The 60,948-nt window shown below is 34.3% G+C and overlaps 5 protein-coding genes and 1 long non-coding RNA gene across 9 annotated transcripts; 2 read left to right on the top strand and 4 right to left on the bottom strand.

Annotated features, from left to right (window-relative positions):
- Window positions 1-2,161: 2,161 nt before the first annotated feature.
- On the bottom strand, window positions 2,162-4,415 carry LOC133696424 (expansin-like B1). Its single transcript, XM_062118613.1, has 4 exons — window positions 4,277-4,415; window positions 3,985-4,091; window positions 3,544-3,855; window positions 2,162-2,418 (listed from the first exon to the last, which is right to left on the bottom strand). Exons 1-4 carry the CDS (start codon window positions 4,413-4,415, stop codon window positions 2,221-2,223), a joined length of 756 nt encoding a protein of 251 aa, XP_061974597.1. The 3' UTR covers window positions 2,162-2,220.
- A 2,706-nt stretch (window positions 4,416-7,121) lies between these two features.
- LOC133671647 (uncharacterized) lies at window positions 7,122-16,542 on the bottom strand. Of its 4 annotated transcripts, none has more exons than XR_009834891.1 (6): window positions 16,290-16,542; window positions 15,316-15,387; window positions 10,306-14,356; window positions 9,332-9,403; window positions 8,326-8,384; window positions 7,122-7,935 (listed from the first exon to the last, which is right to left on the bottom strand). It is a non-coding gene; the product is annotated as an uncharacterized LOC133671647 (long non-coding RNA). The 4 variants fall into 4 exon arrangements; XR_009834853.1 differs by having other exon boundaries at window positions 7,122-7,938; XR_009834940.1 differs by lacking the exon at window positions 7,122-7,935 and adding an exon at window positions 7,981-8,070.
- A 5,324-nt stretch (window positions 16,543-21,866) lies between these two features.
- On the top strand, window positions 21,867-24,379 carry LOC133676604 (light-harvesting complex-like protein 3 isotype 1, chloroplastic). Its single transcript, XM_062098309.1, has 3 exons — window positions 21,867-22,391; window positions 23,724-23,861; window positions 23,956-24,379. Exons 1-3 carry the CDS (start codon window positions 22,007-22,009, stop codon window positions 24,204-24,206), a joined length of 774 nt encoding a protein of 257 aa, XP_061954293.1. The 5' UTR covers window positions 21,867-22,006; the 3' UTR covers window positions 24,207-24,379.
- A 2,799-nt stretch (window positions 24,380-27,178) lies between these two features.
- Window positions 27,179-28,720, top strand: LOC133673897 (uncharacterized). The gene is made up of 4 exons (XM_062094832.1): window positions 27,179-27,287; window positions 27,380-27,679; window positions 28,258-28,443; window positions 28,516-28,720. Exons 1-4 carry the CDS (start codon window positions 27,273-27,275, stop codon window positions 28,573-28,575), a joined length of 561 nt encoding a protein of 186 aa, XP_061950816.1. The 5' UTR covers window positions 27,179-27,272; the 3' UTR covers window positions 28,576-28,720.
- Window positions 28,644-33,257, bottom strand: LOC133673907 (subtilisin-like protease SBT2.5). Its single transcript, XM_062094842.1, has 9 exons — window positions 32,642-33,257; window positions 32,335-32,485; window positions 31,754-32,151; window positions 31,521-31,616; window positions 31,298-31,367; window positions 30,838-31,120; window positions 30,340-30,671; window positions 29,860-30,127; window positions 28,644-29,522 (listed from the first exon to the last, which is right to left on the bottom strand). The coding sequence occupies exons 1-9, from the start codon at window positions 32,842-32,844 to the stop codon at window positions 28,834-28,836; spliced, it is 2,490 nt and encodes an 829-aa protein (XP_061950826.1). The 5' UTR covers window positions 32,845-33,257; the 3' UTR covers window positions 28,644-28,833.
- A 112-nt stretch (window positions 33,258-33,369) lies between these two features.
- Window positions 33,370-59,219, bottom strand: LOC133673887 (uncharacterized). Its single transcript, XM_062094821.1, has 35 exons — window positions 58,873-59,219; window positions 58,278-58,371; window positions 55,987-56,081; window positions 55,352-55,872; window positions 55,014-55,224; window positions 54,624-54,935; window positions 54,196-54,349; window positions 53,892-54,029; window positions 52,964-53,045; window positions 51,965-52,245; window positions 51,737-51,850; window positions 50,522-50,784; window positions 49,277-49,525; window positions 49,019-49,171; window positions 48,009-48,146; window positions 47,676-47,918; window positions 47,125-47,252; window positions 46,528-46,651; window positions 44,937-45,098; window positions 44,694-44,841; window positions 44,492-44,592; window positions 43,603-43,764; window positions 42,177-42,224; window positions 41,694-41,801; window positions 41,297-41,371; window positions 39,910-39,960; window positions 38,468-38,611; window positions 38,249-38,376; window positions 37,064-37,151; window positions 36,124-36,183; window positions 35,825-36,056; window positions 34,825-34,976; window positions 34,640-34,710; window positions 34,055-34,211; window positions 33,370-33,782 (listed from the first exon to the last, which is right to left on the bottom strand). Exons 1-35 carry the CDS (start codon window positions 59,047-59,049, stop codon window positions 33,618-33,620), a joined length of 5,529 nt encoding a protein of 1,842 aa, XP_061950805.1. The 5' UTR covers window positions 59,050-59,219; the 3' UTR covers window positions 33,370-33,617.
- Between the last annotated feature and the right edge of the window lie 1,729 nt (window positions 59,220-60,948).

Raw genomic sequence — 60,948 nt, forward strand, 5'->3', positions numbered from 1 at the left:
AATTTAATTTTATTTTTATATCAACTTTGGTCCTCGTTTTTTTTATTGTTATTTTTTTTTAATTGAAAATTGTTATCTATCATATTTGGTTCTTATTCTTATGATCACTATTTATTTTTACTTGAAATATTTTATGAAATTTTAATTTTTTACAATTTCATCATCTTTCAACTTTTTTATTTGTCAAATTTGATCTTTATTATTTTAATTATTATTTATTTATTTGAAATATTTTATGAAATTATATTTTTTTCAATTTCATCCCTCCACATTTTTTTTTTATCTTTAAAAGATCGTCCTTATTCTTTTTATAAATTTGAAAAAAAAATTAAAAAAAATTATTTTTCAACTTATTTTCATGACATAATAATCAAATACTGAAAAGTCTTTTCTAACTAATTTTTCATGAAACTAACAAACATTAAAAAATAACCACTTAAAAAAATATTTTCAAATAAAAAGTACTTTCAAATAAATAAAAAAGTCAAAGCCTTTTGGATTCAAGGCAACTTGTTACTTCATGAGTTTTCTTCTTTACATCAATGAATGGTTTTTGGTTTGTTTATTGTTTTTTTTTCCGAGTGGCCACATTGATACATTTTTTATGGCAAAATCAATTTTGTACCAAGATTTCAAATTCTTGTTTTATTTATTTATTTAGAGAATGTTGGAATTGCATTTTAAATGGTATTTTTAGAAAGAAATATTTTTTTGTTTGTTTTTTTTTTTTAATTTTGGATTATTTTGATGTGCTGGAATAGAAAATAATAATAATATATTATTTTAATTTATTTTTAAATAAAAAATATTTTAAAAAATAATTATAAGATGAAAATAATAATATTATTTTGATTGTTATCTCGTTTGTCTGTATATAAAAACATATTTAGGTTCTTGGTTATTTTAGTTTTGATTTTTTGACGGATCTGTTTGTTCCCGAGGTGTAATTTTTATTTTTTTTAAAAAAAAACTGTCCATGTTCTAATTATGTAGGATCTTGAGGTTTTCTGACTTGTTGCATGTAGCGTGCAGGAGAAGATGACGTCGCGTTTCTGGACACAGGTTTTTGGTATTTGCTGATTGTAATAGGCATCTCTTAGAGGAACTGCTAGTGATAGTGATGAATCCGTTGATCAAAAGCATGTGTTCAGGCCAGCCAAGGAAAAGCGTTTGAGGAGATGTCGGCCACTGCTGATCAAATGAAGAATGCCATGAAGATTAATGCATGACTGGGTCAGCTTCCAAGGGAGTTCTGATAAGATTAATAAGCAACTTGAGAAAGCCATGCGGGTCAGGGAGAGTCGGAGAAGGTTCCAGCCCTTTATAATATTAAAGCTATGACTATGGCGCTGGAAGATTTATCTCGAGCCAGGCTTTGGCGAATAAGGAAAGGAAAAAAGAACATGAGCAGTAGCAATTATGCCAGGGCTTTGAATGCAATAGAGAGGGAGTTGAAGAAATTTAATAAACAATACGAAGATCAGATTAATAAGTGCAGGGAACGTCCCTGAAGGTGAGGAAGAACCAGAGGCTGACGAGGAGTCAAAAGAGGAGGAAGGGTCAGATTTGGAGTTCAGAGGGGACCCTTCCAAGATTGCAATGTTTGATGAGGAGGAAGATGTCGATGACTGATAATCTGTGAACGATGGGAGCTGGGAGAAGATGATGATCAAGAAAGATAATTAAGCTCATGGCCGGATAAGCAGTTTGCAAAAGAGTGGAATTAATATTGTGAACAAAAAGCTTAAAGGTTAATGAGCATGGTAGATGTCAAATTTAATTTAAAATGGGGTATATTTAATATTAAAAAAATTGGTAAATGATTAAAACAAATTATGGGAATGATTTAATTTTTGACTATTTTTTTTAAAATACTAAAATTATTAAAAAAAATACATTTTTGGCGAGATTTATTAAATTTCTAGTAATTTTATAATTTTCAACCATTTTATTTATTGTTATTGTAATGATAATTTTTTTAAAAAAACAAATCAATTTTAGTGATCAAGACTATCAGAAGATCCCAATAAGTGGATATATATCCTTAATTACCAATACAAAGTACAGCAACCCAATTTTTATTGTTCAAAGCAAAGAGAAATTGCTGAATTACAAAATACATAATAATTGAAGACAAATTAACGAACTAAGCAGAAACAACAAACTAGCAGCTTCTTTATGTCCGACTAGCTGCAAACTAATGACTTAGTCCTTCAATCTTTAAGGAAGCTGAATGGCAGAGTCATAAGCAACCCCAGCCTTCCAATCACTTGGTAAAACATTATCTGCTTGGACCCATGTCACCCCTGCGCTGCCACAGACCTGGAGCTTCAAGCTAATGGCACCCTTTGGTGGATTAGGCATATCCCACACTGCCCCATAGGCTCTTCTCATGCCTCTCCATTCCTTGCAATCCTCCTGCATGTAATTAAGGTCACGTTAGTTTGCAGGAAAGTAGTTTTCTTTTGGAAAATGAATTTCGAGAAAGTGAATTCCGAGAAAGTATTTTCCGATGTTTGGTAGTGTAATGAAATGGAAAATAAGTTGGAAAATGAGCTGGAAAATAACTTATTAATGTTTTATTTTTTCAAGTTTATTAAAATAATGAGGAACAAATCTTACAAATTAAAAAGTTGAATGAGAATGAAATTGAAAAAAAATATAATTTTATAAATTATCTCAAATAAAATAAATAATAATCAAAATAATAGAGATTAAATCTAAAAAATTAAAAAAAATGAAAGGTGAAGAAATTAAAATAATAATAATTAACATTTTATAAATTATTTCAAATAAAATAAGTAAAAATCAAAAGAATGAGGACCAAATTTGATAGATAAAAAATTTCAATAAAAAATGATAAGAAAAAAGCAAATAGCAATTATAAAAATAAAGACCAAAATTAATATAAAAATTCAATTTTAAGAGATGAAATTAAAAAATAAATATTCAAAACAAATTATATATAACAATCAAAAGTTTGAGGATCAAATTTGATATAATTAGCAAATAATGACATTTCTAAATTTTTCACAACTTCCGGAAAGTGTTTTCCGCCCAAATTTTTCAGGAAAACACTTTCCTGAAAACCAAGCCAAATTTTCCTTTGACTGGAAAGTGTTTTCCGTTGACCAACTTTTCCAATAGCAAACAAACACAAGAAAGTTTGGAAAGTGGTTTCCCGGAAACCACTTTCCGGAAAACAAACACAGCCAAAAGGGAAAACACTTTCCTAGAAATCAAACCAAATTTTTCTTTGACTGGAAAGTGTTTTCCGTTGACCGAAAAGTGTTTCCGTTGACCAGAAAGTGTTTTCCGTTGATCGAAAAGTGTTTCCGTTGACCGGAAAGTGTTTTTCGTTGACCAACTTTTCTAATGGCAAACAAACACAGGAAAGTTTGGAAAGTGGTTTCCCGGAAAATGAATTCCGAGAAACAAACATGGCCTAAATTAAAGACATCACGTCAAGTTCTCACATGCTAGTTCCTGTATAGTGGTATTAAAGGTAAAAAAAGAATATCAGAAGAAGAAATCAAAACGTACCTGCCGTAATTCCACAGCCAAAATCTCATTTTGGCCAGCTTGGTACAGAAGAACTATGGCCAAGTACTCAGGAAACCTGCTGTGTTCATGGACCTTGAACATGAGATTATAACCAGAGTAGCGGCAAGGGATCCTCCTGAATTCTACATCAACAACACCATATGCGAACAGCTCTAAGGCCATGTTCGGACGTGCCATTCTTGAGTATGCACGTGTGCTGAGGATGAAGTCAGTTTTGTCTCCTTCACCATAGTCAGTAACCACTACGTTCACCCCATCATCAGAGCAAAGGTTTGGAGCTTTGCATCTAACCTGAAATTGTTATGAATCAACAATATGTAAAACCAGCATTATCAATAGTTAAACACATTTGTTTATTACCCTGAAAGTAGCAGTTGATTACTTTCAATACTGATAATTAAGTGCCTTGAATTCAAGTACCTGATAGCAACCACCACAGCCAGTACCATTCTTGAAGAGTCTTGAAACACCAGCTACATTAGCGTCACTGACCGTCCTTCCATATCCTCCAAACCCGCAAGCTCCAGCTGCATTAACATTTACATGCATGCATTTCATGAGTACTTGTTTCATGCAAAACATATATGTTGTTAATTAAGCTTACACAGCAGTAGTCCTCTTACAAATATTTACATTTGCATAACTAGATAAGCAATATAATTATGAACTCTGAATAAATAGGAGATCTCGACACACACACATTTATACTTACTTGGGGTCCCTAAGCAATCAGGGCTCCCAAAATAAGTTGCTCTTGAGCATGTGTAGTCTTGGGAGTGACTTATTGCAGGCAGTAGTGCCACTGCCGCGACACAAAGAATGGAATAACCATATTTAAGCGCAAACCCCATAATTATCATCACACTGCCACACACTTGTATAATCAAGTAAAGGTAACTAGTTGAGAGAGAGTATAAGAGAAAGAAGAAAATGGATGAGAAAGCATGATTTCACAATACCCTATTTATAGTTGAGGTCTGAGAGGCTGTGGCAGCTATTGAGGAATTGCTGCTACTTTTCTTTTCTTTTCTTTTCTTTCAAATGGGACTAATTAGGTGGTAGGATGAGGTTAATGGTGTGCACATGTCGATGTAGACTCACTCCTTTATTAACCCCTCGAGACCTCATTTCCATGGTACTGGAAAGAGGATACATTTGCAAAAGTCTGCCTCCCTGTTGTCTCTCCCCGTGCTTAAAATATTCTCAAAGCATTCAAAATGGTTTTTACGCTATTATTATTGTACTTTTGGAAATAGGTTATATTTATTTTTTCTCCTCAATGTGATGTGACAACTGACAAATCATGACATTTTCTTGCTTCGGACATTCAAAATAATAAAGAAAAAAAATAAAATCCCCCTTGGTGATATTCTTTTTATATATGTTATGCTTAGTTTTGTTACAAGGAACTTTCGACTGTTACCACTAATGCCATGATATGAAAAGGCTACCATATATAAAACTAAACAATTGAGATGAGATTAATTAATTTTAATGTTCATCACTATATACCTGCCGACATTTTACTCAAGTGGCGGTATTCTAGTTTCTACTGGGCAAGACAGGAGTAGTCCTTTAATCCTGATGAGTGCAACTTAATTTATTAGAGTTTAGATATGTTTTTTAAAGGTTATTAGTTCAATTCTTATAATTTTTAAGGTTATTGAAAACTTATATAATCATTAATTTCAGAGCTTATAAGATTAATCGAAATGCACATAAACCGACTCAGACACTTTTATTAATAGAAAATATGTTATCAATATTATAATATTTGATATCCCAGTTAAAAAAAATAAAAATTAATGTCTCACCAATTAAAAAGAACAAAGTCTAATAATCCTAATAAAAATTGATGTGAAAGGTCAAAATTAATTTAAATTAGGCGAGAAATATTATAAATCTAAATTAAAATAATAACAATGCCTACTTTAGATACAACTTGATTGACATGATAAAAAAAATCTTAATGTTATACAAAGAACAAGTTTAAAATGGATAAATATTTAGATTGGATCATGAAGTTATGAATTAAAAACACAAGTACAATGATAGCAACAACTCGTTAATTAATTTTTATTCATGTGTTTATAGAATTTTTCACAAAATTAATTTATACTTGAAAAAGATTTTTTAAAAAAAAAATACAGTGATTGTTTAAAAGAATAGCCGTTAATATGGAAGAAAAAAGTAAAAGAAAAGTACGTTGTTATTTAGCATCGAGAGTAAAAATACCCTGAATCAAATCTTAGGGCTATATTAATTTTTTTTCCTAATTACTTATATTTAAAACTTTTTATATTTCATATTTATTAGAAATAATAGTAATATAAATTTCAAATCGAATTTAGATCTGAAACTCATCCATTTAATAAGCAGGTTACCGAATTCGGAAAAAAAAATCAAATTTAAATAATAAATTAAAACTATATAACAGATTCATTTAATTACATTATAAGGAGAGTCAGATAACATTATATACTATAATTACACATCTGTTTGTAAAGTTTAACACACACACACACACACACACACAGGCTTTTACTTGTTTTGTTCTCGGTCGTGAACTAGGAACAAACTATTTGAATAGAAAAATCTCACCGAGTACGTAATTTTCATGAAAATGCCTAAATGCCACGAGAGAAGGCATTTTCGAGAAGGTCATCAGTGATAAGGTTTCTTCGAATGCTAAAATATTATTCGAGAAGCTAATAATTTGTAACTCAAATGATATTAATGTCTCTTCTGTCATTAAGAGGTTTTGATTTCCAATCTTTTCTTTGCAATAAACAAGTAAAAGCCAAAACCATGTAGCTGAAGCACAGGGGTTCTCATCTCCACAGCCTTGTTTCTCCTTCAAAAATAGGGTTTGTGAAGCATGACATCACCCTCAAGACTGGGCTATAAGCACTTGAAGCAAATAATGGAAGAGGCACTGTTGATAACTGGGGCCAAAATGTGTATGGGGCATCCCCTCCCTACACTTGCAAATCTGTGATGAGAAAAGAGAAAAATGTCTTATATGATAGGGGATGAAGCTCCTATTACCTGACAACAAGGAACACCACTAACCAAATTGCCTCTTTCGATCACTAGGGATCTCAAGATCCAACAAATTTTACAGAAAAATCAAAAAGCAAATCCAACTTGGAACGCATGCTTACTATATTGTCAAATCAGCAATTTAGATACAAGTCAAAACACTTTCCAAGTGTCTCACTGAAGAAGTCTCGGGCAACAAATATGAAGCAATAATGCTGAGGTGGTGTACCCATGAAAAGAACAAGCAATTGCATTAATTTCATGCCAGAACATGCTTGATCTCAAGAGCAAGATCAGCAGTGGATTCGTGAAGAGCAGGACTGATGCAAAGTTGGTGCATCGATTGAAAAGGTGTAAGGCGGTGATTGAATGTGCATGTTCTAGAGAGTTGGTTCCTCTATCTCTCTTTTTTGGAGGGTTCAAATGGTTTGCACATCAACGCATTGGAAGTAAAAATTATTTCATTACAATGCCATGAAAAAGCATGTTCAGCATCAAATCAATGAAGTCTTGTGGTCACCGCACGACTACCTAACTAAACACATCAAGTTTGGCACTGCCATCAGAAAATCGAGCATTTACAAATGTAGAGCAAGAAATCACAAGTGCCATAAATCGAGCATTTTAAAACTTTCCATGCAGAATAACAGCAGCAGCAGCAGTTGAAATGTGAGCTCAGGCTGCTCAGCAAAAATGCACTTGATAAGAGAGCAAAATTCTAAAGCCTTCTCAATTGTGGAAGTGATGCTAAGTCATTTTCTTCCAGAAATTAAATTATTTATGTTTTGAACCAAGGGTCTAAACCTTTGATTAAGATCAAGTATCAGTTACTTTAGGGAAGCCAAAAGGAAGGTCTCCCTCCTCACACCCCCAGTTTCTTCCCCCATGGGCAAAACATAAACTCCCTCCCTCCAGCACACACACACGCACACACAAACATGTGCAAACAAGCCTGCAGTTGTTATTTGCTGGCTATCATTTAAATTTTAAACTTCCACTTGCAACTGTGAGCAGGCCAAACAGGCATTGTTCTGACAGGTTCTGTATCCTGGAATACAAATGTACAAGTAAAATGTATAAAACCAAGTAGCCAACCCAGTCATGAGCGCCACTCGACCTGAATTTGTGTTTTTCCTTGCCCACCAATACAGTCTGTGAGGTTTGGAGCAAAGCCCACCAAGCCCATTGTGCCCCAGAACAAGGTAAGTTGAGATGAGACCCATGCTACCCAACCCAACTCTCAAGATCACCGAGCTACCTTGTTAGGGGAGGTCAGGATGAGGTTGTGGCTCCTCATGGAAAATTGCAACCATTATCCCACATCCAGCTCTACTAAAAAGAGGAAAATAGAATATCTTTCAGCATTCATTTTTGACAGATGAGAAGACTGTCACGACCCGAATCCCGGGTCCGTGACCGGCAACGCAGGAGCGGTGGCGGAAGGACACCCCTCCTGCGCTAAGCCTCAAAACGGACATCAAAAGAATAATTTATTCAAAAATACGCAGCGTTTCATAATCTTCAGAAATATTATATTATTCAAAAACTGATGAAACCAAAAGATAGTTTAAAACTCCTCATCAGTAATTTAAAACAAAAACAATAATCCATAATACTCATTACATTGTCAAAAATCCAAACTTAATTAAAACAAGATAATAGTGGAGCGCCTAAGACATCGAATCAAACAGTCTTGAAAGATAAGCAAGGCATACCGACCCAAAACTGAAGAAGCAGGAACACTCAACAAGGTTCACCTGCTATCAGAAACTAAGAACCTGAAATAATATAATGAGGGGTGAGTTCAACCAACTCAGTGAGGGAAAAATATTTAATATACATTTTAGATATTTTAGATATTAATAGTTTGCAAAACTATTTATCTTCATATACATATACATATACATACTAAAACATATTATCATAAAGTAGTGGAAATTTATCTTCATATACATACTAAACATATTATCATAAGGTAGTGGAAATTTATCTTCATATACATATACATATACATACTAAACATATTATCATAAGGTAGTGGAAATTTATCCTCATAGACATATACAGATACAGATACAGATACAAATACATACTAAACATATTATCATAACTTAGTGGAAATATCCTCATATACATATACATACTAAACATATTATCATAAAGTAGTGGAAATTTATCCTCATATACATATACATATACATACTAAATATATTATCATAAAGTAGTGGAAATTTATCCTCATATACATATACATACTAAACATATTATCATAGAGTAGTGGAATACATGTCAGAGATCAGATGACACCCGAAGGTGACCAGATGACACCCGAAGGTGACCAGACCAGATGACACCCGAAGGTGACCAGATGACACCCGAAGGTGACCACTGTGGGATGATCAGTCGCCACAGGCTGATGCCTCTCTCACCAGCTAGGTATACAGAATACTATGTGCACATAGGCTAACTACTCTCCGTTAGCATGGAGTTACTGACAAGTCCGATATCAAGGCATAATAGATATTTACAGAATCATCAGAGAAACGTATATCATATCAAATAGAATCTAGTTCGACAGATTGCGAATGCAAATTCCAGAATAAATGAGTACTCGGAAAATAAGCAACATATATAAATATTCAAGAAATTAACTAGTTGTACTCATTGTATAATCAACATACATATTTACTTATCATATATGCATATTAAAGATTATCCCACTCACCCGGAAAATATAGAACTAAAAGGAATGTCAGATGAAAGACCCGAAAAACCTATTGAGGATCGTTAGGAGAACCTACAATAAATATATGAAATATACTCAAAAGCAACTCAAAGCAACACAAATAAAAGATTCCAATGCATAAATGAAAACCAGGTTTAGTATCCTAGGTTTAGGGACTAAAACAACAATTATCCAAAACAGGGACCAAAACGTAATTTTACCAAAACTGGACCAAACTGTAAATACATAACCATACTGAAATTTATCCATAATTCATCCTTATCTTTGTCCAGAATCTCGAATTATGCCCCAAGAGCCAAACTGTGATTTTATCAAAATTTTAGGGGTCAAATCGTAATTTGTCAAATTGGAGGACCAAACTGAAAATATCATATATTCCTAATTATACTGGAATTTTGCCCTTAAATCATCCTCAGTTCTGTTCAGAACCTCAATTTATGCCCCAGGAACCAATCTGTAATATTTCCAAAGTTTGGGGACTAAACTGTAATTTTCATAATTTGGGGGACCAAACTGAAAATATTCCAAATCAATTATCAAACTGAGATTCATCATCCTTAACCTCATAATAACACTGTCCAGAGTCTCAAAATACAGTTAAGGGTCAAATTATAATTTTCCCAAAGTTTAGGGACCAAACTGTAATTTCACAAATTGAGGGACCAAATTGAATTTTCGTCATCTTCAACCTCAAACCCAGAATTTCACAGATTACCTACTGTCATCACCTGATTTCTAACATAATTTCACCATTCAAATAAAATCATAACTCAAAATCATCATCTTTACCTCCAATCTCTCACAATCAACTAATTAACCAATTACCCACAACAATCAACCCATAACCTTTCAATTAATTCATCAATCAAACTCAAAACACAATATTCAAAACCCTAACATTTATCAATACAGAAATTAAGGCGTAAAGAACACAAATTTATACATAATCTTACCTTTAAACTTATTTCTTCCAATTCTCTTCTCCTTTCCTTATCTTTCCCTCTTTTCTCTTCTTCTTCTTCCCTTTTTCTTCTCTTCTCCCGTCAGTTTTTCACACTTAAAACACAGCTCTCCTCTTCTATTTTCTTTTCTATTTATATTTATCAACTCTTTATTCAATTACTACAATACCCCTTATTCATTTATACTCATTTTTAGCCTTCAAGGGCTTTATTGCCTTTTACCTACTCATCTTATTTCAAAACATCACAATCTCCCCACCTTATAAAAGTTTCGTCCTCGAAACTTAAAATTTAAGAACCAAAGTCTTACCATCATGATCAAATAAATTATTTAAAACTTATCTCTAAAATTGTGTTTCTTAAACTATCATTTTGAGTCCACTTCAAAAATCAATAAATAGCACCATGCTTTCGTTGCGCACCCTGATATATCCACTGAAAAAAAAAAATATATATCTCATGCATAACTTTTCTTAATTCATATCCTTCAAAATCAAACAACATACCCTTCAATTTCTCTTGAATCAAATTTTCTCAAACAACTTATCCCAAATCATATCTCTTCAAAAATCAACTTGGAAGAAGCTTAGCTTGATGAAAAGTTGTTATAGGGTTTCTAATATTACCTCAAATGATAGTGCTTCTCTTGAAATTGAAGCGAAAACATGTTCAAAAACAAAGAAGAACAACAAAAAAAAATATTCAAAGATAACATGGGACTTAAGATACCCTCCTTAAACTTGACATCTCAAATTTCAATTAATGATTGTGAAAACATAACGAGGGAGCAAGTGGCTAAAGAAAACATAGATGCAGATGATGCCATAAAAATAAAAAGGCTTCAGATGTAATTTATGAATCCAAAAATCATGGTATTGAAGAGCTAATCATAAGCAAGATTAAAAGAGGAAAATGAGAAATCCTCATAAATAGTTGAATTTCTAGGTGCTGAAGCCACAATAAATGAAATTGTTATTGACTAGAATTCTCTAGAAGTCATAAAAAAAAAAACAAGGAATTTCAACAACAACTAATAGAAATGTAGAAAATAAGAATGTGGAGTATCTAGAAGATTATTTGAGAAAAACGAAAGACATATCCTTGCAAGAAGATGATCGTAGGGAATATGGCATCTCTCAATTAAAGCTTTAATCTAATAAAGATATACAAAATCAAAGTCCAAATGAGGTATTTATAAAAAGAATGTGGAACACCTGATGAAACTAAAAAAAAAAAAAGAAATCAAGGACGATCCAAAATTAATAGCCATAAATACTTCTTAAGGTTTGAAGCACTAAAAGAAGATGAGAGTACTTCAAGTCAAATTGTCCCAGAAAAGAATTTAGAAAAGCAAAATTAGACATTGGCAATGACATTTCTTTGGATTGCGAGTCTGAAATGATTATTAAGAATATTAAAGATTGTGTGTAAGTGAAAATACCAGCTGATCCATAAAATCGATCTCCACCAAAGATAACAGGAGATACATGTTTGCACAAGGATGAAACCAATGAGCTTAAAAACTCAGGATTTGGGGTTAAACTCAATACAAGCATACAAAAGGATAGTATAAATGAAGTCCAAGTAAAAGAAAGCAAAAGCCCATATAATGCCTTAAAATTACAAACTCCAGAATATGAAACAAGCAAAGCGGCTTTTGAATCTATTTTAAAAGTTCATGGCCACAAAGACTTCATTGCATTAGAAGGAACTGACGTTAAGGAAAATCATCTAGAGGTAGAAATAACTGATTTGGTTGCAGAAGAGAATCGGAGTAAGAAAATAATTGATACAACTGAAATCATACTTATAGTTCAGAAGTTAAATGCGATACAGATATGCAGAAGAACTATTCAAATGAATTTGATATGGAAGAAGGCAGAACACTAGATGAAGATTCAACACTACAACCTCAATGATGCGAAAAAAGAGAGTAAAAGATAAAGAATATCTACCAGAAGTAACAAAATAACAGAAAGAAAAGAAACATAAGCTTTGAAGAAGAATTTTTTTTTTCCCAATCTTAAGGTTGAGACGAGTGAAGATGGGTGTCATACCCCAAAGCCGTACCGACACGATCAACATATAATCGAGAGGATCACCATAGACCATGATAACCATATAAACCCCTTACATACATATCATACCTAACCCGAAAGGAAAACTTCACAAATAAATTTTATTAATCAAATATCTTAATCCAATATTTCAAATAAGTCTGTACTAGATTGTACATATAATATTCATACCATCAATTTACCCAATTCAAGATAACCATATTAATCACCATATAGATCATAATCAAAAGCCTATAATAACAACCTTAATAAGAAATTCTCCAATAACAGTCTCATCATCCATAACTGATTAATCATATTTCAACTTTCTCTTGCATTCAAAATCTATTTTTCTGAGATAAAAATATTGCGAAAAGAGATGAGCTTCCACGACTCAAAGAGTAATCAAAATAAATACACCCAGAAAAATATTATCAAACATATATATTTCATAGAATATTTCCAGCCATATATATATATCATAGAAAAAGATTAATTGACATATTTTTCAGAATACTTACCAAAGATAACACATATAGATATAAATATGATGAAAAATCAAATTTAAATAAAAAATATTATAAGTTGTTCAAATACAAAAAAAAAAAACGCATACTTACATCCAATATACTCTCACTAACATTATTCGTACATATACATACTTTTAAAGTGCTACAAGTCAGAAAATCAAACATAGATAGAGTGTTCAGATTTGTTTGTAACCTTTCACACAAGTTAATGTTGGTATTCTAACTTGTTTAACTCAAAAATTCATATCAGATTTATATATCAAAATCACTGAAAATTTCATATCAGATTCATATTTCAAAGTCACACGATGACAAATCAGATATATAAACGAATCATTTTTATTTTAGATATAATATTATTTTTCTAATAATTCAAAGTACTTTTAAATAATATAATTACTCACTCCATATCACACAAACATATCCACATACACATATTTCATAAATACTTACAAGATATATTTCGTACTCATATGCATATATTATACAAATACTTCCGAAAATATACTTATACCAAATACTTATGCTTAAGTATTTCCAAGAAATATTATTACTCAAATACATATATTATACAAATACTTTCAAATATATATTTATATCAAATATTTTCACACACACAAGTATTTTCTCACACGTATGCAAAACACATATACCACATATATTATATCCAAGAATATACTTATATCAAATATTATCACATGTATGAAAAACACATATATTATATATAGTATATTCAATGATATATTTATATCAAATATTTACATACATATATATTTCCTCACATGTATATCAATATAACAATAAAAAGAGGTCAAAAAAACAAAGAGGAATCACAACAAGACGAGAAGGATCCTAAGCTCCACATATTATGGGGGTTTTAAAAAAAAATAAAAAAACAAGATTACAAGGTTTTAACAAAACCATATTACAAGGTTTTAACAAAAACAAATTACGCGATTATAACAAACTAGGCAACAAGGTTTTAACAAAACCAAGTTACAATTTTTTTTTTTTAACAAAAACAAATTACAAGATTTTAACAAAACCAGGCTCTGATACCACCTTTGTCACGACCCGAATCCCGGGTCCGTGACCGGCAACGCAGGAGCGGTGGCGGAAGGACACCCCTCCTGCGCTAAGCCTCAAAACGGACATCAAAAGAATAATTTATTCAAAAATACGCAGCGTTTCATAATCTTCAGAAATATTATATTATTCAAAAACTGATGAAACCAAAAGATAGTTTAAAACTCCTCATCAGTAATTTAAAACAAAAACAATAATCCATAATACTCATTACATTGTCAAAAATCCAAACTTAATTAAAACAAGATAATAGTGGAGCGCCTAAGACATCGAATCAAACAGTCTTGAAAGATAAGCAAGGCATACCGACCCAAAACTGAAGAAGCAGGAACACTCAACAAGGTTCACCTGCTATCAGAAACTAAGAACCTGAAATAATATAATGAGGGGTGAGTTCAACCAACTCAGTGAGGGAAAAATATTTAATATACATTTTAGATATTTTAGATATTAATAGTTTGCAAAACTATTTATCTTCATATACATATACATATACATACTAAAACATATTATCATAAAGTAGTGGAAATTTATCTTCATATACATATACATATACATACTAAACATATTATCATAAGGTAGTGGAAATTTATCTTCATATACATATACATATACATACTAAACATATTATCATAAGGTAGTGGAAATTTATCCTCATAGACATATACAGATACAGATACAGATACAAATACATACTAAACATATTATCATAACTTAGTGGAAATATCCTCATATACATATACATACTAAACATATTATCATAAAGTAGTGGAAATTTATCCTCATATACATATACATATACATACTAAATATATTATCATAAAGTAGTGGAAATTTATCCTCATATACATATACATACTAAACATATTATCATAGAGTAGTGGAATACATGTCAGAGATCAGATGACACCCGAAGGTGACCAGATGACACCCGAAGGTGACCAGACCAGATGACACCCGAAGGTGACCAGATGACACCCGAAGGTGACCACTGTGGGATGATCAGTCGCCACAGGCTGATGCCTCTCTCACCAGCTAGGTATACAGAATACTATGTGCACATAGGCTAACTACTCTCCGTTAGCATGGAGTTACTGACAAGTCCGATATCAAGGCATAATAGATATTTACAGAATCATCAGAGAAACGTATATCATATCAAATAGAATCTAGTTCGACAGATTGCGAATGCAAATTCCAGAATAAATGAGTACTCGGAAAATAAGCAACATATATAAATATTCAAGAAATTAACTAGTTGTACTCATTGTATAATCAACATACATATTTACTTATCATATATGCATATTAAAGATTATCCCACTCACCCGGAAAATATAGAACTAAAAGGAATGTCAGATGAAAGACCCGAAAAACCTATTGAGGATCGTTAGGAGAACCTACAATAAATATATGAAATATACTCAAAAGCAACTCAAAGCAACACAAATAAAAGATTCCAATGCATAAATGAAAACCAGGTTTAGTATCCTAGGTTTAGGGACTAAAACAACAATTATCCAAAACAGGGACCAAAACGTAATTTTACCAAAACTGGACCAAACTGTAAATACATAACCATACTGAAATTTATCCATAATTCATCCTTATCTTTGTCCAGAATCTCGAATTATGCCCCAAGAGCCAAACTGTGATTTTATCAAAATTTTAGGGGTCAAATCGTAATTTGTCAAATTGGAGGACCAAACTGAAAATATCATATATTCCTAATTATACTGGAATTTTGCCCTTAAATCATCCTCAGTTCTGTTCAGAACCTCAATTTATGCCCCAGGAACCAATCTGTAATATTTCCAAAGTTTGGGGACTAAACTGTAATTTTCATAATTTGGGGGACCAAACTGAAAATATTCCAAATCAATTATCAAACTGAGATTCATCATCCTTAACCTCATAATAACACTGTCCAGAGTCTCAAAATACAGTTAAGGGTCAAATTATAATTTTCCCAAAGTTTAGGGACCAAACTGTAATTTCACAAATTGAGGGACCAAATTGAATTTTCGTCATCTTCAACCTCAAACCCAGAATTTCACAGATTACCTACTGTCATCACCTGATTTCTAACATAATTTCACCATTCAAATAAAATCATAACTCAAAATCATCATCTTTACCTCCAATCTCTCACAATCAACTAATTAACCAATTACCCACAACAATCAACCCATAACCTTTCAATTAATTCATCAATCAAACTCAAAACACAATATTCAAAACCCTAACATTTATCAATACAGAAATTAAGGCGTAAAGAACACAAATTTATACATAATCTTACCTTTAAACTTATTTCTTCCAATTCTCTTCTCCTTTCCTTATCTTTCCCTCTTTTCTCTTCTTCTTCTTCCCTTTTTCTTCTCTTCTCCCGTCAGTTTTTCACACTTAAAACACAGCTCTCCTCTTCTATTTTCTTTTCTATTTATATTTATCAACTCTTTATTCAATTACTACAATACCCCTTATTCATTTATACTCATTTTTAGCCTTCAAGGGCTTTATTGCCTTTTACCTACTCATCTTATTTCAAAACATCACAAAGACAGTGTGGCATTACTGTTCTGGGTAATCAGTCAGACTAGTTCACAACAAAAGGGACCAAACCCTGCCTAAGAACTTCAGTTCCTAGTAACCAGCAACCATAGATTGAGGTTTGTAACCAAACTGATAACTATCTGATTAAAAAGTAACCGTTAATCTTACCAATTCTGATTTCACTTTCTTTATTTCTTTCCTTGCAAGTTCAACACCTGTTGCTTGACATTGAAATCTCCCAATTGGCTGTAGATTGATAGAGAAAGTGCAGAAAATTTTGATTCTGAATTCTAGAGACTGATTGCAGTCAAGAAAGAAAAACTAGCAAGATATAAGATGGGATAGAATAGAGTACCACCTATCACAAAAATACCCGCTTTATCATGATCGTTGATGAGGGTAAAGCAGAGCGGTTTTCCCTTGAACCAGCAGCCAAAAGCATGGCTGCTTCTCCCCGAGCATTACCAACACAGAGAGTAAATATAAGTGGCTTGACATACCTACAGTGGTGTAAAACATTCATTAAAGAAAATATACGCAAGAATTTCCTCATGGGTGGGATTTGGGAAGGTTTTCTTGTTGCATTCATAAATGCCACTGAGCTTAATTTAAAATCACAAAGCAGAGATGAGAGAACACACTTAAATAGAGGTCATTAATAAACTATTATCACTATAATATATGCTCCACTACATTTAAATATCCTACTCGTCAGAATTAAACTAGTCCTTGCTCGCACTATCAGCCACTAGGCTTTGGAGTGGGCAAAGATAAATGTATTGCCCTATAGAGCATTTAAAGCGCACTATTCATGCGATCACATGCATATGAATTTTTACAGAAGCATACATAAATACATAGAAAGCAAACTGCTTCTTTTCTTAGCATGGACACGGTTAACATTAATAAGAAGATGGCATACACTCCAACACATAAACATCTCCCTCATCCAGTCCAACACAGTAAACAGACTTGGGGAAACTTTCTAAATTCGCAATCTGTTAGGAAGCTTTGGAAGCAATGACAAAAACTATTATCCTGATTCCTCCGCCGACGAAGGGAGAGAGGAAGCAAGTTGAAAGAGAGGCCCTTGAAGAAGAAGAAGATGGAGAAGAAGAGATCGTTAGGGTTCTGTTAGGGTTAGTAGTTCGTGAAGAGGCCGTTGTTGATTCTAACATACGCCTGTGGAACACGACGGTCGATGCCGTTGCGGTTGTGACCGCCATTGACGGTTGTGTTGGACTGGGGTGTGAGAGAGAGAAGCAAAATAAAGATACCGAAGGGAAGTGAATTGTTGTTGGGTTTCGGATTTTTGAATGTTTCATGGGTCACATATTAGGCTCAAAGGCCCAAACACAAAAGCCCAATTATCTTTACAAAATTACCGTTTTTTTCAAAAATGAAATTGATTTTGTTTAAATTGTGTGGATTCGGTTTTTTTAAAAATACTTTTTGTGAAGTATACACATAGTTAACTTTCAGCGTGTTTAGAAAAATGTTTGAAATTGTTTTTCAATATTTTTTATTTGAAAATATATTAAAATAATATTTTTTTATTTTTTAAAATTTATTTTTAAAATTTATATATTAAAATGATCTAAAAAGATAAAAAAATAATTTTAAATAAAAAAATTCAAAAACTATGAAAATGATAGTTCAATTGAAATTGAAATGATATGCTTAAAAAAAAAACGCAACTAGGCTTGGACTGGAACATACCGGGCTTGGCTTCCAGGCCCAGCTCTAAAAATTTACCCGCCCTTCTTTCTCCGTCGCTCCCGCCAAAAACAAATTAACAGTGGTAAGAATATATGAAAAAAGACCGCCAAACTTTTCACTTCTGTTAAAGCTTTGGCGCAAAAAGTCCCCCCGAAGAAAGGAAAAACAAAGGAAGACAAAGAGTCAGTCTTCTCACTCTGTCACTTCTCCCCGTTTCTTCCTTTTCATTTTCAATTCGATTTCTTTATGTATTTAATCACCAATTATCTCTTTATTTATTCTGTAATCCTCATTCGAAGACAAGGAGGAGAGGGTAAACAAGGTTCGATCACTCTTTGATATTTTCCAAGCCCTCCATTTCAATGGCTATGACCCAGAAGCAGCAATGAGTTACAACCTTGAGAAATCCCATACCAAGACTACGCGAACGGGCAACGGGAATCGGGTCCCAGCCAATGTCAAAAAAGAAGTGATTAATGAGACAAAAGATCGTGTGAATGGTGCTGGAGTGGAAAATTGTGATTTCCCAGAAGAAAAGGACTGTTACCAGGGGGTGATCTTATGCATATTCTGGGTTTTTTCTAAGTATAAAGAATTGATAATTGAAATAAAATTTAGTCAACAATTTTGAAGTAATATTTATATCTGCATTTGAGTAATTAAGTAATAGCCAAAGCATAAAAATGTCTAGTGGCATCAAATTTAGTCACATGAAGTAATTGTAATTAATCATAGAAATATAATAATTCAACCTCACATGATAATTACTATATTTAAGTGATTAATTAAGATGAAATATAAATATTTTGTTAAAAAAATTATCTAGTTGCCCACAAAACTAGAAAATTCTTTTATAGATGAAAATATTAGTTCTATCATAAGGTAATATAAATCACTTGTGTTATAATTTAAGCTCACGGAAAATATTATAATGACATGATGATTTCTTTGTTCAAATTAATTTACAGGGGAAAGTATTTTATTTTAGCTTCTCATGCTTATAAATAGGCAAGTTATATAAAATGAGGGTATTTTCTAGATGTTTTAAGTTAAAAGTAAATCAAAAATAAAAGTTTTAGGCATAAAATACTTCTACCTGATTTTCTAGGAACCTTCTAGTTGATCTTTTCTGTTTGATTTTGCGTTTCAAAAATTTTTTTGAAAATTTTTTAAAAATTTTTGTTTTTTATTTATTTTAAATTAATATGTTTTTAGTATTTTCAAATCATTTTAATGCGCTGATGTTAAAAATAATTTTTAAAAAATAAAAAAAATATCATTTTAATACATTTCAATATTAAAAGTTATTTGAAAAGTAATTATAATTACATTCCAAGAAACACATGCATTGTCTGCATCCTATTTAAAAAAACAAAATAAAAGGTGGAGGATACAAAATCCATCATTTAATACAAAGAAAAAAATATATGAAGAGGCTTGTGCATGAGCCAAGCCTTTTTTTTTATGGTGAAGCGCATGGTCCATACACGGCTTAATTTATTATTTTTCTAATTTTTTATATTTTCCCCTTTATTTTTTACATTTTGATCCATTTAAATAGATTAAATACAAAATAACTTGAATTGTTTTTTGGATTCCTTTGAAATTTCAATTTTTTTTAATGAAATCATAGCTTTTTATATATATTAGTGAGTTTTCTTTTTTCATAGCCCTTAATAATTATTATTTTTATATTTTTTTTAATCATTGTGTTTTTTATTGTTTGATTATATACCATTCAGTATTTTTTTTTCATGAAATTTTATAACATTAGATTAGATGATGTTCTTTTTCACAACTATCCATAATGATTTTTACTCATGATAAAAAAAAAATAACTTGCAATAAAAAATTTCTTACTTCTACAAAAAAAATACGTTGCTGGGGACTACATTTTTTTTTGCTAATTTTTTTTATCTTACATTTGCACATCTTGGGAACAGGGCAAGTGAGCTTCAAGTTTCAAGTATGGTGAGTACTTGATATTCACTTATGATTTGTCATGGGTTAGATTATTTTTTATTTTTTTAAAAAAATTATTATGTGAATATTTTTTTAGCGATATCATTAAATCAAATGATTTTAAAACTTGTCATCTTGACTTCTTGTTTAACTTGAGTTTTGAATTAAACTGTTTAGGAGTTGACTCTAAGTGAATCATTCAATTTAATGAGTCCAAAAATAACTTAGATGATCATTAAAAAAAATAACATAGTTTTTTAAAAAACTTGAAGACTATTTTTTTTAAATATTGAGACGATTCTAGTTTGATTTACCTCGATCATCCCATGACCTGAGCTATGGAATTTGATGAGTTTAATAACTTTATTGTTTTTGTATATTATTTTTATTTAATTTTATGATAAAGTAGATGCTTATAAAATCAAGCACCAACCTTAAAAAAAATGTTTATTTGAATCTTGATAACCTTATATAAAATAAAAAAAATAGACCATGAATTCCATTTCTCAACCAATCCAATATTGAAGAAGAGTGAAATAAAAAAAAATAGAAAAATTAAAGGATCAAAAACTAAAAAAAAACATATTAGAATTGATGGGCAAACCCGTGAATTAGATAATCTAGGTCAACACGTCAAACCCGTAAGCTGGATAATGGACAGCACTGGGATTAATAGCTTGTTTTTTATTCTAAATTACTATTTATTTAACTATATAATAACAAAAACAAATAATCACAAAATCGAGCGTCAAACCAATAATGAGATTTTTTTTAAGATTATGATAATCTCATAAAAAAATAAAGTGAAATAAATTCTAAACTCAATTCTCAATTAACCCAATATCAAATGATGAAATAAAAAAAAATATTTTTTAAAGTTAGACTTGCCTAATCCATCATCAGGCCCATTAACTTTCTAAAATTTAATAACATGTTTTTTTTCAAAGCTATTTTTTTTTAACTATATGATTGAAAGAAAAATAGATAATTATATAATTGAGTTTAATTAAAAAAAGAGCACTCTGCTAAACCTGTGAATTGGGGCAACCAAGGTTATTTCGTCAAACTCGCAAATCAGATTAATAACTCTATAAAATTTAATAACTTAGTTTTTTTTTCAAAATCATTATTTAACTAGACTTTTTTTAAAAAATAGATCACATCGTAATGCTATAATATTTTTCTGATACCTACTTGTTGTTGAAATATTTTTTTTATGCCGCGATAACCATATAAAAGATAAATTAAAATAAATTATTAACTAAATCCTCACAAACACATCATGTAAAAAACTCTATTAAAAAAAATAATAAAAGGAAAAAAAGGATTAAAATAAATAAATAAAAAAACACTATAAATTAGAGATTAGAGATTCTCCCAACTAAAATAACAGATTCTCAATTATTGTGTGAACAACTCCTAATCAAAATAAGAGATTCTCAATTATATATATATATATATATATATATATATATATAATAATAATAATAATAATAATAATAATAGTAGTAGAATCTCAAAGATGTAATTCTGTGGGGGTAGCAGGTGAAGCATGCATTTGTTTATAGGATCTGAACCTGATCCTTGATGAAGTCGCCAGTTTTGACTTTTGAAAGCAAATTAATTACACGGGTCTGATTTTCTAGCTGCAAAGAAAGTACAAATACCCTTTGGAAGGCTGAGGATAACTAGATCAAACGTGGCCATGAACTGACACTAACACAAGCTCTAGCTCAGGCTCGAACTCCATAAACCACAAAAAGAAGACAAATCTCCATATCAATGTCTTTGTTCCCTCCGCCACTAACTCGCCTTCCACTCTCCTTCTCTTCCAAACACCATTTCATTTTCAAACCCACACTCTCTCTCAGACCCACAAACCCCCCTTTTCTCCTCTCCACTTCCAAGGCCTCTACAGACGATGGAGGAGCTGGAGTTTCAGCCTCTGCCGCCACTGTAGAAGAAACAAAATTGGAGCAGAAGGCACCAGAGTCTTCTGAATCAGTTCCTGTGGCTGAGAAGAACTCTAATGGAGCTGTGGCTCCTGGTGGAGGGGTGGAGGTTGAAGTGAGTAAATTTGAGGACCCCAGGTGGATTTCAGGGACTTGGGACTTGAAGCAGTTTGAGAAAGATGGGAAAACTGATTGGGATGCTGTTATTGATGCTGGTGAGATTTTGTTTTTTCTGGGTTTTAGATTCTATTCTGATTGATTATCTGCTTCATGACTATTATTCAGTGTTTTTTTTTCCTGTTTGCATGTATTGTTTACTTTTTGGAATCTCTCATGCTTTGATGTTGTTTCCTGATTGAGTTTTTGTTTGTTCATTTAACCATTTAGTTCTCATGCAAAAACATTGGGTGTTTGTCTTGTAATTTCAAATAATATGTATTCCGAATTGCTCTCCTTTTCTCTGCAATTTTTTGTAGAATGTGTTTCCTTTGAAGAAAAATTTAAAATGATTCGAAGCAGAATAGAGCCAATTGTGTAAAATTGATAATGCATTGGTTTTACAGATGGTTAAATGATGTGGTGAGACATGGACTAGGTAATTAAGGCTAACTGTCTCTTAGGAGAAGTCGTCATGACCATTTTAGTTGCTGTGTTTGTGGATTTCTGTTTAAAAGGAGAAAAAGTGAAAGTGGCTGCATTATTGGGGCTTGGAATTGACTGGTGTCATGTTCTTCACCCACAAACTTGTTCACATATCTGTGCATAGAATTTTTTTAAAAATTTTGTAACAGTGGGAGCGGCTGGATGAAAGGGTCCATTTTGTGAACACCAGACAGGACCTGCTCATCCAACAGCTTGGAATAATGGGATTGAATCAGCTTGTATAGGTATTGTTGCCTGGCAGGTAAGTGATATGATTCCACGTACTATGTAAAGAAAGAGTGCGTTGTGCACCATAATTTGTATTAGTTGCACAAGCTTTGCTACTTAAATGAGCTTCCTCTGTTCAGGGAGGAGGAGTACACCACCATATACAAAAGCTGTGCTGAATTCATACCCTATTTGGATAACAAGTTTATAAGGAATTGTTGGTTTGCATTTAAAACTTCTTTTATTATTAGTGCTGCAAAGTAGCATTACTATTTTCTTTTCATTCTTTTTCCTCGATGTAGGAATATTGTATTTACGATATTTGAGGCAGGCACTAAAATGTTTTTATGATTTGATTTGGTTTGGAGTCCATGATGTTACTTTATAGAATGCACAAGTCTATTCTTTATAGATCGTTGTTCAGAGTCCTTGTATGTACGTAAATGAAATGATATCTTTCTGTGCTCCAGGTACATGTTATCCTTGAGAATTAGTATTTCAGAAAAACACCTGATGATTGATCATGCTGTCCTTATTTCTTGCTGTAGCATCCACATGCTGCTCGTCAATTCCATTAATTGTTTGTTGTTAAATGAAGTAGTTCCTTGCATCCAGTCTGTTGTATCTCTTCATGGTATTGCTCGACATCTATTGACATGCTTTAATAACCTTTTCAGAGGTTAGGAGGAGAAAATGGCTCGAGGGTAACCCAGAATCATCAAGTAATGATGACCCTGTTGTTTTTGACACCTCAATAATACCATGGTGGGCATGGATGAAAAGATTCCATCTGCCCGAAGCAGAACTTCTCAATGGTTTGTTAAGATATTTTTCTTCCCATGTTCACGAGGAAACAGCCCTTCTAGCTCTTGTGAAACTATCTAATGTGCTTTCCTGTATTTTATGCAGGCCGTGCTGCAATGATTGGGTTCTTCATGGCTTACCTGGTTGATAGCTTGACTGGTGTTGGTGTCGTTGATCAGATGGGCAACTTCTTCTGCAAAACTCTATTGTTTGTAGCTGTGGTAGGAGTACTTTTAATACGAAAGAATGAGGATTTAGAAACCATAAAAACATTGCTGGAGGAGACAACCTTCTATGACAGGCAATGGCAAGCAACCTGGCAGGATGAGACATCTTCCATCCCTAAAAACGAGTAGCTACAAGGCAAATTCAACCTTTGCCTGTGTACTGATTTCTCGTGTACTGTTGTAATTTCGCTTGATAAGAGTGAAATTTTCGTTGTAGTGCAGGTTTCCTTGAAGTTCAAATGCACAGAACTATGCTTTTTTCTTGAATATTTGTGGAATGATGCCTGAATCTTTTTTAGCCAGTCACGGGGTTGCATGATAACAAGCTAACACCTAAGGCTCTGCTTGGTAATTTCATTTACCAATTGGCCCGGGGAAAAGCACCTCACCCAGAGGGCTCGCAGTGACATATTAAGCATAATTCGGTGAAAATCCTTTGAAAAAGTTTGGTGAAATATTATATTTTGGCAGAATAATACCGTCTGCTACAGTTGTCTTCCATGTCATCAGTTGAGCCAAAGCATTCAACTCATCTGGGTCAACCTAGAATGAGATGATCTACATTAATTCGATTAAAGTATTCAGAACTCCTAGAGATTGCCAGCCTTGATTTTACCATACCAAGCATTAGACTTCATCATGTTCAACTGAATGAAAAAATTTATAGGCAAAACCATCAAAAGTGCTCCTTTTTTCAATATTCATCAAGGCTATGAAACTTCTGTAGAGTTTGCAAGAGATATGAATGTAGATCATGATCAACAATGCCGCATAAAATCTCAAACTCGGAGACCATGTTTTCAATTCAGATTCTTTCCTTCTAAGAATATCTCGAGGCTCATTTAATTTAAGGGATCCACGGTTGATCTGACTTTGAGCATTCATGATAAAAAACCAAACAAAGGGGAAAGGGGCATTTTTTCAATACAATTAATGACGACAAGAGAAGTTAAACATAAATTCTTAAGAGTATATATCCACCATTAAATGCCGATAACAACAAGCACGTTAAAATATAAGATAAATGCCATCTTAAGCTTCTTTTAATCTGGAATCAAGCTCGGTAAGTTTATAAGGGGTTCGTTCCATCCACATGAAATAGCAGTCGTAATGTTTTTTTTTTTCTGGGGGAATAGGTAGTCCATAGAATGACACAACGAAGTAGTTGAATCAAATAGAAAGAACATCTTTCTTTTGCTTTTTGCAGAAAGAATGCGCTCTATTGTTTGGACCCACACATTCACACCTCCAAGCAAAACGCAAAAGCAACTTCACTTTTCGACCAGCCAAGTAATTTCATAGACGATATTTTCTAGTTTTAGCAGATTAATGGCACTGACTGATCAACACATGCAACAGAGAGAGAAGGGGGGGGGGGGGGGGGGCAAATCACCTCAGAGTGGTATCTAATGCCGCCTTTCATTGGGCCACGAGCATTTTGGATTCTAAATCCAGCATAAGAGGCAAGAGTGCCATCATCTTTTGGGAAGGTGCACTCAACCTGCAAAACCAAATTACCTTCATGTTGAATTAACAAAAAAAAGAAGAAAAACAGATAACAAAAAGAGAAATGGTTCTTTAATTACTTTGATTTCTCTAAAAGGGATAGAAAGGCTCTTTTCAAGCTTAGAATCCAGACCAAGAATGCGAGCTGCATGGCGAAAGTTGCGGTTGGTGGCTGCAGGAGCATTCATGGTTGCCCTAGCTAGCTTATGCCAAATCAAGCAAACAAAAGAGTGAAAGTGAAAAGGATGGCTATAAAACAAAGAAGGAGCAGCAAGAAGAAGAAAAGATAGTCAACAAATGTAGAGTGCATTGAATCTCCGAAATTTTCATTCTACTTGCCATGTAAAGGTTTGACTAATTTGACAAATCAACAAATGCTAATCTTATGATAAGATTCTTTTCCCAATCATTTTTTTTCTCGAAACATTTTAGCCATTGATCTTACAAGATCCACTAATTAGATTCCCGGATTCAATTAATGCATCAGATTTTTTAAAAATAATCTTGGGTCCCTTCACTTGTTTGCCAAAAGTAGATTATCAATTAAATCATTCCACGCCAAGAACAATCTCAAGGAACTGGAAGTCCTAAAAACATGACAGATGAAAGAATAAGCATGCATATCATCAATGTGCTTCTAGCTCAAATGACTTTCTGTGGCTTCTTCAAGAGATCGCAGGTTCATATTGCTGAGTGCTGAGGGGTGCAACTCATTAAAGGGCAAAGGCAACAACACTTTGGTCTCACCACAGTAGGAATGTCGAATAAATGAACCATTCATATTAGTTAGTGTCTTTGGCTCTTAAAAAGTTCTTGTATTTTACAATTGTGTTGGTTAGAACCGGTTTCGGTCTTTGACTTGGATCGCCATGTGATGTGGAAGGAGAAGATTGGATGGTGAGATGAGAGGGAAGAGATTTGCCTTAATTTGTGTTTTGGATCAAGGGTTCTGCGGCTAACACTGGCTTGTGCACTTCTGTCAAGGCAGAACTATGGGCAGTAGTTACTGGTCTAGAGCTGGCATGGCCAATGGGTCTTCGCAGATTGATTCTAGAGACGGATTCTGCAGTGGTAGTTGCTTTACTCTTAAAAGAATATGTGAAAGCAGATGCAAACTCTGCCTTAATCACCAAGGCAAGAGAGTGTTTTGTCTAGAGAATAGGATGTTCAAGTTCAGCATGCATACTGGGAAGCCAACAATTCTGCAGACTGGCTAGCTAATTTCGGTCTAACAAAGCAGCTGCTTCATAGTGATAGCAGGATTCTTAGTGACCCCCATCGAGTTTATATTCCCTTTTGTATTATAATCTTATTGGGTAATATAATTTTTAAGGCGTCATGCCCTGATTATTATATATATATATAAAAAAACATAGTGTCCAGCTTAAATTAATATCGAATTTGGCATTGTATAAGTATAATATTTCTTAATTCGGAACAATGTGTTCGGTTGCTCGTTCCAACCAAAGCCTTCATTCTGGCCTCCCTTGTTTGGCCTGCTGTCTCCACCCGCCGGTTCTGATCTACCACAATAATATTTATGCCCTGCTCATGCAAGCCTACAAAAAATAAAACTATATATATAAATAGAGAGAGAGAGAGAGAGAGAGATGCATTCTCCTATATAACTTCATTTCTCTCCAAAAACAAACGAAAAACATTCTCCTGCCTGCCACTGCCAGGATCATCATGCCAAGAAAAATGGTAAAATCCTCTCTTTCCCTTTGATATCAGTTTGTTACTGTAGAAGAGTTTAAGTAAACGATGGCCAATATACATGTACGATTTTATTTCAGGCAAAGTTGTGCAGGGGGAAGGCAGTGATAGTGAGTGTGTATGAAGAGAGTCCAGGGAAAAGAAGGGTCTCATCATCATCAAATAGCCATCACCACCATCACCACCACTATGTCCATCATGTCATCAAACAAGAGGTAACCCTACACAAGAATGGAGATTCTCGTAAAGGATACAGTAGAAGAGCTGAGCTTCTTCACTACTCTCAGCACCTTCGAGAGTCTGCTCTATCAGCAACATCCTCCCCTTCAGTTCCAAAGCCAATTTCTTCCAACAACCACCACCACCAACCCACAACAAACGTACTGGACTTATACAGCTTATTTTTTCTATATTATTTCTAATGACATATTTAGATAGCTAGACTTAAAGAATTTGTCAGAGAATTGATTCAGACATCGTAATTTTCTTCTTTTCTCAAGTTCTTTCACTGATCTAGGAGAATTGAGAAGCTCAACTTTGATCCTTATCACAATTTTGGTAACATGATCTGCATTTTTATGATATTGATTTTGTTGAGTCTGGTAGCATTTAATTCCTGGATTGGATTACTTAATAACTTTTGGTATATCAATAATATATAAGATTCTGCTAATGCCACCTTTCAAAGCAAGAGGACCAACTTAACTAGCATATGAAGATTTTCATTTTTTTTTGGGTGTAATATATCAACCACTAGCCTGAATTTTGTCTGTATAATTATATATCCTACACAGACCAGAGACCATCTTTAATGTATTGTTTTAGACTACCTTTGCTCTTTGTTGTCTTGTCAAACAAAGGCTTTCTTACTCTCTCTTTTTTTCCTTATCATATGCTATTCCTATTATTTATCTTCCCAGCTGAAAGCTGCAATAATGTCAATCTTTACCTTTGCTAGATTGTTGCTGCTCCAAGCAAGCCAAGATTCTCCAGGAGCACTAGTCCTACTTGTCTAGGCAATTGGAAGATCTTGATTCCGAATATTTGCAGATCTTTGACAAGTATCCAAGCTAAGCAAAAGAAGAAAAAGAAACATAGTGGATCCACAAGCAATGCCATGATAACTGTAATGAAAAGCCTAGAGGTGAGACAAGTAGTGGTGGCACTTCTCGACATAATATAGATGAATTGCGTTCTAAAATCTTGATTCTTTTAGGTACAAAAGAAGAAGGGATTTATTCTGAAACTGCTCTCAAAACTGCAAAGGCATAGATGAATTGTTTCGCATGGTTTCTGTGAAACCCATATCCATTAAAGGGCAATAAATTATGTAACTTCAGGAAATGAAGACAAAAAAACAACATATATGCTTTCATGTGCTATATTACATATGGTATGCAACTAAGTGCAAATTCTTTTTATTCACTTGTTCATAAATTGTTTTTCATTCGAAACCTGCTTGACTCGTGATTTCTTTTTGAATTATTGCATCATAAAGCAAAATGAAGAATTATCTCCCGAATCTTAAAGGAAATCAGCTTTTCAATGATGTGCTAACGTAAACAGCTATAGGAACTCTAACAACATGCTTTCTGCTTCCATGCAACACCATCTCTCCGAATGTGTAAGTTCTCGTTGCCTTAATTGCCGTCAACACAATCCTAAGATGCTTCGAAGCATTACTGTTTATCACAACTACTCGTGGGGAAACAGTTACGTTTACACCTGATGGTTGTCTCACAGTCACTCTATAAACCTCATTCCTGCTGCTCACGTTTGTAACACTACGAATCACCTTTCTTGACCCAACTAGATTCGAAATTGTCACACTTGCGGTGTTCAAATCTGAACACCATGCTCTTCTATTTGTTGGACAACTAGTTCCTACTGCTCGTCTTACAGAACCTTCATCAACACCTGGAACAGCACAAAGAAACTGGACATATTGTTCAAAATGAGAATCGAATACGAGTCCTGGGTCGATGGCATGAACTGGGTTTATGAATCCAGCACCAAAATCGAACGGTGTAGCAGGGGCTATTTGGTTAGTTAATTGTGCTAAAATGGGAGAGCCAGAATGGTCAAATGTACTGGCAGTGGTCATCATTGCTGATGTGATTGCTGCAGGACTCCACCTAGGGTGCTTTTGCTTGATTAAAGCCGCAACACCAGCTATGTGAGGAGTGGCCATGCTAGTACCAGATACAAGCGCAAAGTTTTGCCCTGCAAGAATGACAGCACGAATTAATTAAAAGGAAAAACAAACTAGAATGATGGTAATTATCTGTTTCCCTTCCCCGAGATATACCAACATCATCATCATCATTTCGATATTGAAGCAGATGATGCACATGAAAGTAGATCGAGTGTCTGTTTGCGAACTTAAGGGACTTAAAATGACATTGCTTCCGTAAATAATTCCGGCAAGATAAAGATATCAAGTCTTGTTTTATAATCTCGGTCACAACTATGTGGATAAGTAATACTTGTCATCCGATATTTGGAGGGGCATAAGCGATGCTAGTTACCCATTAAAAAAACATAAAAACAGTGTTCTTACCCTTGATAGAAGGATCTCCTTCACTGTTGGGGCTCCACGCAGCCCAAATGGAGGATCCTGGGGCCATGACATTTGGTTTGAGGACATCAGCAGTTTGCAAAAGTGCATTGCTCACATCGGGACCTCTAGACGAATAGGATGCAACAATTGGGGCCTGCCGAGTAAAGAATGCTCGCCTTCCATCCAATATTCTTGCCCTGGCAGCAAAACCCACAGCTTGTCCACTGGTACTCCTGATGGTATTTGAGTTATAATACTCCCACAATGCCTGTAAACGAATGGATAAACCATTTCATTAGTCATCCATTAATCTAGGAGATTTTAGGAATTAGGAATGAATGGCATTAATGAGAAATACTAACTTATCCTGTGGGAATACTAACTCATTTGGTGTGAAAAATAAAAGGATAGACAGAGCGCTACAGAATCAAAATAAGCATGTTTGGTAATGAAATCTTATTGAATGGTAATGTGCCATACTCTGGAAGATTGTATGTTGTTCAGTATAATGGCAGGTACTTGCATAGTCATTGTGGTACCCTTGACTTGCTCAGAACCAATGTCAGGATCCATTGTGATGATAAAACCTGCAGCCCCTATCTTCTGTATAGTGTTTGCAACAGCTGCGATGCTTGCAGCCTCATATTCAAAGTCAAAGGTATAAGTGCAGATAACCAGCTTGTTTCGAACTGATGATAAGATGAAGTGTTCTGGATGCTGACAGCTTTCAACTTCTAGAACACTAGTGGTGTTCCCATGAGAGACATCAGCTGCTGCCACTATTCGGTAAGGCATTTCTCCTGCTGTTGGAGCTGCACAATTATTCATAACCAAAGAATTGCACCAATTTGAGTGGTATATACTATTGATTAATTCCAAGAATGGATGAATGGAAATCTAAACTGCAAACCAAGTCACACCATCTTATTTGTTCATACATGCATGATTAATAAACAAGGGCAAGAGTTGGAATATTACGGGCAAGACCAGTGCCAGAGAAGCTTCGCCCATTCCCAAGAATGATTGAGTTGCTGTACTTGCGATCGATGATGGAGGCAGCTACACTAGTGATCCAGGGGCTAAAAGAAAGGATCGAACTGGGAGAAGGGCCACCATTTCCAGCAGCTTGAACAACAAAAACTCCAGCTTTTGTAGCAAATAAAAGCTCCATTTCTAGCACATTGAGGAAGGCAGAAGGACCAGATGGGACACTAGATGGCCCTATGGAGAGGCTTAATATATCAACTCCATCCTCCACTGCCTAGTGTAAGTTGTTGATAATTATTGCTTCAGTAAATGTGAACATCCAAGCTACTAAATTAAATTAAAAGATAAGGATCCATGCTTGCATGCTAAATTTTTGCGATGTAGATATTAGACAAGTAAAGCTCTCTAAGTTAATCCATTTTTACAAGTTCAAGTTGCATAATCATCAAACCTGATCCACAGCAGCCACGACATCTGACATGTAACCTCCAAATGTGTAAAGAGCTTTGTACACAGCAATCCTGTTTAGAGCAAAAAAAAAAAAAAACTATTAAACAAGTACTAGCTTATGAAAAGGAGAAAATGTATAGCAAAAACCTGAATAACTGAAACTGGCTATAATAATAACATAGTATGCTCGCTAAAAGAACCAAATTTAGATTACCATTGCTTACCTTGCTCCAGGAGCCATGCCACTTGCATAACCGTAATTGAAGTCGTTGGCAATCACTGGTATTTGGTGGTTTCCAGCAGCTGTGGAGGCTGTATGGCTGTTAAACATCAGATTTGAATACAAACTTAATTCAGCTCAGTATAAAACAAACTATCAATTAAAAGAATCTCAATGACGGCAAAAGATAAAAAGCTATCATGCAAAAAGAAGGCAACCGCGCTGGGAATAACTTGCCTTCCATGACCATCAGCATCATAGGGGGATGCATAATCGCGTGTTGCATTGAAGTCACCAGCAGCTATTGCTGCACGAGCAAAATATTGTGCCCCTACTATCTTGCCATTACATGCTGTTGAAGGGAACTTCTCTCCGGTGACACATTTTCCTTTGAATTTGGAACTGTTTGTAAATCGTGCAGAGGAACCACCCGTAAAACTTGGATGGAGAGGGTTTATCCCCGTGTCAATAAAACCTATTATTACCCCCTCACCCGAACTCTCTGCTCCCCCTAAAATTGGCCAAACACCAGTAGGAATCCCAAGAAAGCGAGGTGTATGTGTTGTAAACTTCTCCATTTTGACATCTTCATGGATAGCTCTAACTCCTGTTGCGTTCTTCAGAGTTCTGAGGACCTGTAAAATGTCTCATTTCTTTCACTATTTGGTCCAGTTAATCCTTGTGAAGAATCAAAGATAGATGGCACGATTATATAGCTTCGACTACAATACAAGTACACGACTATGTTTTGTTCCCATTAATAACTTTGTAAGCTTTTATATGTGATGGATGAAGCAAGTTCTTGTACGTAGGAATACCTCCTTGGACTGAACATTGACTGCAAACCCATTAAGCAAATGAGTGTAGCTGTAGAGCTTGTTGTAGGTATCTTTCAGGAGCAGGGATTCTAAGAATACGTCATGGCTTGTCCTTAATCTCTCTTTGTATGCCAAAGAAGCCTCCTCAATCCTATGCGGAGTCAAATTTGATTTTCTAGAGTATAAAAGACAGAAATTGCAGACAGGTGAAACAAATCAGTATCCAGGAAAAACAAATAAAAAGAAACAAAAAACAAGCACAAGAGGATATGTTTTATATATATATATATATAAAAAGGGACGACACCTAGAATGGGCTTGCTTTGATTTGAAAGAGAAGACAGGTTCATCATCCATCAAAACAATGAGAACTTTTGCCTCAGCTATTAAAGGATCAACGATCATGACAAGAGAAATGAAAAGAACGGAGGAGAAAATGGAAGACATTGTCAGTGGCACTGATGTCCTGCTGATGAGAGGCGGGTTACGTAATGACCCTTTTCTTTTCATTGCCACGCTAAGTGAGATAAACCTTAAAATCAATCCTGCTCTTCTTCAGAGCACCGAGTGCAAAACATGTTAATTTCATGAGCCATCGAAGTGTATTAGGTGATGGGTCTGAACCGTGAAAGCTTATTTCAGCTATCAACGCCTTTCCCATTTTCACATTCATGTCATTCTTATTTTCTAACCTCCTTCAGTTCATGCAGGTGATCTACCCTTACCTCACCGTAACTGGAATCGCAGGTGCTTGCAAGGCCTTTCCAAAAATATACAAACTGATGATTGTACCATAACGTTGCAAGTAAAACAAGTCCAAGTCCAAGTCCAAGTCCAAGAGACAGGGAAGAAGATGCGCTGATGTAAAAGGTAGACAGCATCGTCGGGATCCCAAACCTAACTTCTGTCTCCGCTTCTTTAGTATATGGAATAATAATGTGTAAAGCCCGTTGATCAGGAATATTGATTGAGCCAACAATGGATCCTTTACAGTTGTTGGTAAGACAACTGTTGTATGTTAAATAGTGCCACTGGTAAACAAACAGGAAAATAACGAATATTGGATATCTTATTTTTCTTCAGGCTACATTCCTTTCATTTAAACAGGGATAGCAACAGGACAACCTGACCAGAAATCACAAAATTGTACCTAAACAATACTACGGAAAAGAATCGACTACAAGAAACGAAGTCAGCCTGATAGTTCATAAGCACTGAAGGCATCATTTAGATTATGCTGATTGGTGTATGTTTCCTTTTAGATATCCTTTGAGGGCGAATAATTATTGAGATCTTTGCTGTCGAGTATACTCCCAGAGGGCAATTGCCCCACTAACATGAACATTAAGCGACCTAACTACTCCCAATTGCGGAATCTCAATGCAAGCATCGAGCATATGGATAATGTCCACTGGTATGCCCTCCTTTTCACGTCCAAGGACCAGTACCTAGCAAATTGATGAAATAAGCAAACGTCTCTGAAAATTTTCAACAATCAATTGACAGAATGCTTGCCACGAGTAAATGGAGTGATGGGTCATCTTTTTCCTCCCAAGAACCATGCAATGAGAATTTTCTTCTTGCTAGTACTTTTTAGCTCATACATGATACGCCATTCTATTTTTTTTTCTTCTAATGACAGTTGATTGCATATAAAGATCTCCTTTCATGCCCAAACTGAGTATTGAAGAAACTGTGAGCTGTGATTGAAAATACTTACTGTCTTTTTGGGAAAGGCATAGTGATCGAGCGGTACACTATTTGCTGTCTGTTCTAGTCCCAATATTGAGAAGCCATCTCGTTTCTTTTTTTCTAAGAAATGCTTCACGCTGTTTACTGGGACTTCTATTATAGGAACCCACTTCTCTGCTGTCACGCTGGAAAATGCAGATAACCAATGAACAGAAAGAACAGTTAATTTATTGACTACAGCAGTCAATGGCATCGATGTGAACAAAGGTCACAAAAAAATGCTATCATATGACGGCTGGTGGGTCTTAACTCTTAACAAAGTCAGGTAACCTCCATAACCTGTCTGACTCTGACACAAACATGGTGAATACAACACACCATAATCACATGAATTTCTGGTGTTATTTCACATTCCTATTTCAGAAGTGCAAAGCACAATCCAAACATCTTGTTGCAATCTTTATGAATGCAATTGTGATAGGAACCTAACTTTGATACATGATACTTGAGTCTCAAGTAACTAAAAATTAGAAATTAGTAATTACTATTGCCAGATAACGCCCCCCACCCCCCCAAAAAAAAAGAGCAAATGGTAGTGTGTTATAGTCAAAACCTGATGAGCTGGAATTGTTTATCACGTAATATGCTTGCATCTGCAATGGCTAGTCCTGACACCTTAAATACCTGCAAAGAACATAATTGGCATGAACAAAAGGTAAATAATGAAGTTCTTAAAATAATACAAAAGGCACCAGTTTTAAGGGCAATCGAAATATATTATGAGCAACTACAACATACCTCACATGTCCGTGCCAACCCAGCAAGATTGGGTATCCGATCAAGCAATGATGCAACAAGGATAAATTGTTGTCGACTTGCTCTTATTTTTTCCATGGTCAATCTTCTGGATTGAAATGACTGATCAAGAAGCTCATCTTCCTTTTCCATCTCTGCATTCCACAGTCAACATGAAGATTAAGCAGCCACAATAATCACATGATGAGAGAAGTGTTAAGACTTATATTGAAGTCTAACAAGCAAAAAATCTAACACATCTGCATCTACTAAAGATATAACTGAGATCAACAGAGGAACTAGATCAAGCATAGGAAATCTTCCAAAATAAAACTGACAAAGAAGAAACAGGAAAAAAATTCATGCTTAACTAAACTTCTGGGAAAAATGATAGGCCGTGTGTGCAGAACCTAGAGCTCATTTAACATGTTGAATCCTAAAATTCCATTGTATAAAAAACAATGCCTGTGCTCTACTGGGTTAGAGAAAGGAATTTGGGGGCTGCGTTATTTCAAGAAAAGCAAACACTGAATCCATTTCTACAACAAAAGGTTTGCTATTGGTTCTAACATTTATCAGAATACAAAATGACAATATTGTTTAAGCGGTTCTCTAAAGCGCAAAACAAAAGAAAAAGACAGAAAGAACCGACTGATAAAAGTGAAAAATGCATGATACCAGAAAAAGGGCCAAATGGAATCTAATAATATTTCCAGTGGAAGTAGCATTGATGGAGATGATTATAGTAGTTTGGACTTTGATGAGAAAGAGATGTCAATTTGAGATTACGCTACCCAAGTGCAGGGCATTGTTGAACCAAGAAATAGAGGCTGAGGAAGGAAAATGAGGCAGAAGGAAAAAGGAAAAAAAATTGTGCAAATGAGAAACCGCATCAGAGTTAAGAGGATGAATAAGTGGCCGATACTAACATGGTCTAACAACTAGTGTATTAGCAATAGCAGCAAATATGAGTTTTCTGTTCATGTAATTCATTTTAGGATACCTAAAAGTTGTTTGCATGCTTCATTGTTCCCCAAAACAGAGCTGGAATCAGTGTCTTGTTTCTCATGTTTAGATAGAGTAAGCTTTTTCTGGAAATCAAATGATGTTTCTTTAGGCAGCTGGGAATCAATTACTGTTTGCCTGCAGTTACCATCTTCATCAGTTTTTAAGCTCTCATTCTTGATAGTCACAACATCCTTTGCCATTGAACATCTGAGGTCTTCCCTGACATCCTGCAACCTTGAAAGCTAAGATACCACTAAAACAAGAGAAAGCACTAACAAATGGTCATGTGCTTACATTTAGAAAGTTGAGCACTTCCTCCATGAGGGATGTTGGAACACATTCAAACCCAAGTTCCTTCATTAGAACAAGAAAAGAAAGAAGTGATTCAGAAGCTGAAAACAGCATTCACCTGGATTGAAATACATGTTTGTTCATTTAAAGACATGACAGTTATGTTCAGAAGAAAATTTTCCATCTTCAAACTATTTTTGATGATAAAGCAAAATTAGATACAGTAAGGAATTAGCATGAGAAAACATTCAAAGTAATATCGGAATGTCAACTCCAATAGTTATACACATGGCATCCCAAAAATAGATCGTTCAATGAACAAATGTCATTTGAGTAGACAAATGGACAATTAAATCATTTGATAAAAAATATCAAATGACAGGTCATTAAGAACTTATAAACTAACAGGAATTCATTTAAAGTGATTTTGTTACACCTGATGCAAGGCCTTCTTCAATTATAATTCATTATGGCAAATTTGAGGAGGCAAGGGTAACTTTTTGTGCATTGGGTACTTCAATCCTTTCAGGACTAACCACAAGCATAACAGGTACAGAAGATTTCAAATGTCATATTAATTAAAGAGTTATAACATTTGTGCCACGCTTCCTTAATTAGTTTGGGAAACTTTCAGGAAAGATATGAATCAATTTGTATATAATTCTCATATTGCCATCAAAGCAAAGCAGAGTCTGATTGCTGTCCAATCAGTTTTCAAGTGCTTCCTAGAGAGATCTAGTGTCACAACTTGTATAGAATTTAGTATACTTGCATATCAGAGTGGAAAACGTGGATCGCCAGCCCCAATTTCATTGGATTGAGGCTTAGTTGAGTTGATTGAAGGGTTTCCTAAAGTCTGTTAGTCTTCTCAAAATTATGAACACCACAATAAAATTCCAATTTATAACAGAGTAAAACATCAAGTTAAAGAGAAGTCCTCGACCTCAACCCGATCAATGAAAATTCCAGCTGGAGTACCAGAGGCTATGGGATTATAGGCATCAAGATATCCTTCCATAGATGCTCGTAAGCTTTAAAAAATAGAAACAATAAATGAAATTAGCAAATGCAAGGCCTTAGAAATAATAAAGAATGATATAGAAAATATCATTAGATTCAAATTACTTGAGCAACATGCAAAGCCACTGGAATATCACATGCTTGAAGCATGAATATTCTTGAAACGTTAAATAAAAGGTGTACTTAGATTCAAATAAGAAATCATCGGTAAAGACTTCTCACATTTTTACTTTACCTTGAACTTTGTCATTGAATTAGAGTGAGATGGCTAAAGGAAAGTATTAGACAGTACTTTATGAACCAAATCGCACCAGCCAGATCAGTTGGGACATAGGACTAACCAAGTTCATCAAAGTAAAGAAAATGGTCAAACCTGATCTATCTAGGTGGTTTGACAGCCAACCCACCCACCAGTCCACGGTTGACAAGTTAAATATTGACTTTTATGCTCACAGTTTCAGTTATGTGCCCGGCTCGTAATTGGAAAATTAATCCAATATCAAACATTCTCAACTCTCCCATATTGTACACAGAATATTTAGAAAAAAATATTAATTCTTCACAGCTTAATTCAGCCCCATTTAAATCTCCAATTCAACGACTAGAGTGGTTTTGAAAACTTGGGTATTAATATTGAAGACAGAATTCCCACTCAAAGGTGCTGTTTCTCTGGGGGTTTTTTCTTTGTGCCAATCTAGTACATGTACCAAACAAGTAAACAAAAGTAGTGCTACAAAGACTTGGAATGTTGCCTGAATCTCTAAAAGTAAAATGTCCCATTATAAGAAACAAATAACAGAAGACAAACTGTTTCCCCACATTTACCTATAGCCCTGCTGAAAAATAGGTGCTAAATCAAATTAAACAATCCTGATAATGCAACCTGTTATGCATGGGATTGGGCTAGAAAAAGATTCTTTGGCAGATTAAATAAAATTGAAAAATAAAACTTGATTATTAAATGATATCTGAGTTGATCAGATGTGAAAGATATATCTATCCTGCTTGAGTTTCTATCGGAAATTGGTACAATTGAAAAGGTTAACAGAAAATTCTATGATAGTAAGATATTCTGAAGTAGCATTCTGAGAGAGGGGAGAATATATACCGCCTACAATCAGGGTTCTTTGCCAGGTATGATTTCAAATCTTCAAAGCACATTTTCTCTAAAGGCATTTCAGAGGCACCATAGTCCAACATAGGAAAATATTTACAAAAAACTTGGTAGACTAACAACTGCAAGGGGATATCAGAGACATTTATCAGATTTCATGTGGCAAAGATGTAAGAATTAAATGGAAGAAAAATGCTATGCATCTCTAAGGACCTGCGTAAAACCACGTAAACTGTGGTGGTGTGAGGTTAATAATGGAATTATAGGTGGAAGCAATTCATTGAAGTGCCTGGATTGATTTGCATTAGAAGCATGGAGGATGACATTGGCTGCTATGAACACATAGGAAGAGAGTGCCTGCATTTGACACATCACATTCAGTAAAAACTCCATGCACTTTGTACTTGTATATAAATGTAGGCAAAAGGTTTTAAGTAGGATGTCAAGTTCTACAGCCAGTAAATGGCTCTCATGACAATACAATAGCACTTCTAACCTGAATAATTCGAGTCCATCTAACATGTTAAAAGGAACATATGAAGCAGAAAATGGCATTCTGAGACATAAAAGGATAAATAAAATACTAAAGACAATACTTAAAAATGGGCTTACATAAAAAGAATGCCTTTTGAAGTTATGAAAACACCAGCATTTTGTATTTTTATTTCAAACCTGAGAATATATTTTGGATAAAAATGGATTGATAAAACACTTTAAGATAAATTTACACTCAATCCTGCTAAAAAAAGAGACCATTCGACAAAAAGTTTCAGGGATGGTTGTTGATGTTTATTTGTTTGACTAAAAACATTGCTACAAGTAAATGTAAGTTTAGAAATAATAACGACAATATCAACATGTCTATGAAACAAGCTGATTTTGGGTTCATCTAATCATTTTTGTGGAAAAATTGTGCTGACATGTCCTGCCATCAGTTTACCCACCAACCTGTATGTGACAAAGGATTGACATGCTGCATTACATGAATGAGGTTGACAAATTTATAATCCATGCAGATTTATAACCAGCAATGGCACATTTTAAAACACCAATCTTAACCTCCCTTTCTACCTATCTTGATATGAAAAATGAAACATTAAAAATGAGGTTAAACAAGAATAAATTTGTTTGTAATTTTAAACTGAAAGAACATTAGAAAAGAAAAGGAAAGTGAAAAGATCACGTGTTATAAAGTTAATAGTTGTAACCATCAACAAGCTGCATATGTTGTTAATAAGTTAAGCATTCCATGTCCATGTTGCCTCAATAGTTTTCCACCGTACCTTAGAGGTATGTTCAACACAAGTTGTGGCTCCTGAAATGGTTATTGGTTAATGCGATCAAGTAATCTCAGATGTGATTGCTTACCCTAATTTGTTCAACTTCTATGAAATAGAAAAGTATTTTTGCTGGATTTTATTTATGAGTTACAGCAAACTCAATTCAAGTTATTCTTTTTAGTAACAAAATTATCCCATTACCAAGAAGCATAGTGCAAAAGCTCCCAAATGAGGAACATCTCACCTGAAATTACATTTCCAGCATGCAAGTTGCAAATTTTCATGTTATGACACTGTAAGACTGTTCCAGCGTGTATCAAACTATAACAAGAAGTTAAGATGCGAGAAGGGCTATTCAATCAAAAATAGAATTACCTGAGGCTTCATGTTATAATCTTGTAATATAGGTACTAATTGTTCCCTGACCTGAGAATTAAGCAGAAATATAGGATTAGAATAAAGGAACTTTAACACAAGAAACCAATTGAGATAATAAAACCTAAACATGGGAAGCAATAAAAAGAAAAGGACCAAAAAGCCCAGCAAACTTCATCACAATATTGAGTTACTAACTCAAATCTATTTTTTAGGTCGCAATTACAATAATGCAGAAGAATCATGACACAGAATCTCATGGACTCACCTCACAGCCTGATGTGAATCAGCATATTAAAATTCTTAGATGACCAATTGGTGTAAGGGTTGTTGATTTTAGGCAATTGGGGATTTAAGAATTAATTTGTAGTTGGAACTGAAAGGAAAAGGGCAAAAGGAACTGCTTGCCAAAATCGAAAGCAAGATATTCTTTTTCAATCCCTTTTCTGAAGAAAAAAAAGGTATTATGATGATAGAGTTAAACACTTTCAAATTTTAAGCTTGTGGCTTTCTCTACGTAGAGGCCAACTACAAGCGTCTGAAATTGGATACCAACACAGCTTACATGTGTATGCAGTTATCAAGTCATTTTGGTAATAGCCTTATGTCTGTAAGGTGTTGTGCAACCTCTAAACAATCTACAACGAAGATCACCACTAGTATTAACAAAAAAAAAAAAAACTAGAATCTCAAGCTTGTAAGGTTCTCTTATGCCATTTCCGATTTGGCATCTGACTAGCAGCATAACAGCTTAAATTTATTTCTTATTGTTTCTTTCATCATTTATTTATCCATTGCTTTATTTAATATTATTTAGTAATTGCAGAAGGCAGCAGAAGCCCAAGGTAACAGATTTTCCCAGAAGGATATTTGAATAACTTCAACTCCCCTTTAAAGTAGATTCTTTTGATTTGACACTACTTTGTTTCTAACTGCTCCTTACAGATTCTCAAATTCGATGATATGCTTAATGGTGGTGGGGAAAGGGGGGATTGTTTATTTATTTAATAACCTTCTATATGAACAAAGGGATTTTTTATTTATCTAATAAAAACAAAAACATTTGTTTTTATCTGTCAGGTTGATTGAAAGTTTTACTCCTAGAAGGATGTGGTTTCCATCTCAGCTTGCTCCCTTTTTTCTCCTGTAGTTTCAGATTTTTCGTTATTCCCTCAAAGTTCCACTATACACAAGGCAACACCACTCTCCATGCAAATACTACCATTCTTCCCAGATATTCCACTTCTATTCTTCTTTCAGTTGTCTATAATAGAGATCTTTACAGTGCATCCCTCTCATAACACTTTCTCTGAGCAGGGCCCATTTTCCTCCAGTTCTCTGTACACAATTTATTGCTTGAAAAGGGAGGGGGGGGGGGGGAACTTACCAGCAATGGGAATTTCAGGTAGATGTTAATTGCAAAAGTTTCCAAGTATTGACGAACTGCGGGAAAATTATTTCTCTGGAAAAGGACACAAGCAGCAAATCATTCATGTTAGACAATAGCAATAAGTCAGTAACCAGTATTTATTATTGCAAAGGCTGCCTTATCACTTTCTGAGGTTATGGATTTGACTGACAAGTGACCATTGTTTTTTTTCCCAAATAACTGACAGTGGAAACTTGCAGTACTTCATGATTCATATAAATCATTTCCACACTAACCAGGATTGACAGGGAATATATATATTTAACTCTGAGGTAATAAAAACCTAGTCAATCATTTAGTAAAAATTGTTTTTATGCATACACAAGGACTAATAATGTTGTGGAGCATCACTTACATAGAGGGATATGTGCAAGCTGTGAGTAACTTGCGCAACTATATCATCAGTAACAAATCGCGACAAAACACATATCATTTGCCAAGCTCGTATTTTACGTCTATGGATCTGTTCAATATATAAGTGCAAATAAATAAGATAGCACAGCAGCAAAGATCAACTTTGCAAATATAAACAATATAAAAAGCAAAGAACTTGTAACAACCATTATGATTCAAAATCTTTTACTTTTCTAGACAATGTGATTCCCAACTTTTTAGGTGTTCAAAATTTGAAATCCAATAAATAATGGAACTGTCCCACAATTTGTTGATTTTGTTATAACAATAAATTACCACATTAACCAACAAGTTCTTTTGTTTTTCCAAGCAAGATATACATATTTTTTATTATTATTTCCGCATCATTTACTTGATTTGAATAATTCTAGATATTTTTAATTACCAACTTTCAATTGTGAATCACATATGAATTATTACTCACCCCACTATACTTTTTATACAACTCCTTTGCAAGATCTTTGTCATTCACCTGCATCAATATTAATGCAGTCAAGACCAGTGTCCAATGATATAGCATGAGATATTCTATTGAACAAAACGAATATGCACCAGATTAGCAATGTGAAGAATTTAGCCATCTCTCCCTATAGTATTTAGAAATTACGTGATGCAAGCATTCTGAATGAAGCAACTCCTTTATGTTAAGTGATATCGCTTTCTTTTCAAGAAAGCCTGATCTTCCATATTGCACTTCCTTTACATCTTTTTGCACTAATATTTTCTATCAAAAAGATCAGGATAAAACTAAAATTTCACTACCACTAGATCAATCCATGCACTACAAACACTTATCATTTTAGCATTAGATCTTTAGCTAAACAGGTGCTACAGAGCTAAGTGTAAATATCTCAATAGTATATACACCATGCCGAAGGCATAGAGGCTGCAGATGGCAGGAATTACAAGCAACAAAAACAGAAGCACACAAACCTTCACTTACTAATTCAGATGAACAAATCAACAGTGTACCAAACAAATTGTCTCGTGACAAGAAATTGAATTTCCATGCAAAACAAAAAAGAAGAGCTTTTTTTCCAAATAGAAAGAAATGAAGACTTTAAATGAGGATAAGGCATACTCAATTGGAGAAATACAGGGGTTGAAAATTGAAACACAGGGCTTTTCCCCCTCATTCAATGCTTCGAATCCAAATTGTATTTTTTTAGCTATTTTACCCATTTATACTTTGTTTTATTTATTTCACTTTCTTCATACAGATGTTTACATGGCTCATAAAGCAATTCTGCCCCGCAAAAAAAAGGGCACTAGAAAGGGATCAATTTTTAAGTTCCACTCTGGTACAAGTGTGCATCCCTTTCCTCTACCAAAACCCAATAGATGAATCAACACAACTCCTCCACCATAATCAGAACTACCCAATGCTTGCCACCAAAAGCAAAACACTCTTCCACAAAATTCAAACAAAATGCAAAACCAAAAAAGTGTGATTGAGCCTCTCCGCAAAGTAAAGAGGCTGCAGTAGTAGCGATGATGTGCATTTTCTTGAGATTTAGTGGAGAGGTTCAGTCACCATTGCGTTTTCTTTTGGCAACAAGATTCTTGAGGAAGATCATCACTCTATTGATGGAGAGGATTCACAAATGCCCATCACAACACAAGGCATTCAACTAAAATCAGTAATTGAAACACCCAAGCAGTACATAAATCACATTACCAATTATTGACTAGGTAAAATTGGAAGCAAAATTCTAACTGCAAGTGTTGTGGGACATAAGAATGCATAATAATGGATCAAGAATGTCAAGACTCACAAGAAAAAAATATCCAAGCAACATCTATTAACACAAAGTATTATTCCCATTTGAGGCAAGAATTGTAATTAATACCGCAGAATCAAGAAGCTCCTGCAGAAACAATTTTCCAGATTCAAGAGCAGCGTGACAATCTTCATTCTCATTTGCTGATCCCACCAAATTGGCCAAGTCAGCAAGCTTGTAAAAAAGAACAGCTACAGACACACGTGCATACAATTCTGTGTTGATGAATGCCTATGTGAGAAGTCATGAATCAGAGCAACATGGTAAGGAACTCCATACAGAAACAGTACATGCATTAAACCCAATAATTTATAATACCATCATTCAGTTTCCATAGATGCCCAAATAAATTAACATCAAATTAGATGCTCAACAAAATTGATGTCAAGTGACATGTTTTTCAAACTCCTCCAAGAGAAATGAACAACTTGAAGGAAACCTAACCAAAAGAGGTGCTTTATTTCTTAGTGTGATATGAAAGATTGGAAAATATATAGCAAGGTTAAAGAAGCGTTTGCTAAACTACCAAGCTTAATTTATCAAAACAAAAAACGTTTTAAAAAAATTCTTCCAAAGTTTTAACATTTACAATCACTGCATCAACAAGAGCTTTTTTTCCCCTTTTATTGAGCTTATGAAGATAGGGCCAGTTTTAAGGTCTACATTTTGTTTACCCTTAAGTTCTTTATAGCACAGATCGTTGTCTCTGATATTAAGCATTTTGTGAGCGCCTGGTGGATCTCAAGTTTTTTTCTGGTAAATAAGCTCATTTACCAATAGTTTTCTTCTGATAAAAGACAACAACAAGTTCCTTCCCTTCATTTTTTGGCAATCTTCTCATACCAAAAGCAGCTATAAGGTGATTTTATGCCCCAAAATTTTATGAATTGTAAATGCAAATTCTTCTCAAGTGATCATATCATATAAGAAAATGAAATTGATAAATTGAACAACTTACTTCAGTCAGCTCAGGGTCTGGGCTTTTAGCCAATAATGACACTTCAGTACTTGCATCTTGATTGTCACATAATTCAGCTTCAAAATCCTCATCAAATGCAACTAAGCAAGAAAATTATCAGATTGGAAGTATTTTTGTAATATAAACAAAGAAAAGAGATGAACTTAAAAAAGTGATATAGGGTAAGAAGTATGCCACACACCAGAACCATAAAGTGATAGCAACTTCAGTTCTTTCATGTAATACTTAACAGTCTTTGGATGAGAGAGCCACAGTCCTGTTAGATGTAATGCTGCAAGGCGAATTGTACGAGGACTTTTTGTGCCTTCCTCAATAACATTTTCAACAAACTGCAAAAGCAATCAATAGATAACATAGGGACCATGGTTACAGAATGGAACGTATAAATTGTGGTTATGCACATGCACATAAAGGAAACACATACCCACTTCAGAGGCCCGGGCCTATTGTTGATTAAATGCATGCCCTCATCTGTAAACACGGAACAATGCAAGACAGAAGACAAAAGTGCAGCAATAGATGCCACTCTCCGCTTGTTGCAATTGACATGCAATATCCAAGATGAATTAACCAAACGCCACATCATCTGCATCAAAATTGAGATCCATCCAATGGGTATGTCAAAAAAAAAAGGTCCCAGTATTTTATTTGAAGAAAACAACACAAGCAACAAAGGATGTAAAATATGAAAATTATGAAAAAATAAGAGGGTTCACTTCAGAACAAGGGTAGCGATAAGTGCATAAAGCCAAACCATGATGATAAGTTATTAAGTTAGCCTGATGTGACAAACACGTAAAGTTTTTGATGAAGGTAGGAAACAAAAATATATGAATAAATAAATGTCGAAGGCAGAATTCTCACTAATGCCATTGTCCATCTTTTGATGCCTCATAAGAAAAAAGTTTCAAAATCTAAAAACTATAAAATAAAATAAAAGCAAACATTAGTTTTGGAATACAAGCTATTGCACTCGAGAATTACAAATTCAACACCAATATTCCAATTTAAGTTCCAACAACCATCCACCCAGGGCAAGCCTCTCAGAAATTACACATAACATCAATAACCGTTGTAGTGAACAATCTATGAATTTTGATCCCACATCAAAAGAACTAACAAGCATTGTGCATTCTATATAGTGAGTATTACAAATTCCTTCTTTCTACCTGCCCCTGGGGAATGGGCAGTCTAGAATCATGAAATCCCTCATTGCATAGAATGGAAAGTACAACTATGACATCAAAAGCAAGAGAACATGTGTCACAAAATTAAAGCCACAGCAAGATGTTCGTAAAGCATCGGCAACAAATCCAAAGTCGAAAAGAGTAGTGAAAGGATTAATGATGGAAATGCATCAGAAAGCCGTAAATAGCACACTCCAACCCTCTTTTCCACCAAAACATCCATTCCCATTAAGTAGAAGTGTTTATAAGATTTAAAGTACAGCGTAACTTTTACAAAGATCCAAGACCGGAACCACCTATTGCAGGGTTCACAAGCTGACTGAGAAGGTTTAAAGAAACGCATAAAGAGGCTGCACAAACCAATAAACTCCATCCTTTAGGAGCCACGTATCCATCATATGTAGTCTACAATAGCTGCAGATATTGCATGGACATCTCCATCTATCAGCTTAAAATTTCAGGTGAGATATTATTTACATAATATTAGAGCATGCCACTATTGTGTTTTCTCATTGTCGTTGCTGCATTCTAGGTCCATGTACTGTCATCTAGGTCAAGTTTAAAGTTTGGAAGGGCCTTAGTTAGTATACGGACCTCTCCAATTATTAGTTTTGGATTGTATGCTTTGACTCATCTAATCCCATTCCTAGTAAAAGAATTATGATCAGTAGTATAGCACCATCGTGGTGTAGCCAGAACATTCCTCTGTCTGCATAGGGTTGTCACAAGCATTTGTGGCCTTGCATTACAGATGCACATGTCAAGCACACAATCCCGCAAAGGCAACATGCACAAACAAATAAAGACAATAGTAAATATGAGATGAACCTGAGCATCCACACCATTGCATGAGGAAACATGTGAATCTAACTTTCCTGAGGCAATCAGGCCCAAAGCCAATCTGACAGATCTCAGCATGGGTAAAACAGAACCTTCCCCAGCATTATCAAGACTGCAAATTAGTGAGAAAATTTGTGAGAGATTTTTTCTTCAAATTACATCAATTATAAATGCAGATTCAACTACCCCAACATGAACAGTAAGCAACAATAACATTGGCATATTAACAGGCAACATAACTCCACTATTTCAAACCAGTCATTGCCAAGAGATTTTATGCAACAATCCATTTCTGAAATAAAATTGAGAAAATCACTATTTGAAGAGGAAAAGGAAGAGAAATATAAAGCCTACAAAAACACTCCTTATTGATAATGAGAAAAGCGAGGGAAAAAAAACAAGTAAGAAAGAAAAAAGAAGCCATCTGAAAAGTAACCAATAAGAAAACCATAAATAAATTAGTGAAAAATATGTCACACATGCTATATGACTGCTATTACTATCATACTTAATTGAATAATCTGGCAGAGAAGGAAAAATATTCAGGAAAATAAGTGCTAAAAGGAAAAGCACCTTTCTTCTTACCTTTCGACAAGATCACTGAAAATACATCTGATTGCTGAATCCGAGAAGAACAAGCTGCCATCCTCTAAATTTAGCACATTCCAAGGAGCAGAGTAAGGAATAGACAGCAGAGACTCCAAGCAAATCCACTGAATACCAACAGATGAATTAAATTGGTCAATTATTTATTTTCATCATTGAATAAAGGGAATTTCAGATGATGTGTGCAATGTTAACAAGTCACTAGAAAACAAAGATGGAATCCATCTTTGGAGGAAGGGGAGTCATTAATAAGAGGAATTCGGAGTCACACAAATGGCATTAACTGTTGAACATGGTCATGAACATATGAGGGATTTCATTTTAATAACATTGAATAAAGATGGGGAAACTAATGAAGAATGAATAGTCAATCAGAAAACAGAACAGAAGGCACAGAAATTCCCATATTTAAAAAATTTAATTCCAATATCGCAAAGCAAAGACAAACAGCAATGACAACCAGCACTCCAAAGCCATCCCAGCACCAAACAAGAAGTTGAAATAGAAGTTATGAACACAAGATTCTTTACCTTCTGGTTTAGCAAAACTGCCCGTCGAGTTCGTGCCAGAACTCCAACTGCAAGGAGATTATTGATATTCTGAAGAAAAGAAAGAGCCAAAGAATCTAAGCAGCATTTGCCTTCTACAACAGGTGCCGAAAATTCATCATTTTCTCTAATGAGATCCAAAGATAGTGAAGAGGATGTCGAAACTAGAGCTCTCAAAACAGGAGCTAATGCTTCATATGCTGCCAGACAAATTTCTGCTCCAGCCTTATATGAAGCATTTAAATCAATCTGGTAGTTAGCTCAAACAAACTATAAAAAATTTAAGACATAAGGTCCAGTGAAGTTATTACGCACCTCAGAATCACAAGTTGGAGAGGAAACCGTCTTCCAGAAGAATTTCCACAAAAAGTTCCACACAGAACCGAGCTTAACATCACTTTTAAACTGTGCACACCATGATGAAATGGATGCAACCGCTTGTATTGATGTTATCTGCTCATCACAAAGGGAAAACATATCCATAACATGCTTCAATAAGAGCAGCTATTGATAAATAACAAATAGCAGATATGTATAGCAGATAAAATGCAAGCAAGCAATTCAAGAAAGAACAAACCAATACCTACAGAAATGTATGTCTTAGTGTGAAACAAGTTAGGCAACAAAAATAAGGCTGAAGCATGATCATTAACTGACCAAACCCAGAAAAGGTTGTGAACCATATTGGCTAACAATGGGCAGTCCTCAATAACCCAAAATATACAAAAGCCTATCAAATATTCAATAAGGAATTGTTAATCCAAAGGTTCAAAAGGAAATGCTACATTCAGCTTAGCCTACAAATGTGAAGAATTTGTTTTCAGCTAAAATGGCTGATCCTTAATTAAATGATCTAAACTAAAATAGATTTAAGTCCAACAACAGATATAATTTAAAATAACCAATAGAATAGTAGTTACTTTCTGAGGTAACTACAAAAAACCACAGAAAAAAGGTGAAAAAGAAATCAGTAATTATGATCACATAGAATCTAAATAAAAGGCTTTGTGAAAAATAAAAGTAAACAATAATCAAAACAAGAGTTCGAAGAGGAAAAGAAAAATTAGACATTGTAAGATTCCACTTTGTGACTAATATATAGCAATGACCAGAGTTTATTACCTCATGGAAAGATGTAGAAGATTTTTGATAGTTCATAGAGGAAGAACAAATATTAGGACCTCCAGGAAAAATGTAGAAGATAATAATTATGCTGGAGCTACAACAATATAGCCCAAACATGTGTGTTTGTGTGTACATGAACACACTTTTTCATGCTTCAATAACAGATCAAGTTTAAACAAAAGAAACTAAGGAAAACATACAGCTTGCAATATTGCAGTGGTGGTAGAAGTTGACAACCGACGTTGACTACGGCCTCCAAGTTTTCCTCTCACAGAACCAGGAAGAGTTGTCTCCTTAGTAATGCTAGACCAAAATATGGAAGAAGACAAGTCGGCAAAAGAAACCAGCTCCTCCTACAGGCCACAAGGAAAAAGGAGTTGTCATTGAGTACCATCAATAACAAGTTAAAAAGAGCCAAATCATGTAGCATTGACAATTGTGGAATTAGTTCTCAATACCAATATGAACAGAAAAAGGCCATGAATTCTTCCATTAATCATAGAAGCTTCTGTATAACACAATTGATCCACCGTATCAAGCAAGCTAATCTCTGATCTGCATTTAATTTTGATACCACATTGGGCTGATCTCTCCTGCATTATTTGAATCTCTGCAACCAAGCTCCTAGCAAGGACAAGAAACTTCACAGGTAGCCATTCTAAATGACTCTGTTGTTTGCAGATGTTGACGCCACAATTTTGAATAAACTGCAAAAATAAATGCACATAAGCATCAGAATATACAAAAATGACAACAATGCAACAGGATATTGTACTGTTAAACAAGTGGCCAACAAATTAATGATTATTAGCCCAGCTGGACAAGTACATCATATCCATAAGGTTTCTCATGTGGAAACAGCAGGTTGGTCTTTCTCCCTTCTAATTGACAAAAAAACAAAGGTTTCACATTGGCTCCCTTCCCAGACCTTGGATGAAAAAAATAAAAACACTAAGAAAAAAATGTGCCTCATTAAGGCAATGAAGTCACAACAGGATTCCATGTGCCCCATGCTACACAGGTCAGAGCGTAAGCTAGTGATGCTTTCAGCCACTAGGCTCTCTCCATCTAGGGTGCAGCACTCCACCGCTTCGCCTAGCAGCACACACCCGAACACAAAATGTTTTGCATGACAATAGAGTTTCACAGTGATAAAGCAGAATGCTATTTCTGACAATCTGAAAATATATATGTTATAAAATACAAGAGCTACAATGTCACTATTGTGAATGAAAGGAAAGTCGTCAACATAACGACAAAAGTTGCAATTCTCACAGCATGAATCGGGCCTGTTGTCCCTATCTGAACCCCAAATATTTACGAGTACCAATAAATTTTCCACATCAAAATATAACATTTTAGTGTGCTATAACAAGCTATGTATATGACTATATACTAATGACAAGTCAAATTCGTAAATATCATCAGCTTTTTCGCTTTAATAACATCCAAGGGAAAACTTGGAGGCAGTCCTGCCCTCCAGGATTTTTTGCAAGTGGCTACTCTTGACCAGAAGCTACAACCTTGTGCTTGCAGGTCCAAAGACTTTTGACATTGCACAAAACAATGCCCCCTATCCACATGTAAGATGCTTAGACATGCCATTAGCAATTCTTTCAAGTAAATTCCCTTCCATCAAAATGTAGTGTGAAATGCTATAAAAGGCAGTCAGAATTAGCAGTACGTAATGGAAGATGGCATACTCTCAATATCGGTGCTAGTTGATGCTCCCCCTTGATTATAAGAAAAAGGGCTCTTGCCCATCTTTTTGATTCAGATTCCCATGCATCCAAGTCTTCATCATCTAAACTCAAAAAACCATCAACCAAGTATTGAGAACTTGTAAACCTTTCTGGGAAGTCCTGAAGATTTTTCAGAAGTTGAATCTCAGCACCACAGCAATTTAGATTACAATGTTCCGTAGCAGACCCCAAGAGCCACTCTTGTGTTTTTAATCTTAAAGAACCTGAGGAGAAACAGACGCTTGAAAACATCCTCCACAACAGAATTTAAAAAAAAAAATGAAGATGAGCTCTAGGTGAAATTACCTAAATATATAAGAACCCATGCTACTAAATACTAAAATTTAGAGAGAGAGAAATTGCAATTTCCAGCAGTTCATCATACTCAATGCCAACATACCATCACAGTTCATCATACTCAATGCCAACATACCATCAGAGTTATTTGTGAATATTCACTACATATCCAATGTCAGTGCTCAGGACAAGCATGGATAAGGGGATGTGATCCAAAATAAACATGCATCCAAAATAGCAAATTTAGTGTGTGTTTTTTTCATATTTACAAGCAATTGGATATCTATGGGTCCCTTAGGGCCATGGCTTGAGACTAGTTATCCCGAGTCACACCAGCCCTTTGGGTCGACGAGGACCCACCTCGCTGTTTTAGGACAAGGCCGCCATGCTCAGTAGCTCACTAAGGAGCAAATTTAAGCCGCCATGCTCAGTAGCTCACTAAGGAGCAAATTTAATTGATGCTTCACTAAGTTAAAAATAGTCACCCACTCAAATGGACATCTAACCAAATTGGTAGTGCACTGTTCCAAGGGCATCAGAACCTAATCAGTATCGTGATTTCTATTTCTTAACAGCTAAAAAGGGATTTCATAACCATAAGATATACATGCAATGATGTATGTTTAGAAAAGGCACAACAAACCATTTTGATAAAGAGTAAACGCAAGAAAACAAAGGGTACAAACATAACAGAGGTTCCCTATTGGTAATAAGTCATGGATGAAAATGCTAGCATGTACATGGAGCAAGAAGAGGAAAAGATGATCTGATGGTGGAGCAGAACGACCATAAAACAAATAAGCAAGACAACTCAAGCCAGCAGGAACAAATATATTACTGAAGTGAACGAGAAGCCATGAATCCACATGGCATAGTTACCCCCATAATCAGTAAATGCCCGTGGTAGTGTAGCAATGAAGTGCAAGAGAATCTCAAGAGGCACATCAAGTGTACTGACCAGCGAAGTAGCAGCCTCCAGAACTTTTTCACAAACTGGAAATGTTAAAAAAATAAAAGGAACCACCAAAATCATTTTCAGGATGGTAAAAGTGGAATTTCAACTAAATGCACAAATGTTATTATCTGACTAGAATAGATATGAGAGACCTTGAAGACGATAATTAGGGTTGAAATGTTGCTTGCTGCTCTCAATAACAAATCTCAGAACATCCAAAAAGGCTGTTCTACAATCAGAAAATTTTTTTCGAGAAGATTCCACTTGCACCTCATCAGGAAAAGCATCTTCACTCCATTTTGCTCCACTATCATGCCTTTCTACTCCACGTGCAGCTGAAGCAATACATTCTGCAAGACCCATTAATCCAGCTCGACCAAAAGAGTGATGTTTGGCAACAGATGCTAAACTATGCAAAAAAGCAATCCCTTCCCTGCAAACCACATGAAGTCAACTACATGAATTACCCACTTTCTTTTCCAAGAATCTTTTTTTTTTTTCAATAGAGTGATGCACAGACAATGATTGTTTAATGTGTCCCCACTCAATGGAGTGATGTTTTTTGGAGTCCACTTCTTAGTCAAACAGTAATGTATTACATGCATTACCCATTTTATTTACCAAGAAGCAATTTTTTTTATTTTTTATAGAGTAATTCATAAACAATGTATTTTTCTTTTTTCTTCTTGTTACCCCAAGCACTGGAGTGTTGTCCTTTGGCCTCCAAATCTTAGTCAAATAGTAATGTAGGAATACCCTAATGCTAGAACAGTCCATCTTATTAAGCAAATAATAAATAGAATTAAACATTGGAGGCAACATTTTGAAAGCTCACCAAAAAATTCTAGAAAGAGAAAAACAAGGATCCATTATACTCTGCAATTCTATTAAAAAGGTGTTGGATGCAAAATAATGCAGACCCATTTCTGCAATATCCCAAGGAAAAACAAACACACAAAAAAAGGGAAAGGGAAAGAACCCTGAATGTAAGCCAAACTATAAAAAACTGGCCAAACTATCTGTTGATCCAATAAACTATACTGATAAAGTTTATTGAAGAACCATATATGAGATGAATCAGGTTCCACACAACAAACAAGTGAGTTAATTGACACTTGGGTAGCAAAATCAGCACATATAGGATGGCATACCTTGTATTTAGGTGACTTGTATATTGATGCAAGAACCTGGCTGCACCTTCAATAGTCTTTGAATTGTAAACCCCTTTTACACCTAAAAACATGTTAACAATTAATCTAATGAAACATCATATTCCAACCATATTTTTGCTAATGAAATTCGAGTGGAGCAGAAGAATAAATTAAAAAATCTCAACAAAAGGGAACACCGAATGGCTTTGCATAAAAAGACAAAGGAACAGAAAAAACAAAACTGCAATTATGATGGCTATTTCTGAATTTCAAGATTTTATGAAAATCTAAAAAGGTCAAGTTAGCTGGCCTCATCCATAATAATTTACTACATGATATATCTTCCCTTTGAGCAACTCATTGCAGATTTGAATGAGGATATTGTTGACTGAAGAAGTACTATGAAAAGTTCAAAGAGAGAGACTCCACTTCCTCTCCAATGAAGGGCTTAAGAAGGTTGCAATGCCCCCTTAACCTTAAGGATTCCAAAGACCAATTTTTTTTATTTTTTATGCATACAAATCACAGCAGTTCTGAAAATGAGATCACCAGAAACAACTGCTAGTTGACACCAAAGTAATGGGAGATTTGGGGCCACAAGAATTTCAACTTTTAGCACCGCACCCAATTAGTAGCCAGCACATGTGAATTACAGAGAAGAAAAACTCCAAACATATAAAATCATTTCTGGGACTGGACCATGATAACAACACACTATAAATCTTTCTTTTCTATTTTCAGAGGTAAAAGTCAAGAAAATCAACAAATTACAAGCACCAGGGACAAACAAAATCGAGAGCCACTAGGGCTTCACCACCTTGTTGCCTGTGGCCAGCACCATGCAGTTCACTTAAAAACAACTAAATAATTCATGAAAAAGTATTCAATCACTGAAGAGCCTTTATGACCAAAAATATCGAAAACAAACCGAAATCTTTGTGGTGCACAGGGTCATTCAACCCTTCAATGAATGGTCCAAGAACAAAACTTTCAGACACTGATTTGGCAGTGTTTCCATACTTCATCCACTCAATGCCCAAAAACGACTCCATGATCAAGCACCTAACTGCATAATCATAGACAGCAAATCAAATAACTATAGCATGCCTGGAATGGGAAAAGAAGAAAAATTGGGAGAAGAAATTTATTGCATGATTCACGATGAAATTGTATTGTCCATGATCAGAATTGTTGATCTGATCACATAGTTAGGCCAATAAATGATAAAGTACCTTGGGGATTATCATGTTGAAAGCCCAGTTGCCATAAAATTGTTACCCAACTATATGCTTCTCTCAAAATATCAGTCTGCTTTTGATGAAATCCTCTGAAGATATAGCTTGTAAAATTATTGTTTGAAACAGAAAACTGAAGCAACAAGTTTAGCTGCAAGAAACCAGGCATTGGTATATAATAAATTAAATGTTGCACAGGACACAAGAAAAACACTAAGTGTGCTAATTACATTCCCTTTTGCAAAAGAAACAATAAATTAACAGTAAGAATTATCAACTTTTATGCAAAGCCAGACTATGTTCTCTTGCTATGTGCCCCTTTCACCATTCCATAGTACCTTTTGAAATCATATATTTCCGGATAGGAGGTTCAAAATAACTCAATTCATGACATGAGAAAAAAAAAAAGAAAGCTAATCATGCACCTGGTGATGCCAAGCAGCTTCTACCAAGTGCGTACCATACTCTTGAAGCATTTCATACAGGAGTATAAACGCTTCCCACTGCTGCTGACTGTTTAAAGGAGAATCGGCTGAATTGCAGGGTTCCCATACACCTAAGGATTTAGCTTCCTTGTCAGCCCACATTTCCCTCTTTGTCATACCATGTGGAACTGGGTGTTTCTCTTGTGATTTCTTCTCTGAAACCCCAGAGTGGCACTGGCTTCCACCACTTATCTGTAGTACTGTCTTCAATATGTGTAATGATTGCTTCCTTACTAGGCCTTCTTCATCAACCTGACAGACCCATCACAAAATGAGAGAGTGAGTGACATCACTAGCATATCATTGGTAAGAAGAGTAGTGCTCAATTACCAGGCCTCTTTTTATTTCATCCCAAAACTCCCTCTCAGCTCTTACATCAAATTCTTCTGCTTTTACACTTGCATCAACATTTCCAAATCCTTCTGTCAAAGAGAAAAAGGACAAGTATAAAGAGAGTACATTATAGGCATCTCTTCTCTCTAAATGTCCAAGAGAAAACAATGATCTGCACAGCTTCCAAATTTTCCTAAAGAAAACGTTTCTGCAATACATTTAAATGGGTCAGCATTGCATAATAAAGCACATAATTAGAAAGCATGTGCAATCAAGTAGGCAATAAAACAATAAGACTCCTGCATGTAATAATGTCCATAGCACGTATCCATTACCTGGACAGTATAAACATCTTCCCATGGACTGTGATTTCCAAAGAGCACTGAGAACCCAATGCTTTGAAAATGATTGGAAGCAGAAATCCAATAGTGCAAGAACGATGTTCCAAACTTTGTGAAAGCAATCGCTCACTCATGTTACATAGATCCCAAAGCAAATTAGAAAATAGCTTTTCGACATCACAGAACCCATTTGCCAACATTGATTTTGTGCTTGAAACTGCCTGGAAACTTTGCAGAGCAGCATCCAGGATTAAGGTTAGAATATGGCATGATATTGGTAGTGGAAAGGACCCTGACAGGGACAGCATGGGCTCTTGATCCAAATCGAAATCATTTTCCAGGTCACTTAAACCATGGTAAATGGAGAAATGATCCCATTCAAAGGCATCTGATTCTTCATTTTGAATCATGCCCATAGAAAGACCAACTGATCTTAGAAAAAATGGTACCAAGTTTGCTTCCAAAACACCCCAGGAATGAGTTGAGCTAACGACACAAAAGAATGACTCTGCAATCTAAGACAAGAAGTGTGCAAAACAAGCAACCAAATAGAAAGTTAGAAACAAGTAATTGGAAATGAGATGATGAAGAACCCAGCAAGCATGAGTGACAACAACTGAATACTTTACCTCATTAAGCATTTCACGCTCAAAAGCATGAACCATCTTCATCAATGGAATAAAACATTTCCAAATAAATGACTGCAGACCATCAGTATCATTTCCTGGGGAAAAACATTAATAAGAAACAAGAAAAGGGTACGTTTAGCTGCAACCTGCTCTTTACCCATATAAGAAAGCTTCTTCCATTTAATTTAAAAACCCAAATTAAGAAAATAATAACACTAACAACAATAATGATAATGAGCAATGAAAACATATATAATGATAAATAACACAGTAGAAAGGGCTAAAAAAGAAAGGAGATATGATCTAAAAAGATGGTGGGAAAATAACTGATAACATATTGGCATCAAATTATCACCGCCATTGAGCCTAACAGCGCACATTTAGAACTCCACTAGGCTTACAATATGAAGGTTTGGTATTGCATCAATTAGGCGTGCATGAGATTCTGTTAGTGTATTCAGTAGATAGAACAGGGGTGAAAAGTTGCTGGAGTGTCATTCGCCCCTTCCCTTGTGCTTGGTGAACCAAAATTGTAACAGACAACAACTCAGAAGGTGAAGTTCAGGATACAATGTTATCCTCACCCCTTATGGGCAATTGGTCACCCTTCAACTGTTGCTCTGGTCAATTCCTTCATTACATGCTTAAAATGTTATAGCAACCAAACACCACTTAACACTTGCATGAACAAATCATTTTTTATAAACTTAACTTTTTGTACCTTGACATTTACTGCTACAGCAGCCAACACCTTCCCCCACACCCCAACCAGAATTTAAAACACACACACACTTTACCCAAAGCAACTTTATGTATTTAATCTCTCAAATACAAAATAGGTTTTGTATTTTAGGTCCAAAAAAGCTCCGTTTGTTTGTTGGAAAGTAATTTCCTTTTGAAAAGTGGTTTCCTTAGAAAATAAATTCCTGAAAAGTGAATTATTTTTCAATATTTGGTAGTATCATGAAAAATAAGTTGGAAAACACTTTCCAGTGTTTGGCTATATCATGGAAAATGAGCTAGAAAATAAATTGTTAATATTTTTTTTCATGTTTATTAAAATAATGAGGAACAAATCTTACAAATTAAAAAGTTGAATGAGAATAAAATTGAAAAAAAAAACTAATTTCATAAATTATCTCAAATAAAATAAATAACAATCAAAATAATGGAAATCAAATCTAACAGATAAAAAAGTTGAAAGATGATGAAATTAAAAAAAAATACAATTTCATAAATTATTTCAAATAAAATAAATTACAATAAATAATGAGGACCAAATTTGATAGATAAAAAATTTCAATTAATGATACGAGAAAAGCAAATAGCAATCATAAAAATGAGAATCAAGGTTGATATAAAAATCAAATTAAATCAAATTCTAAGTGATAAAATTGAAAAAAAAAGATTCAAAACAAAATATATAGCAATTAAAAGTTTGAGGATCAAATTTGATATAATCAGCAAATAACATGACATTTCTAAATTTTTCATAACTTCTAAAAAGTGTTTTCCGCCCAAAATAAAAGGAAAACACTTTCCTGGAAATCAAGCCAAATTTTTCTTTGACTAAAAAGTGTTTTCCGTTGACCAACTTTCCTAATGACAAACAAACACAGGAAAATTTGAAAAGTGGTTTCTTTCCGTGAAACAAACAGGGCCTAAAAAACCACAGAACATGAGGACAAATCATGCATGAAAGAGAAGGAAAATAATGAAAATATAGGAATTTCCTCAATGTTTAGGAGCATAATAAATGAGAAGAAAGAAAGTTATTGAGGATATAGTAATTTTCTCCTCTGTTTTTTGGATGGAAGGAATTTGGAAGGGGTGAAAATGAAGAGAAAGTTTACAAAATTTCAAATTTGTCTTTATTTTTCTTTGAAAAGGCAAGTTGTTGTATAGCTGTATAGAGCAAATAGGTAAATGCACTCATTTTCCCCTCACTATCTCTCCATTTTGGAGAAATTGATTTTTGATAGCCCAAGAGATTTTTTTTCCTTTCACTTTCATTTCCCTCCATTTTCTCTTCGTTTTCCAAAAAAGTTGTGTTCCACCCTCAATTCCTTGAAACACTGTAACAAGCAGGTGTTAAACTGGATTTTATAAGATCCTATGTATATTTATCTCTATGCTGTTTCCCAACAATCTAACAGACAAATATTTTTGCTTAAAGTGTCGAAGACAGCCTATGGGGAATTGTCACAATACTTCTACTAAGATATGCATCTGTGGACAAAAAATTAACAAACAAAAAAACCATTTTCAATGCTGGGCTAAGGACAACTCACCAAATTTGTTTAGAAGATGGCAAAGCGAACCCACCATGGATGTGATGTAGTTACACATGCTAGAGTCCAACTTCAAATCCTTCTCACTAACATCCTAGGCAAAACAATCAGACCAAGATTCAACTAAAATACAACCTGGAATTGACTTGTTACGATTTTTTTTAGTAAAAGAAAAATAAACTTTCCAATCATACACTCGTTATTTTTTAATTAGAAAACTCGCCTCAATTGAGCCTAGTAATCTTATAGAAAAACTTAGCTCCATCTAGTACTTGCGATTTTATCCTTTATTTCATAAACCCACGAGTGAATAAATATAATTGTAGAAGTATTAAAGCATTTTCTAATTTATGAAAGCCATGTTAACAGCTTAAAAGCTCTTTATGGCATTTTCTCAAAAAACAACCGAAGCAAGGTGAAAATAACTTGCAAAATTCAATAACCCTGTCTCCATTTGCTTGAAAAACAGTGCTAAACCAAAAAAAATATTAAAAAAAAAACTACAAGTAGGTAATCTTACACTAAATGCCACTTAATAAAAAACCCACAAAAAAATTAATGTAAACAAAACCCAGATAAGCACAGAAAGAGTTACCTTGATAAATTTAGAGAATGAATCAAGAAGTGAAGCAAAAAGGGCAGATGGAGATAGCCCAGTTGATGCTAAAATGCAATCAAGCATTGCTGGGAGAGCTGCCAAAGGGACTTGCTTGAAGCTGTCAGATAGAGAGGAGATTATCGAGACCATCGGATTCCTCTCTTCTGCATTCATCTTCACGGAGAAGGGTCTCGAGGAAGTACAAGGGATTATGGACGTTTACTTCAATTTCCCCGATAAACCCTGGGCCTTCCTTCCCCTTTTTTTAAAAAAAAAAAAAAAACCGATTGGCCGTTAATGTTTAAACCCTAGGTGCAGGGTTTATAAACTTGCAAACACGCCCCTCCTCGTTGGTCATATCATGGTGGCAGCCCATTTTTTCAGATCTTACCAGCAGCCATGTGTAAATGATGTCAAGAATCCCTGAACTTTTGATGTTTCTTAAAATGATCAATCATCTTCTAACCTTCTTAATTAAACCCCTACAGTACAGGTTTACTAACGTGGTTGGTTATCCTTCCACTTCCATTCATCTTCGTTTGTTAAATATTACAATTAAAAAAACTAGAAGATATGTTGATTTCATTATACTTGGTGAGAGGAAATATTGTTAATAGTGTTTACTTTTTTCCTTGTCCTTTGAGGAAATTTTAAATTTATCACTGATTTTTTTTTTAATTTTATCCAATTTATTAGGATTTGAAAATGATACTTTTTTTTCAATTAGCTTTTTGAATGGTTTTTGTGGTTTTAAAAAAATATTTTATCATTAGGTTGTTGCTTGATTTGGCATGATAGAATTCAATTTTATTGTTTAAAGCAAGTTAAAACTTTAAAAATCGAATTTTACATTCAAATAAAAATGCAGCCTTTTCTTTTTATTTTATTGTACATGAGACGTCTTTTTTGAAATATTAGTCCTTATTTTTTTTATCCATGTTTTTTAAGGTTTTGATGTTTTAATTCTAAACTTTATTTGTTTTGTATTTCAATCCAAGATTTTTGCAAAAAAAAAAGTGAGTTGTTGAAAATGTCAAAGGAGAAAGAGAGAAATATGTTTGTTTTGCACATTCTAGCATAATAATAATAATAATAATAGTTTTAGTGTTAATAGGTTTTGTTTGACAATAAAACTTTCATTTAGGTGTTTCTCACCTTTTATTTTGCTAGAAAAAATAGATCGGGATTCGAGAATGTTTATTGATTCAGGGTGATTTTTTAACCTATTAAAGGTTGTTTCGAGGGTGGCTATGAGTTTATTGGGGTTTATGAGATGTTTCTTAGGTGTTTTTTTTATGGATTGAAAAATAAGTTTTTATGGTCTAAGGAATTGGTTCATGAATTTTCAACCATTAAAGGTAGTTAGAATCGAACTAGTGGATAATGTGTCTTCCACTTTCTTTTTTCTTTCAAAAATGGCTCAAGCATGTATGTTTGGCTTCGCAAACCCTTGCTTGCGGTCTTTTTTTTAATGGATTAGATGTGTTGGTCTAGGTTGTTGTTTAATTAAATATTATTCAAATTTCACTTTTTATCAAGAGTATAACATTATTTTTATAATATTAGTGTTCTTTTTGTGCAGCCTTCATGATAATTTTTTTCTTAAATTTTATTTGTCTGTTTTTCTACACGTTTATTTATATTATCACATACTTAAATAAAAATTTGATTCCAAAAAATAAAGTTATTAAACTCAACTGCATATACATAATATGAGTAATAGATGTGGCGAGTTAATTGATTTTGACCTGGTTTAATTCAAACATTATCATCTCAATATTTTAAAAAAAAACTTAAAATGACATTGTTTTTTATTTTTCTTAAGTTAAATTCTGATCATGTCAATTAAGTCATGTTGAGTCAACTATCATGTAATTTGATTTAAAACTTGAGTCAAGAAAGGAATCACGTTGGGTTTAATAACATTGACATAAGACTTCATTGCGGCAATGCGTGAGTGGTTTATTAATCTTATATTTTTTTAATACATTCATGGCAAAGTTAATAAAATATAATTTTTATATATAATTAAAACTTAATTTTATGATTATGATAAGGTATTGGTTAGAGAAC

The sequence above is a fragment of the Populus nigra genome, chromosome 1, assembly GCF_951802175.1.
Source record: "Populus nigra chromosome 1, ddPopNigr1.1, whole genome shotgun sequence".
Taxonomy (NCBI): domain Eukaryota; kingdom Viridiplantae; phylum Streptophyta; class Magnoliopsida; order Malpighiales; family Salicaceae; genus Populus; species Populus nigra.

Excerpts from the sequence above, each read along its gene's own strand:
- LOC133673887 (XM_062094821.1), bottom strand. The coding sequence starts at position 59,049 with ATGAATGCAGAAGAGAGGAATCCGATGGTCTCGATAATCTCCTCTCTA. Across the intron at positions 47,919-48,008 it reads CTCCAACTTGTGATTCTGAG|GCTGGAGCAGAAATTTGTCT; the intron begins GTGCGTAATAAC and ends GCTTCATATAAG. Across the intron at positions 47,253-47,675 it reads CAGTTTTGCTAAACCAGAAG|TGGATTTGCTTGGAGTCTCT; the intron begins GTAAAGAATCTT and ends GTTGGTATTCAG.
- LOC133673897 (XM_062094832.1), top strand. Across the intron at positions 27,680-28,257 it reads ACCACCAACCCACAACAAAC|ATTGTTGCTGCTCCAAGCAA; the intron begins GTACTGGACTTA and ends TACCTTTGCTAG. Across the intron at positions 28,444-28,515 it reads CTGTAATGAAAAGCCTAGAG|GTACAAAAGAAGAAGGGATT; the intron begins GTGAGACAAGTA and ends TGATTCTTTTAG.
- LOC133676604 (XM_062098309.1), top strand. The coding sequence starts at position 22,007 with ATGTCTTTGTTCCCTCCGCCACTAACTCGCCTTCCACTCTCCTTCTCT. Across the intron at positions 22,392-23,723 it reads GGATGCTGTTATTGATGCTG|AGGTTAGGAGGAGAAAATGG; the intron begins GTGAGATTTTGT and ends TAACCTTTTCAG. Across the intron at positions 23,862-23,955 it reads CGAAGCAGAACTTCTCAATG|GCCGTGCTGCAATGATTGGG; the intron begins GTTTGTTAAGAT and ends TATTTTATGCAG.
- LOC133696424 (XM_062118613.1), bottom strand. The coding sequence starts at position 4,415 with ATGGGGTTTGCGCTTAAATATGGTTATTCCATTCTTTGTGTCGCGGCA. Across the intron at positions 4,092-4,276 it reads TGATTGCTTAGGGACCCCAA|CTGGAGCTTGCGGGTTTGGA; the intron begins GTAAGTATAAAT and ends ATGTTAATGCAG. Across the intron at positions 2,419-3,543 it reads TGGCTGTGGAATTACGGCAG|GAGGATTGCAAGGAATGGAG; the intron begins GTACGTTTTGAT and ends AATTACATGCAG.
- LOC133673907 (XM_062094842.1), bottom strand. The coding sequence starts at position 32,844 with ATGAAAAGAAAAGGGTCATTACGTAACCCGCCTCTCATCAGCAGGACA. Across the intron at positions 32,486-32,641 it reads TCAAAGCAAGCCCATTCTAG|GATTGAGGAGGCTTCTTTGG; the intron begins GTGTCGTCCCTT and ends GACTCCGCATAG. Across the intron at positions 29,523-29,859 it reads AGGAGATCCTTCTATCAAGG|GGCAAAACTTTGCGCTTGTA; the intron begins GTAAGAACACTG and ends TCATTCTTGCAG.